We start from the raw sequence: 70,994 nt of genomic DNA, 5'->3' as shown, positions 1-70,994 counted from the left end.
AAAGGGTGGCAGGGATTGGGGCTGAGATGGGCCAGCTTCCCTACCCAGTCTCCCGCCTCGACAGACAGGTGTGTGGGGATAAAAAGCTGCCTTATCAAATCTCTGATGGTTACTGGATGGTAACTACAGAATGGGTAGAGACTTCAGAGGCTATGAACCAGTACTCTCATTTGGATTGGATGAGAAACTGAGACCCAGAGGTTGAAAGACTTGTCCAAGGTCTCACAAGCAGCAAAGCTAGGAACTGTGCCCAGGTCCTATTGATTGCAAAGCCAACATTCTGCTATTTCATACTGCACCCCAAACTATTGGCTTTGAGTGGATTCCAGCCTATCATGCCATGAAGCAAGTGATAGCTTTTTTATTTTTTTGAAACCCTCACCTTCCATCTTGGAATCAATACTGTGTACTGGTCCCAAGGCAGAAGAGTGGTAAGGTCTAGGCAATGGGGGTCAAGTGACTTGTCCAGGGTCACACAGCTAAGAAGTGTCTAAAGTCAGGTTTGAACCCAGGACCTCCCATCTCTAGGCCTGGCTCTCAATCCACTGAGCTACCTAGCGGCCCCCAAGTGATAGCTTTTTGAAGGGTGTATATGTATGTTTTGGGGGTTTGGGTGCTATATAATACCATCCTGATGCTAATTGAATCTTTCTGAATATTCCCTTCTGAGGTATTTTGGAAATCAGTCTCTGAGTACCTTTAAAATTATATCACACTCCACACAGTTCTCCTCTAGTAACGTCATTGCCATTTCTTCATATAGCAGAATGGACACTAAGTTGTTCAAGCTCGAATGTTTTTTTTTTACTGATGATTTGAATAGATCCCTCTAGAAATGTTATTCTCTTCATCGCTATTTATTATCTTCTTTCAGTTTCTTATAAATACTTTTAGTTGGTTTCATACCAAGAATTTTGCAAGTTTGTTTCATGAAAAGATAATTACTCAAAATCTTCTATCATCCTAAATGTATCTCTTTCTTTTCCTTGGAGGTACGGTGGATAAATAGAATGCTGAACTTGGAGTCAGGAAGGTCTGAGTTAAAATGTGACCTCAGACACTAGCTATGTGATCCTTGACAAATCACTAAATGCTGTTGGCCTCAATTTCCTCATCTGTCAAATGAGCTAGAAAAGGAAATGGCAAACCACTCTAGTTTATTTGCCAAGAAAACCCCAAATGGGGTCACAAAGTGTCAGAAATGACTGAACATTTCCTTGGAGAGGTAGGGAATGATGGGTGCTAGATATCGTAACTCCATCACACATGCATGATCTGCTGGCTGATGGGCTGGTTTTTCTTATCTATGCTTTGTTATTGTTACAAGGTTTATGGGATGGGAAGAAGAGTTTATTCAAAAATGACTTTGATAAAAACACGAAAAAGCATTCTATTTTTTTAAGGGAAATCATCTTTCCTCTGTAATGCTTTTTCTGTACTCTTAAACAGAAATTCTTAGGGGCAGCTGGGTAGCTCAGTGGATTGAGAGCCAGGCTTAGAGATGGGAGATGGGAGATCCTAGGTTCAAACCTGGCCTCAAACATTTCGCAGCTGTGTGACCTTGGGCAAGTCACTTGACCCCCATTGCCTAGCCAATACCACTCTTCTGCCTTGGAACCAATACACAGTATTGCTTCCAAGGAGGTGGTAAGGGTTTAAAAAAAAAAAAAAGAAATTCTTGCTGGCTGCCATTTATCCCTGAGTGGCAAAGGAGGGTTTGCTGGCAGAGGTATTTTCTAGGCTCTTTTACTCTATTTTCTGGTGATTATTTTCTATTGGTTAAATTTCACTTAGAGATAGATTGCAATAATCAGAATCAATATCTTTACTTTTACCTGTTTCCCCTTGTTCTGGGCTAAGAGCTGATTTTAGAAAGGTCACACTGCCAGTGTTATAATTACAAGCAGCATCTTTTTATTCTTCTAATTTGATGTTAATTTTGACTTCTGCTCTTCTCAATGATCTGACTTCACACACACAAAAAGATTCTGAAATGATTTGGGGCAGTGAGTGGTACAGTAGTTAAGAGCATGGGGCCTGAAGTCAGGAAGACCTGAGTTTAAATTAGCTAGTGTGACACTTTGCAAGTCATTTAACAAGTTTGCCTCAGTTTCCTCATCTATAAAGTGGAGATAATAATAGCACCTCGTTTCTAGGGTTATTATGAGGATCAAATGAAATAATGATTGTGAAGTGCTTAGCAAGTATCTGGTACATAGTAAGCACTATATAAATGTTCGGTATTATTATTATCTCCACATTGATAAACAGCAATCTCCTGTCTCTTAGGAAAAAGTTAATATATTTTTTTCTTTCCCGGTTTCTTTTTCCTTTTTCTGTCTAGTCTGTACTATGTCCATTTCTTCAGGAAAACATGCATAATATATAGGCATGTGACTTCTGAATCATCTACTTCCCTTTGGTCTCCTTCATTCTTAATTAGGAACCATGTTATTCAATGTATTATTCACTGCTCTCTCCTGTTCCATCTTTGCCTTGAAATCATCAAACTTCGGCCCATTCATTATCTTGGTTTGGAGGATCCTGTTATGGTGGTCCTAGAATTTCTATTATTTTATCCTTAGCATACTGACACGTAAGCTTCGGGGTGTTCCCTTCATCTGTGTTCTTTGTGAACAAGTGCCTCATGGAAAGATTTTCTTGTTGACCTTGGGTGCACAACCAAAAAAGCAGCAGCAGCAGCAGCAGCAGCATCATCCCCTTTATTACTCCCTTCCTCAAAGAGAGCTGGTGAGCTATCCTTCTGTTTAACTAAGACTTGCCTTATACCTTCATTGGTGAGCAAAAACATTAATTAAATTGTGGCTCAGTTCCGCTAGTAGGATATTCATTTTGTAGGTAAATTAAGGTTGTAGATGGTCTTAAAATCCTTAATTCTTGCTGCCTTTGGTCACCCGTTTTCCACCACTGCCATCATCACTTAGGAGCAAGACTGATGGGCTAATGGCCACTCTGAATTTTTGGTTCTTGAATCTCCCATGTCCAAAGAAATTATCCTCTAATGGTTAGCCTACTGGTGTATTTAGCTGGCTTGGTCACAGAACAAAAGGAAGGGATTCCAGAGGCCATTTAATCCTCCATTTTACTGATGAAGAAACCGAAAGCCAGAGAGGTTGTGACTCGTCCAAGATCCTACAGGCAGTAATAAGTGACAAATGTCAGAGGCAGGATAGGAACCCAGGTCTTTTAGCCCCAGAGCTAGCACTTTCTTTACGGGACCACGCTATCCTGATGCCCAGAGGATGAGACATCACCGATCTCCCAGACCATATTCAAAGTCTCTCCAGGTTCACCCAAGAAGGCTTTCCCTCAATGGAAATAGCTTTGAAGAACCACCTGAGGGTCACTTCTAAGCCACAAGGCACACTTGCATGTCAGTGTCCTTAAAATGGAGTATTCTCATCAAGTTTAGGACAACTAGACTGGTTCATTTTGGACATGCTGCTACTATTAAAGCAGCCTAAGATTACATCAGACTTTGTGTCCCACTACCGATCCATTTTTTTTAACCCTTACTTCTGTCTTAGAATTGAGAATAAGTGATGGTCCCAAGGTGGAAGAGCACTAAGGGCTGGGCAATGCGGATTAAGTGACTTGCTCAGGGACACACAGCTAGGAAGTGTCTGAGGTCACATTTGTACCCAGAACCTCCCATCTCCAAGTCTGGCTCTCAACCCCCCGAGTCACCTGCCTGTCCCACCACCAACCCATCTTGAGCTTGCAGCTCACTAAGACTCCCACAGCTCATTCATATGAACTAGCTTGAACTGTCATGCCTCTTCTGCTCTGTGTGAATACTATTCATCTTTTATACCTATGTGGACTTTACATTTATTCCTATTAATGGGATGTTACAGATCTGACCCATCATTTTAGTCCATCCTGATTTTGTGCAAACCATCATATGGTCGGCGAACTCCCCCTTCAGGCTTTGGGTTACCATCTTTTATCCAATTTGCAGATATCTGGTACCTTCATGAAAATCAATGATAGGGGCAGTATAATGGATAGAGTGCCAGGCCTGGAGTCAGGAAGACTTGGGTTCAAATCTAGCCTCAGACATGTCCTAGCTGTGTGACCCTGGACAAGTCATTTAAACCCCAAATGCCTAGTCCTTGCTGCTCTTCTGTCTTAGAATTGATTGGAAGATAGAAGGTCAGATTTTTTTAAAACATAAGAAGGGCAGCTAGGTGACACAGCAGAAAAGAGTGTGAGGCCTGCAGCTGGAGCACCCAGGTTCAAACCTAGCCTCAGATGCTTCCCAGCTGTGTGACCCTGGGTCAATCACTTAACACCACGTGCCTTGTCCTTGACTTTCTGTCTTAGAGTTGTTACTAAGATGAAAGTAAAGGTTTAAAAAGAAAATTAAAAAAAGACGCTGAGCAAAACAGGGCCAAGGATAGAGCTCTGAAGCCATGACTACAGCGCCACCTCCCAGCTCAGCGTGGGCTTTTTCTCAGCCTTCCCTCCACTCTGCTTTCAGAAGACAAGCCCATGAAGTACGTGCGGACACGTTCTGTCAGGTTCCAAGAAGGGCAAAGGCCTGTGTTTGAAGAGCCTTTAGAGGATTGTGACTGGGGATGAGGGAGGGAAATGTGGTACCAGGGATCTTCCTAGCCTTGAGGGGGAGGGAGTAGGAGGGCATCCATGCTCCCTCCCAGGCAGCCCTGGGCCTTCTTGGTCCCCGTTCCCTCCCCAAGGAAAGCCCTGGCATGAGCCTCTGCTCTCACACTCACTTGTCCCGTTCTGCCTGCTCCCGGCGCTCCTGTTCCTCCCGTTCTCTCTGCTCTCTGGCTTGGCGCCGTTTCTCAGCCAGCAGCCGAGTGGCCTCTTCTGGGTCGGTGGTGCCAGCCGTGGGTTTGCCAGAGGGGGGAGGGGGAGTTGAGACTGGGGGCAAAGCTGGGACGGTAGTACCTGGAAGGAGCCCCAGACCCAGCTGTCAAGGGCACAGGCCTTGGTCCTGACCCTGGGCTCTTTTTGAGGCACTCCCATTAACCTGGAGCCCTCAGGTGGCTTCCTAATCCAAGACGCCTTTTCTGCCTCTCTCAGCTCCCATCCATTCCCACGGCAGATCCTAAAGCCCTCCAAGCTAGATGGAGATGGGATCATCCACCTCGTTCCCCATCGCCCCATCCCCATGGAGAGCAGAGACCTGAGGCGGTAGCATTGGACAGCACCCAACTTTGGTCCTGTCTCCCTCTCGGATAGCCTGAAAGCTGGTGTCACAAATCCCAGATCAGACCGGTTCCCCCTAGGACGGTGATTTCCCCTTTCCAAATGGGGTTCCCTGGGGTGCTCTTGCCCACCTGAGGGTGTCTCCCCAGAAACCCTGGCCGGTTCTGCTCTGGGCAGCTCCTTGGCTGGCGGGGGGGCGGCTGGCAACGGGGGCGCTATGGTGGCTGGTGCCTTCTCTTCCTCCTTGGCTTTGTCCTTATTCTCTTCTCGCCCAGCCTGGCCAGGGCTCTCTTGAGTCTCCTCCTTTCTCCGCACCCGCCCCTTGGAGGAGGCTGTGGTGCCCCGTGGGGAGGGCGGCTTGGGGGGAAGGCCAGGTCCTGGACTGGGGCACGGGGAGGCTGGCCGGTGCCGAGGAGTGGAGGGAGAAGAGGGTCGAGTCTTGGATTTGGGGCTGTGGGAAGAAGAGCGACACCTTAGAATGGCTGGTTTTCATGAATCCAACCCGGGGCCTTCTCTTCCTGTCTCTCCCACCCTGAGCAGGGCTGAGTAGGTGCCACGCACCTGAGTTCTGTGGCAGGTAAGAGGCGGGTTCGAGGAGCGGGCAGAGACTGGCGCTTCTTGAGGCTTCGCTCCCGTGCCAGGGCGCTCTTCTCTTTCTCATTCTCACGGTCTTTGTCCTTCTTGTCTTTTTTCTTTTGCGCCTGGAGAGCCGAGGGTGCGAATCCCCATGAACATCTATCGGTCTGTGACGGTTCCACCCCCACCCCCTACCTCTGGTCACTGATGACCGCAGTGTACCTCCCCCGGGGCAGCACTCACTGGGGAGGCCTCAGGCCGACGGCGAGGGGTGGCGGGGCTGCTGCCTGCTGCCTTTCTGCGCTCGGCGGCTGCACATCGGTGGAGGCTCCGAGGGGTGCTGCAGGGAGTCAGGGGGCTGGCCGAGGCAGAGCGAGGGCACATGGGGACCACTGGGGAGAAACACAGTGGACTTAGGATGGAGGACAAGGCCGAGCCTCCAAAGAAGCCAAGAGATCTGGGCTAGGCGAGCTTCCACCTTCACTGGCGGTGACTTTGGGCAAGTCCCCTCTCTCTGGGTCTGTTTCATCATCCAAAATAGGAATAAGCAAGCTTAGACGCCCTCTGCCCAAGCTACTCCAAGGCAAGGGCTTGGGTAGAGGGGCCTGAGACAACACTAGAGACGTGTCGTGCCCCTCTCAGCCCCAGGGCCAGGGGGTTCCCTCGACCCTCACATCCCTGCCCGTTTTCCCCACCACGAGTCCTTGTGGCTCCCAGCTCCCCGCTCCTCCCCTCCCGGGGGGCCGCAGCATGCCCCTACCCTGATCCTTGCCATTGCCCGGCAGGGTGACGGCGCTCCGGCTCCGGGCCAGGAAGGACAGCGTGGGCGTCATCAGTCGGTCCACTATGCTGCTCTCCCAAGGGCTCAGCTGCAGGCTCCGGTCTGGGGTGACGGGGGTGGGAAAGTGGGCAGAGACAGTTACCTCCTGGCCGGATCCCCAGATGGTTACAACCAAGGGGTAGACAGTGAGACCCAACCAGGCACACGACAACCACACACGGACGTGCCCAAGGACCCACGCACGGTTCTCCACAGACGCACACGCCAGGCCCCATCTGTTTCCTCCCTCCCCTAGTCTGGCATGCGTCATTTCTTCTGCCCTGGCCTGATGGGTGAGCGCTCCCCAGGAATATGACCGGCCCTATCTCTTCAGTACTGACCGTGGCTCTGGCACGCACCAAACCTGACAAGACTAACAGCCCAGCAACGTCCTTTTGACCTCTCCTCGGACCCAGCCAAAAGAGGATGCCTGGCCTGTGGACACAGGAGCCAGGAGGGGAGGCCAGGGCCAAGCACCCAGGGCGCTGCCTGCTGCTGCCCTTTGCCCCTAGGAAGGGAAGGGCCACCCAGGCCCAGTGCCAGGCTCCTCCTAGGCATGGAGACCAAGGCCCTAAGGTGGTCCCCCTCTGAAAAGGGTCTCCCCTTCCAGGTGAAATGACTTCTTGCCCCGGGAGAGGCTTTAGTGCTGGAGGTGTCTCCATGCCCTGCCCTGCCCTGCCCAGCTGCCCCTGCTGCCTCTCCTCGTCCCTCAGCTGCTCTATCTATTTTTACCCCTTCTCAGTCAGGTGGGGCCCAGCAGCAGCTGATTTGGTTGCCAGGCAATTGAGCAATCAAATAAAAACTGAAGGAGCTTATAAATAACTCCCCTACCACCTCCAAAACCCCCTAAATCCACCACTTCACAGGCTGGCATGTGGGCTCTAGCTAGCTGGTGCTAGCTGGGAGTGGGGGCAGTGCCAGCCTTGTAGCCATATAACCAGATTCCTGTCACTGAAGACACATCTGGCACTCTTTGGGGAAGGAGATACCATGGCACCAAGACCTGTGTCCTTGGCATCACCCCACGGCCCTTCCTACCCCCTGGCACAGGAGGGATGTTGAAAAGGACCAGCAAGAGACCACACTCCAGAAGACTCTGAATTGGCTCGGGCCCCCTTCAGTGCCTTCTCGGCCAGGGTAGCCAGGAGAGCACTGTATGCCTCTCCCATGCCTTGGCTCAGGCCCTGTCTCCTTGCCTGAAAGGGGGGGAGGTTTGGCACTCTTCCAGGTTCTGGCGGCCCCAGCTCGGGTCGAGCTGCCTTCTGTCTGTCCTCTCCTCCAGCCCTGGGTATCTACCTCTGCTCTCACAACTATGACTGCCCAACAGCCATGGAACCTTGAGTGGGGGAGTGGGGACGGGCACAAAGCCCCAGAATGTTTCCCCAAGTTACAGAACTTCAGGGCCGGGCAGGACCACAGGGGACTGACCCCTGGCCCGACACGCATCCCTTCTAGCACCTTCTCAACAAGTGGCTTGGGTCTTGGAGAGGGCCAGGGCCTAGGCTGGGTTCGGGAGGCAGCCCTATTGCTGGGGGGGCCTCTGGGCCATGACAGACTGGGGCTGGAGTGGGGCAGGCCTCTTACTTCTACTGGGGGAGTTCCAGAGCGTGGCAGAGGACTTTGAGAGACGTTTGTTGATTATAGAGTCCACGTGTTTAGGCAGGTTTACTGCCGACATGGAGCACCTGCTTCCACCTGGAGGGGAAAAGACACGGGCATTAGAGCCGAGGGCCAGGGGGGAGGGAAGGGGGCCAGGCCTGGGGCCAGGAAGCCAGGGGCGCCCAATAGGGCCTTCCATGCAGGGTGCTCTTTCAAGCAGGTTCAAGAGGAATGGGAGAGGGAGGAAGGACTAGGAAAAGGAGGGAGGGGAAAGGACAGGAAGGGGCTTAAGCTAGATTTAGCCCCAGGAGGGGAGACACAATCGCTCTATTTGGGGGAGGGCCAGGCTAGGGAAAGGGGAACACTTCTAAGGGGGCCAGTGGCCACAGCCTGTGGTCTTCTCTCCCAGGGAGGTCTAGTGACACAAGATCTTGCTCTGGTCAAAGATGGCCTAAGTGGCTGACACAGCCGCCTCCTCCAGGCTGGGCTCACTCCTTCTGCTAAGGCCCTCACAACTGCTCACAGCCCCAGCAACTCTCAGAGTACTTTCCAGACCCCATAGTTTGCACATTCTGAATCTGAGCTGATACCCTCAGCCCTGCTGGCCCTTCATCTAAACACCTATACATATAAAGATACACAGAAACAGAGATTTTTTACATATACATGGTATCAGGAGTAAGACTGATGCGGACTTTAGAAATAAATTGTCTAATCCAAGGGGTTCTTCTAATCCAAGTGTGTCCCTTTGGCAGTTTCATGAACCTAAGGACCTCTTCTCAGCATCATGTTTTTAAATAATTGAAAGAAATGCTAAATTTAAGTTTAAAATGATTGAAAATAAAGACTTTTCCCCCCATCCAAATTTATAGATTCTTTGAAATTAGCTTATGGACCTGGGGATGGGGATGGGGGAGGGAGTCCATGAGCCTCAGCTTAAGAACTCCTAATTTAGTTCAATCTCATCATTTTACAGATGAGTAAACTAAGGCCCAAGAGGCGACATGACTTGCTGAGATAAAAAAAAAAACCCTGAGATTTGAACTCAGGTCAAATCTATCATCTTTGACCACTACATCCCATTGCCTCTGATGCACAATGACACACCAACCCCCCTGGACATTCGCACAAAGATGCACAAACACAGAACTACAACAGCAACATGCAGACGCATCTCGGTATCTACAGACATCATACACATGTCATCACACTTAGATCCCTAGTGAGAGAGGCACAAAATACACAGAGCGGATGACAGACAGACACCAAGACATTCACAAACACAGCTACACAGCTGGAGACACGCTGTCCCTGGACACGGAGGTCACACCAAAGTACAATGGGTCCCACGTCACGAAAACTCTCATACCAAAAAAATCAAACGTGATTTAACAGATAAATTAGAGGGTGATCATCTCAAAGAAGAACTCCGAGGATATTATGGTACTTGTTTACAGATCATTAATTACTTGCAAGAAATCAGGGGAACTTTTAGCTCAAGTGTTAGAAGTCGTTGCTTACTGAACAAAAACTGAAGATGAAGACAACATCTCTCTGATACGATAATGGCAGGCAATGGGAAAGATTCCATTTACAAAATTTCAGTGTTCACACTTCAGAAACATATCAAGCATATAAGATGAGATGTACCTTGAACTAATCCCCAGGTCCCTTGCTCTGCGTCCATCTTCCCCTGTCCCCACATGCTCCCCTCTAGTTATACATATCCTTTCTTCAGCCCAGATGTAGAGTAGGCTGGGGAGATTGCATTGGATGAAGAGACGGGTACCAGGAGTGCCCCCCAACACCACCCCCTGCACACTCTAGTTCTCTCAGGACCTCAAACCTCTCCCCTTGCTTCCCTCACACTGAGCTCCCTCCTCTAGTACTCCCAGACCGCTCTCATTTCCCTGCCACCATCTCCAGCCCTCCCATCCCCACCAATCTGCCCACTCACTGTTCTTGTGTCCTGGTGAATTCTGCTGCAGGGCTCCTGCCCAGGACCATCGCTGCTGCCGGATCTCTGCCCACGTCTTCTTCACTGACCTCTGGATGGCAGCTTCATAACGTTCCTGGGGGGAGTGGGGCCCCGTGTCAATTTTAATAACCCTCTCCTCCATTTAATCTTTTCTCCTGCAGAACCAGGCTCAAAATCTCTCTCTTCTTGGGAGCCTCCTTAGATTAGCCCCAATCATAACAGCTAACATTTATGTATTGGCTGAAGTTTGGAAAGCACTTTAGCTATGTAATTCTCACAATTCTATCAACTTCCCTCAGCCTCTAAGGTAGTGAAGTGGCACAGTGGACAGAATGCTGAAGCTCTAATCAGGGCGACCCAAGTTCAGATTTAGCCTCAAACACTTAGTAGCTGAGTGACCCTGGGCAAGTCATTTAACTTCTTTTTGCCTCCGTTTTTTCAATTGTAAAAAATAAAGATACCCATCTTGAAGTGGTGGTGTGAATCTCTAACAAAATATTTGTAAAGTTCCCAGTACTAGATAGAAAGATAGATAGATAGATAGATACATGGATGGATAGACAGATAATATATGGATGGATAGATAGATAGACAGAAAGATGATAGCTAGAAAGATAGAAGGATGGATGGGTGGACATAGATGGATAGATAGATAGTATATGTATGTATGTATGGATAGATAAGAGATGGAAAGATAGATACAGTATATATATACATATATATATATATCTCCCATCATTATTGCATCTCACTTGTTCTTATGCTTTTAAAAAATTATTTTCAGGTTATAGCTAGAGGACATGATATCTCCCTAAGAGAACTTGTTTCCTCATTTGGACTTGAGGTCTTTTCTTTTCTTTTCTTTTCTTTTCTTTTCTTTCTTTCTTTCTTTCTTTCTTTCTTTCTTTCTTTCTTTCTTTCTTTCTTTCTTTCTTTCTTTCTTTCTTTCTTTCTTTCTTTCTTTCTCCTTCCTTCCTTCCTTCCTTCCTTCCTTCCTTCCTTCCTTCCTTCCTTCCTTCCTTCCTTCCTTCCTTCCTTCCTTCCTTCCTTCCTTCCTTCCTTTTTCCTTCCTTCCTTCCTTCCTTTCCTTTTTCTATCCTCCAAAGCTTCTTAAACTAAGTCCAGCTCTGAGTTCTCCATGGAGGGCACAGGCCTTTTCCTCCATCCCAGATGAGCCCTCCTTCCATTTTCCCCTATTTTGCTTCTCCCAATCCCAAACTGATCTTTTCTCAAGATATACACAAATACACAGACCTGCTCACAGCACAAATTGATATGCATTTTAAATCACAGATTTCAGAACAAAGGGACCAAAGCTCTAGAGAGAGAGAAGGGATTGCGGAGGTCATTTCGTTCAGATGAGGGAAGGGAGGAGGAATAACTTGTTCAAGGTTTTCCAGACAACTAGATATAGAGACAGGATTTGAACCCAGTCCTTGGGCTCTATTTTCAGTACAGGCTCCCACAGGCATGTGCACAGAAGATAGGCACACATATATGTGCACACAGAAATGCATCTTCTAATAAGAATAGCTAATATGTATAATGTTTTAAATAATTTTATATTTATATTTTAATTTAATTTTTAACACTTTAAAATTTAAAGGTTTGCAATGGGAAGGCTTTGTGTGTATTTCATTTAAGCTTTAGGACCACCCTATGACATAGGTACCATTATTATCCTCACTTTACAGTGGAGGAAACTGGAATTCACAGAGACTGAGAGACTTGCTCAAGCTGACCCAGCTAGTAAATGTCTAAGAGAGAACTGGAACCCAGATCCTCCTTACTTCCAGCTCATCGAGGCACTCACTACTCCATCTCGCTTCCAATACAACCCTTTCTCTTTTCACCCCTCATTTCAAAAGGAATGCCCACACCAACACATGCACAGACATAGCACCAAGCGTCCACAAGGATGCGCACATACCTTGTTCTTCTCCAGCTTCTGTCGCTGCCTCTCCTCCAGGGCTGCCCTCCTCTGCTCTGCTTTGAGTCTTTGCTCCTCAAGCCGTCGGCGCCGCTCCTGAAGCTGCTTCTCTCGGAGGGCTTTGGCCTTTTCCTCTTTCTCCAGCCACATGGCTTTCTTGGCCGCTGCGTAAAAAAACAGGCCAGGACACTTAGGGGTAGCTGGTCACAGTCTTAAAAGTCCAGATTCAATTCCTCCCCAAAGGCTTCCCGGATAGGTAACATTCTTGTGTCTTTAACTCTAATCTCAACAGGAAGTTTCATGAAGAAATGCAGCTTATCTCTCTTTTTTTTTTAAACCCTTACCTTCCGTCTTGGAGTCAATACTGTGTATTGGCTCCAAGGCAGAAGAGTGGTAAGGGTAGGCAATGGGGGTCAAGTGACTTGCCCAGGGTCACACAGCTGGGAAGTGTCTGAGGCCAGATTTGAACCTAGGACCTCCCGTCTCTAGGGCTAGCTCTCAATTCACTGAGCTACCCAGCTGCCCCCTGCAGCTTATCTCTTAACCTCCTAAACCAAGCCATCCTCCCAATTTCCCCGTACTTGTCAAAGGTACTGCCATCTTTCTCGTCTCTCTGGCTCCCAACCGCTCAGAACTGTCTTCTACTCTTCCTTCGCTCCCCACATTCAATGAGATCCTTCTCCCTCTCCAATATCTCTCCCATCTATCCCCTTCTCTCTCTTTTTTTCATTTTTCCAAATTCTTGATTTTTATAGGTAGGGACACGGAGCCTCAGAGGTGAAATGACCTGTCCCAAGCAAGTTATAAATAACAGAGATTTTCACTTTCATTTACAATCCTCTTTTTCTATTCTAGCATTCTAAAGAGAAATGCTTGTTTCATTTGGAGTTTGTCCCCTTCTCTTAACTCATGCAGCCGCCATAACTAGTTCAGGCCTTCATCAGCTCGCACGCATATTATTGCAACAGTCTCCTAATAGGTCTCCCTGATTCTGGTTGCTCCCCTAGGATCAGACATAGAGCTCAAAGGAAACTAGAGAATCCAATCTCTTCATTTTACAGGTGAAGAACTTGAGGTCCAGAGAAGAAAGTGACTTGCTGAGGACCCACTTGGTCAGCTAGAGCCCGATAAATTTGAATTTGAACTCAAGTCTTGCTTCCTCCAAGTCTAGCACCCCAAGGACTGTTCTATCTAGCCACTCATTCTCCAATCCATCCTCCACCCGTCATGCCAATCTCCTGCTCAAGAAGCTTCTCCCATGACTACTTGCTGTCTTGAGGATAAAATACAAAGGAGTTAATATAGGTAAAGATGCTTGGCAAAACTTAAGCAATAGAAATGTTACTTGTCACCATCATCATCATCATCATTACAAACTCTTCTGTTGGTCATTTAAAGCACTACAATCTAGCTCTAACCTATCTTTACAGACTAATTCCTCCTTACTCCCCATTGGACACTCTAAGCTCCAGCCAAACAGCTCCCTGCTGTTTCCCATACAATTATCTTTCCCTCCTCCGTGCCTTTGAAAAGGCTGTGCCCCCCCCAAGCTAAGAATGTTCTCCCCTTTGCCTCTGAGAATCAATTCCTCACCCACTTCAAGGATCCACTGAAGTGTCATGAAAGGCTCTACAAGAGGCTGCTCCTGATTGCCTCCCCCCTCCCATTACATTATTCTGTATTTATTTTGTATCGACTTCTCTCTTTACACATTGATTCCCCCTTAGAAGATCATAAGCTCTCTATGGGTAGGAACCATTTCCGTTCGGTTTCCTACCAGTGCCTAAAACGAAGCTTTGTATATAGTAAATGCTTAATTGTTGAAATGAATTGACTAAGACCAGGAGCCCAGAAGCAGAGGGACCATGAAAAATCATTACACGTAGAACTGGAAGGAGCTTTAGATACCATGAAGATCCACCCTCTTTTTTTAAAACACTTATTTTCTGTCTTTGTAACACCTCTTAAGACAGAAGGATAAGGGCTGGGCAATCAGGGTTAAATGACTTGCCCGTGGTTAGAGAGCTAAAAAGTATCTGAGGCTAGATTTGAATTCAGGTCTTCCTACTTCCAGGCCTGGCGCTCTATCCACTGTGCTACCTAGCTGCCCCAACCCTCTCGTTTTATAAAGAAGGAAATTTGAGACCAAGAAAGGTGAAGTAATTTGCCCAAAGTCAGAGAAGTAATAATAATTGATTCCCCCTCAGAAGATCATAAGCTAAAATAGCATCTATGTCGTATTTTAAGATTTACAAAGCATTTTACAAATACGAGTTAGAAGCAATCATTATCCCCATTTCACTGATTAGAAAACTGACATGGACTCAGTTTAAGTGGCAGATCTGGGATTCAAACTCAGGTCCTCTGATTGCTAATCCAATGGTCTTCTGACTGCAACCAAGTCTTCTCTATCAGATCATGACAATCTTTAGCTTGACTCATAAGAGTAGGGGCAGAAATTTAGCCCTGAACAGAGTGAGCCAACCTCCTCTGGGGGTTTTCCCAATCCAGAGGATCCTCTAAAAGAATTCTATCCATCCCTTCTCCCTCCCCAAGGCCCCACTCACCAAGGTATTTGGCCCGCTCCTCTCTCCGTTCCTTTGCCAGCTTGTGTCTTTCTCCAGCTTTCTTGGCATCTGGGTACCATGTGGGGTGAGACAAGAGTTGGGGTTAGCTGAAAGTCAATACAAATTTCCTCCCCTTTTTGGAACAAGCCCCCCCTTCCCAAAGGGCAGCCAGGTGTCATAGTAGATAGAGTACTGGGTCTGGAGTCAGGAAGAGTCATCTTCTTGAGTTCAAATCTGGCCTCAGATCCTTACTATCTGTGTGACCCTGGGCAAGTCACTTCATCTTATTTGCCTCAGTTTCCTTATCTGTAAAAATGAGTTAGAGGCAGAAATGGGAAGCCATTCCAGTATCTCTGCCAAGAAAACCACAAATGGGGTCACAAAGAATCAGACAGGACTGAAAATGACAACAGTAAAACTCCTCTTCCCAGATAAAAGAAAGGGGAGTCTGTACCTTAAGTCTAGAGAAGAGAGTGGCAACCCAGGCTGCTGGGGGCTGGGACATGGCAGGCAAATATTTAGGCTCATCTACCTGCTCCCCAGAAGAAATGGGGCTGGGACTCTGGGCGCGGGATGTTCGTGCAGGAAGGAGTACACACCTACCTTGTTTGGGATGGGGGCTGGTGGAGCCCGGGGCAGCAGTTGGGGATGGCTGACTGCTCCTGGCAGGGGACTTGGCGTCCTGGGGAGTCCCTCCGGGGGGTGGGGCAAGATTCCCACTCTTTTCTTCCGAAGGTACCCCAGAAGGGTGAGGATCTTCCTTCTGGGGTACTGTCTGCTCTAGAGGGGTGTCCAACTCTATCGTGGGGGAGGCTGGGGGCTGAGCACTCCCTAGAGGGCTTTTCATGGCCGGAGGGGTATCTGGCGGGGTATCTGGAACCAGAGCAGGAGTCTGTGGGGAGAGGTCCCTTGCCAGGGAAATCCTTGAGTCCGTGGAAGTCCCAGCTGCCTCAACTGAAAGACAAAAGCCAACAAGAGAGACACGTCAATTCCTTAAAACTCATGAACAACCCTCTAAGCAGTCACTCTCCATCGCAAACAGGAGGCTGCCCTATGAGAGAGGAGATGGAGATTCAGGGTAGGGAATGTGGAGGGCGGCAGAGGGAGTCTCTGAGGACCGTTTGAAGAAACTGGTGATATTCTGAAGGAAGAAGAGAAGACAGGGGGGACAGCTGGGACCGTGAGAAATCTCTTCAAGAATCTGAAGGACGGTCATATACAAGAGGGGCTGGATTTTACCCCAGAGGGAAGAACAAGGAATACAAAAACCGTTGGGAGACAATTTTCCATCTGATGTAAGGGGAAACTGCCTAACAATTATAACATTTTACATATTGCATATATAGTCTTGGCTATATACATTTTTTGTGGCAAAGGAGAGGAAGGACAGTGGAAGGCCATTACAGGAGAATGACTAAACAAACTGGCATATGAATGTGATAGAATATGACTGACCTACAAGAAGAGACAAATATAATGAATTCAGAGGAACTTAGGAAGGCTCACAAACTGATGACGAGTTAAGGAAGCAGAAGCTGGCCAACACTTTGAGCAATGACCATAATAAACGATGCAGAAAGGCTTATGATCAATGCAAAGACCAATTGTGATATCAGTTGGTGAAATATGCTTCCTGCTCCTCCTCAGAGACACGATGGATTCTGGGGACAAAATCTGGCCTACATTGTCAAACATGCTCCATGTGTCATTATTGCAGCTAGGTAGCACAATGGATTGAATGCTGGACCTAGAGTCAGAAAGACTGTGGTTCAAATCTTACCTCAGATATTTACTAGCTATGTGACCCCTGCCTTAGTTTCTTAATCTGTAAAAAGGGAATAATAACATTTAACTCTTGGGGTTCTTATGAGAATTAAAACTGAATATTTGTAAATTGCATTGCAAATCTTTGAGCATTCTAGAAATACTAGCTATTATTATTTCTTTCTTTAAACTTTTTTTTAACCCTTACTTTTCATCTTAAAACCAATACTATGTATTGGTTCAAAGGCAGATGAACAATAAGGGCTAGGCAATGGGGTTTAAGGGGCTTTCCTAGGGTCACACAGCTAGGATGTGTCTGAGGCCAGATTTGAACCCAGGCCTGCCTCTGGCATGGCTCTCTATCCACTGTGCCACCTAGGTGCCCCTATTATTGTTTATTTAATTGTATGCTTCTTTGTTACAACGGAGAAGGAGTTATTTGGACATTACATTGGCTGTCTGTCCCCCATGCCTGGACCTCTGACCCTTCTAACTTGTCCTTCTGGCTTCTCTGGTTTCCTTCTAAGTCTCTACTAAATTTCCTCCTTCTATAGTGAACCCTTCTCAGTCTTTCTTAGCTTTAGTGCCTTCCTCCTGCTGATTACATCCAATTTCTCCTGCATATGTCTCATTTGTACATAGTTGTTCTCAGAGCGTCTTCCTCATTAAACTGTGAGCCTCATGAGGGAAGGGACTATGTTTTTACCTTTCTTTGTATCTGGCACATAATAGGAGCTTAGTAAAGGCTAGTTGATTAAGAGTGTTATTTAAACTCCACGGTACCACCTTACACCTAGCAGATTGGTCAATATGACAGCAAAGGAAAATAATAAATGTTGGAGGGGATGCAGCAACGTTGGAACACTAATGCATTGCTGGTGGAGTTGTGAACGGATCCAACCATTTTAGAAAACAATTTGGAATTATGCCCAAAGGGCTTTAAAAGACTACATAGCCCTTTGATCCAGCCATACCACTACTAAGTTTGTATCCCAAAGAGATAAAAAAAATGTTTGCACAAAAATATTCATAGCCACGCTCTTTGTAGTGGCAAAAAATTAGAAAATGAGGGGACGCCCTTCAATTGGGGAATGGCTGAACAAATCTTCATGAACTGATATGGAGTGAAATGAGCAGAACCCCATCGTGGGACTGAAACATCCTGGGACGATCAATTGTAATAGACTTTGTACTAATAGTAATGCAATGATCCAAGACAATCCTGAGAGACTTATGAGATAGAACGCTATCCACATCCAGAGAAAGAACTGTGGGAGTAGAAACACAGAAGAAAAACATATGACTTATCACTTGTTTATACAGGTATATGATTGGGTGTTTTGGATTTGAAATATTACTCTATTACAAAAATGAATAATATGGAGGTGGGTTTTGAGTGCTAATAATACACGTAGAATCCAGTGGAATGACTTGTCAGCTCTGGGAGGGGGGAGGGAAGAGGAGAGGGAGAGAACATGAATCATGTAACCATGGAAAAATACTTTAAAAATAAAATAAAGAATGTTGTTTTTTTAAAGCATGAATAAAATAACTTTTGGGGGGCATTCTAGCTTATTTTCACAAAATATTGGAAGTAATGGGAGCAACAAAGGAAGCTGAGCAGAAGAGGGCCTCTCCTAATTCCCATATTCAAATGGCATGATATAAAATGAAATTAAAAATTTTTAATAAAATAATTTTTAAAATTCCTGATGACAAAGCAAAACAAAACAGATACCACTGGAACTGTCTGACAGTGGAATGGGCTGCCCCAAGAAATGGTGACATCCCCACTGCCATGGGGATGTTTAAGCGGATGCTACATCATCATTTGTAAGGAATATTGTAGACTGAATCCCTGCTCAGAGACAGGTTGAAGTCCTCCAAAGTCCCTCTATGAGACTTTCCAATTCCATGCCTATGAATTGGCTGGAAAAAGGAATGAGGTAGCTTTTGGATTTACAGTCAGTACTTATTAGTTATGTGGCCCTGAGTAAGTTATTTAACATCAGTCTCAGTTTCCTCAATTGTAAAATGGGAAGCTTCAACTCTAAGTATTCTTCCAGCTCTAAATGTGTGAGTCTATGATCTAATGTATCAAACGAGGATAAAGGGTAGGATCAGCAGGAAAGGATTTTCGAGGTCCACTTAGCCCAACCTTCTTCATTTTGCAGAAATGAAATCCCCGACACTGTAAGAGGTTCGTCTGATGTCACACAGCTAGGAATTGACACACAAAAACCTTGAACTTGGACTCTGGAAGATGAAGTGCTCTTTGCACTCTGGGGTGTGTTGTCAGGGGCTCAGACCCTTATTCCTCGCCCTCCTGGAGCCATGCCTGCCACCCCTCTGCCTCTGCCCTCTAGAAGGCAGGAGTCCCGTCATCCGAGGGGCAGGCAGCCTTAGCTCCCCTGCTGCTGAGGAGGACACAGGTGCCACGGAGAGCCCGGTGCTGAGCTCAGGGGACGGGAATGCAGGGCAGGCAGAGACTCCTGCCCAGGCTGGCCACTCTGACATGGCAGGAAGTGAGGCACCTGGCGGGAAGGGGAGGGGATGACAGCAAGCCCAGAGGTAAGGATAGCCGCACCCCAGAAGAAGGCAGAGGACTAGGGACGGGCCCAGATGAAGTTGGGGCAGCCCACCCTTTCCCTCTATAATTAGTTTCATCCACAGAGTGCCGAGTTTTCAGCATCTGTAATTCATGGATATTTTCTGGTCTCCCCCTGGAGCTTAAGCCAAGGGAAGAAATGGCCACCCTTCTCAGCCACGCCACCCCAACCTCATACGCAGGCAAGAACTGGAGACACACACAGAGATCCTTATGTCACATTGTGCATCGGAACTATGTGTCCACGTGTCTCATTCCCCCACCTGACCATAAGCTCCATGACAGCAGGGTTCGTGCCTTATTAAATCTGCTTCTCTTCCCGAACCTAGTAAAGAACTCTGCACCCAGCACTGAGGGTGAAACTTGAGAGCCAGGAAGAACTGGGTGAAAATCTTGTCTTGGGGGCTTTTTAATCTATATAATAACCAGGAGCAAGTCACTAAACCTCTGTTGGTCTCAATTTTCACATCCATAAAATGGGACTATAAATATATATATAAATAAATAAATATATATACATAAAATGGGAGAGATACCCAACAGAATGGGTGGAAGGACTGAATGTGATAACATTTACAGATAACTTCAAAAACCTTAAAGGACACAATAGTTCTAGCTCTTATTATGATCATTAGGAACAGATTTAGGGCTGGAAGGGAACTTAGTGGTCATCTAGTCTATGCCCCTCAGTCTACACATGAGGAACGCAAGATACAGGAAGGGAATCATTTATTCAAGGTCATGCCAGTACTAAGTAGAAGAGAAAGAATTTGAATCCTTCTCTTCTGATTCCAAACCAGTATCCCAAAGTAAGTGTAGAGGAACAGAAAAAAACCCTTTTTTATACACACACATAAACATATCATATATAATCTAAGATGGAACATGTAATATAAATACAATATACCATGATATATATATGTAAACTATAAATATTATCATATAGGTACATGTTCCTATTTCCAGATAGAAACATACATATTTCCACACATAAAATAGACATGCATTTCCATATGTAAATCGATTTCCTCATAGATGTAAACATACATATATATATTTCCATGCATATGAAAATGTACATGTATATTTCTGGGCTCCACTCTTGGTAAGGCACTGTACAATAAATAGCTTCTCTGTTAACACATAAGCAAAAATGGATATAAAAATGGATATGTATGTCCATTTTTTCTTATGTGTTATATATAATATAGTATATTATTATGTTATATATAATATGTGTTACATATAATCATATATAATATATAGGGAGAGATTCCCATGAGAAGCAATGTGGCACTAGACTAGGGAGACAGTGTGGAAAGAGAACTGGCCTTGCAGCCAGGACCGTCTGGGATCAAATCTTGCTCCTGACACATACTGGCAGTGAGACCTTGGGGCATTCACTTAACATCTTAGTGTTCTAGATGGCAAATGGCAGAGAAGGCACCAACCTGCGTTTAATAAAGGGAGTTTTTGGGGGGCAGCTGGGTAGCTCAGTGGATGGAGAGCCAGGCCTAGAGATGGGAGGTCCTAGGTTCAAATCTGGCCTCAGACACTTCCCAGCTGGGTGACCCTGGGCCTAGCCTCTTCTGCCTTGGAGCCAATACACAGTATTGACTCCAAGACGGAAGGTAAGGGTTTAAAAAATAAAAATAAAGGGAGTTTTTTCCATTTGGCAGTTTCTTATATCAGCAGAATCACAGGACGAGATCTCCGCCCAGAGATTCCCACAGAGACAGATGGGCAGACAGAGGGGCACGAAGGAACACACGAGCCAGGGTCCTGGAGCACATGCACCTCAGGCTCAGGGCTGCTGGCACCACGGACTGCCCTTTGCTCTGTCCGAGTGGCAGACCGGTTCCCTACTCCCATATCTGGAACCAGCCACCACCCCTCTTTGGCCAATCCTAAGATACTCCCTCCTGAGACCTCCCCCGTTGTGCTGCGTGGAACCAAGGGCAAATCTCCAGCGAGAGCCAGCGGGGCAGGGGCTCTTCAAAGGCTGGGGTGCCATCTCCACTGGGTGGTTCAAGGCCAGTCAATAATAATATTGACATGGAATCAGAGGAACTTTTGAAGTCCGGGAGTCCCAGCATGCTCATTATAGAAACATTTTCAAATGTAAATGTTTTTATGGCTTAAATAAAAGTTATATTTACTGTTCTTTTTTCATCTCTATGTCACTTACCAACGATTACTCTCTCCTCCAACCCTGTACTTTGTTGTTGATATAGTTAAGCAAAACAAATCAAATTATTAGCCATGTCTGACAATGTAAGACTCATTCCACATCTATACTTCACCTCCTCTTTGCCAAGAGCGGCATTCTAGCTTCTCTGGGCCAGGCCACAAATGACTCAGCTCTTGGAGGGGCAGAATGGGAGACAGTGTATTATTGACTGATTTGAAGTTGGAAGCCCTGGATTCAAATCCTGGCTCTGCTACTTCAAACCTTGTGATCATGAGTTGAGTTCTCAAGCCTCAGTTTCCCTCTTTGTCACAGAGGGAAGGTTGGACTAAGTACCTGCAGAGTTTCTTCCCACTCTTAAATCTATGATCCTAGGATCTTTGAATCTCCTCTCACCCTAGTTGAACCCATAGAATCAGAGATGTACAGTTGGGGGGACCTTAGGGATTGAGGCTAGTCTGATGCTCATTTTACAGATGAGGGCTCTATGATCCTATCCCCTCGAAGGTCCCTGGAAGGAGAGGCTGGGCATCTACGAGGAGGTGTCAGACTCCCTGATTCTGTGTTACGCAGCTCCAAGGTGGGGGCTGGGGGTGGGAGGAGGAGGGACCAGGAGGGAAGGAACCTTCCTCTCCCACTAGTCTGGCCCCAGCCCCCCATTGTTCATGGCCTCCAATCAGGAGCACCCACTTCCTGTTATTTCAGGGGCAGGAAATGATGACATCCCGCCTGGGCCCCACCAGACCCTGCAGACCGGTTGGCCAGCCCCTTGGAGCTCCCAGACTCTTGACTTAAACCCCAGCTCTCGGGCCATTCATCAGCTCCCTGGTGCCCAGATCTGGGGCTGGAAGGGCAGGGATTACGAATGAAGAGATGATCTCTCTAAGAAGGGAAGGCAGTTTGGGGCGAAAAGGGTAGAGGTTGGGTTCCAAATGCTCTGATCTTGGCGAATCAGATCCATCCAAGGACCCCAGCTGTCTCCACTTCGGGGGTTCTCTGGGACCTGGCCAGTCTGGTCCTGACTGACCCCAGGGATGTCTGAGTTTCTGAATGGTAGGCAGCTTTGGGCTTGCCCTGGGAAAGTGAGGATGGGGGCAGGAGACATAGGTCTAAGATGAGCAGAGAGGCTGGGGACTTGCATCTGGATCCTTACAACTCACTAGTACTGAGTCTGTGCATCGTACATGACAGAAGGAAATGAGGTGCTGGTCGTTCTCCAGATAATTTGATCCATGTTGCAAATCTAGGGTCCCTTTTAAATCACAGCATGACAGAATTAGCTGTAGAACATTGAACATAAAATCTTAGCACTGATAGGGGCCAAAGAGGCCATTTAGTACAACCTCCTTTGTTTTACAGAAAAGGAAACTGAGGCTCAGAAGGACTAAGTGACCTTGTCCAAGGTCAAATAGAAAATCTGCATAACAGTCATAGTTTCATTTCCTTTGGCGCTGCAAAGGCCAAACCTTGATGTCCAGAGGGTTGGTAAGGCCCCCGAGAGGAGAGAGGGGATGAGAAGGGGCATTGTGGGGGATCACACCCCACTGCTCCCCTGACCCTGCTGCTATCCATCCCCTACTCCTTGCAGGCAGCCCCCATCATTGGGAGTGGATGAACAGGACTCGCAGCTGGCTCAGTGACACTGAAGATCGTGCCCAGGGGTGCCAGGCAGGGCTGCCACCCTCAAAACAAAGCTACATTATCTGGGGCTCACCCGGCTGGCTCCCTTTACCCAGAGGCCCAGCTGGTGCCAGTAGGCATGGCTGCCTGGCCCCCTGAGGCCTTAGGCATGACCAGATTAGGGGTCTCCTTTCTTAAGAAGCTCCATACCTCTTATGTGGCCCCCAGTGTCCCTTAGTAGGTACCCATGGGCGCTTTCTCTCACAGAGGGGCCAATAAACAGACCCACTACAGCCAGGAATTGGGGAAGGGGGCCAAGGTACCTCTACCTTTCTAAGCTTGGAGCTGGCACTGATCTGGGAGGGAACTCTCAGGCCCTTTTCCCTTCATTTGTATATGCATGACAGCACATTAGAGGCTCATTAATAGCCTCATTACTGGGACCCATCCACCCGATACAGCAAGGTTGGGAGAGGAGAAGGGGAAGGAGGAGGGAGAACAGGAGGGGAAGAATGGAGAATGCCAGAGCCACAGAAAAACGACTCTGCCCCAAATACTCTATCCAGGACCCTGCCTCTTCATAATCATCACCAGTTGCACCTTTGGATAACTTAAAACTCCATCAAGACATTCGGGTCACCCAGCAGAAAACTAACAAGTCTGCAAAGTGCTTTCTATATACATCAGTTCACTTACGCCTAGCAACAACCAGGGGAAGAAGATGCTCTCGGTATTATTCCCATTTTATAAAGATGGATACTGAAACTTTGAGAGGTTAAGGCACTTGTCCTCTAGTGTCAAAGGCAGAATTTTCACCTGAGTCTCTCCCACTAGATTGTAAGCTCCTTGAGGGCGAAGACTATTTTTTGCCTCTTTTTGTATCTCTAGTGATTGGCACAGTGCCCGGCACATAATAAATGTTCATTGACTACCTGACTAGCCAGCCCAACACTCAGTGTCCTGGACCATGAATGAGCAGGGATTCTGAGTCGAGATTATTCATCTCATTCAGGGTTCTTTCCTCAATATCCAAATCAGTTACCTGATCCAGGGTACCCCAGCCTCTAGACAGAGCCGTCTGCCCATCCAAGTCCATTCTATAGAGACGCTACTCATCCCCACGGGGTATACAGAGCAGTCATCCCATCTAAGGTCCCCCATACACACTCCCTAGTCCAGAAGTGGTCCCTGCTCTCTACAAGTCATCCCGTTCATCATCTCTGGTCTCCTCTGCTGAGAGATGCTCCCCTCCCTGCAAACTAGTTCTTCCACCCAAATCCCTTATAGTACCAGTAACTTTAGCGTACAGACCACTTCCTTCTCCAGTTTCCACATCCTGCTGCTGACTGGCTGGGAAGTGGGGGTATCGACAACCCTGCAGGGTCTGTTCTGAGTCCTGGGGAAGCTGCCAGGACCAAGCTCTCTCAAGCTTTGTCCAGGCAAAGTTAAGAATCCAGTCACCTCGGCTGTCAGACTTGTGCTCTAAAGCACCCCATTACCCAAAGGCCGCAGACCTTCCCCTCCCAGTATCCCACATTCTCCCACACCCTAGCACAGAGCGGAGCACCCATACCAGTACCATTGGCTGTGGTTGGGAGGTTACAGTGAACACCCACTGGGCAGCAGAGCCACCCCACCTATCCTGGGATCCCTCACACCCACAGACACTGTTTCATCCTGAGCTTGGGGCCCCGAGGGGCCAAGGAGGTGACTGGAATGCCACGGTGACTCCTGGAAGCAAACTGGGGTAAGGTGTGGGGAGGGAGCTGGGCTCAGGCCCACGTCTCCACCTGAGTCAGTAGAAAAGGACCCAGGCGTCCTGAGCGCCTAGCTCTATGGGTATTTCCCCCTTTGACACATGCCGGTTATATCCCATAAAAGCTTGCTTTTCCCTCCCTCTCCTCCACCAAACCTGTGCCCACTCACTAATCACATCCTACCCTGCAGCAGGCTCAGAACTGATTATTTGTGGGAGGAGGGGAGATGGGCAATGGGGATAATGCTCCTTTTTACCCCAGACCCCAAGAAATTCTGGGGAGGGGGGAACAGAACCTAGAAAATGTAAATAGAGCCTGTGCCCCCATTCTATTGAGTAGAGAAACTGAGGCCTATAAGAACTCTGCTGAATGATGATAGTAGTAAATGTGGGGAAATCAGGCCTGGAAGTAAAAGGGAGAAGTCTTTTGGAGTCGGAAGGGGAAGGCGTTGAGAGATCTGTCCTGGCTTCGTCCCCTTCCCCCACCCCAAATCCTGAAATGAGTTTTGAAGGCTGGGTAATTGGGCCTCCCCAATGCCCTGCAAGGAGCCCAGGGGCCCAGGGCCTGGCCTGGCTCTAAGGGAAGTCAGGGCCCCCTCCCAGCCTCCCGCCCTCGCCCCTAACAATGCCGCCTCCCCCTCCCCTCCCCTCCCCTCCCCCAACCCTCGCTTTTATTCTGCCAGTTACTTGGCAGCCACAGTGCAGTCGGGGCCTCCCCCCTCCCCCTCGGCCTCTGCTGCCCCAGCCACCCGCACACTTCGTGGCAGCTGGAGCGATGGGGAATGGAGGAGGGTAGCGATCTGAATGGGGGGGGGGGGTGGAGTAAGAATCCAGTTCTGCATGGAGATGGGGGGTGACCTCCAGGCTTCCCAGAGGGCTGGGGATGGGGGGGGGGGGGAAGGTTGGGTTTGCAACTGCGAAGTCCCAAAAAGACTGACAACTCGGGTGAAGGGGGGAGAAGCGGGAGCCTTCCCGGACAGAGTATCTAGCCAGGACTATCCCTTCTTCCACACCACTCCTCATCTGTGGAATCCATCCCTGCCACGGGCTGGGCGGTGGAGAAGGGGCTCTGCGTCCGCCTCCCATGAGGCAGCGCCACAAGTTGGAAGAGAAGCAACTCGCCCCCACTTCCACCCTCACCCCCACCGCCCCATACACAAACCCCAGAGAAGGGGAAGCGGAGGCTGGGCTGGGGAGGCATGTGACAAGGGAAGGATTGAGAAGGGGGGTCGGGAGCGCTGAAGCTAGGAGAGAGTTGGAGCCGGGGAGGCGCAGCGTGGGGGGATGAGGAGCGGTCCCTGGGTGCAAGGAGGTGGGGGGCGGGAGCCCCAGCGAAGTCTGGGGGCCATTTTCAGGACTGCGAGCTGAGGACATTTGTGGGTAGTCGTGACGGCAGATTGGCGAAGAATCCCTGGGAGTAACAGGCCCTAAATCGGGGGAGACTGGTTCCTAGGCAAGCACATCCCGAAGGCTTCAGTGGCCTTGGCTAGAGGAAGGGAAAGCGGCAGCCGCGCGGCGGGGGGGAGGGGGGGCGCAGCTGTCAGAAGATGCCACTGAACTGGAGCCACGGCCGCAGCTTTTATTTTTAAAACTCCCCACTCCCTAGCAGTCTCGGGCTGAGATGGGGGCGGGAGGAGAGCGGAGGACTCCACGCCCAAGGCGGGCGCCCCCCACCCCCATCCTAGGCCTCCTGGCCACGCAGCCCACCCAGGGCCTCCCGCCTTGCTGAAAGACTGAGGTCCATCGCCCGAGCCCCAATCCCTAGGCAAATCCGGCGGGTACCTTGAGGGGCGCCGGGGTCCGGCTCCTGGTGCTGGCCCTGGTCCATGGCTGCTGGGCGACGGGGTGGGGTCTGCTCCACTGCGGAACGCCTAGAGATCTCAGCCGCGGAGGCGGCGCCGGTCCGAGCTCGGTGCTTCCCCCACCCCCGTGGCTTCTGGGGGGATAGGACGGTTCATCCCGCCTTGGCTTCCTTTCTTCTTCTTCCTTCTCCTCCTCCTCTTCCTCTTCTGGAGCTCAGGGGGATGGGTCTCACCCGCACCTCCAAATGCAAGCGATTAGGACCCGGGGGCCCCGGTGCAGCTGGCGAGGCCGAGGTCCGCGGGCGCCGGGCTCTCGGGGCGGGGCGGTGGGGGTGGGGGGCGGCGACGGCCTCAACAGCTGCCCAGTCCCGGCCCGGCCCCGGCCACGGCCCCAGAGCTATTGTACAGATTCCCGGCTCCGGCCCCGGTCTCTCAGCTGGCCTGTACCAAGTGTGTCAATGAGGGGAGAACAGGCCCCCCGTTTTTACCCAGCATAGGTGGGTTGAAGGTGTAGCCTTTACTGCTCCGCCTTTAGCAGGGCAGAGAATACTCACAGTGCGAGTACCCCTCTTTACGTGAGGAAAAGAGAGAGGCAAAAAGGGCTTGAGGAAGGGCTTTGGGGACCTCTCTCCCCTGCAACCGTAGTTTGGTATCGGCCGTCAGAGTGTGGAGACTATGTAGGGAGAGTTGTGAGAGAAGCTGGTGACTCACCACCCCCGGGAAGGGGGGGCACGTGGGCTCCCAACCCCCGCCCCCCCACTCCCAGTCCTCTAGCCAACATGAGAGGGTTGCGGGCCTGGGGTTATAGGAGGGAGCGGTCCAGACGCCACCCCTAGTCCAGAGAAAAAATAAAATCCCAATCGAATATGCCGCTCCCCCTCCCTCCCCCCTCCTAACCTCAGTGGGCCATTGGGGGAGGGGGATACCAGGAGCTCTCTTCCCCAGGCTGCTTCTCTGCCTGTTGCTGGCTCTGGGCTAGACACAGGCAGGGCCCTGAGGCTCAGCTTCCTTGTCCTAAAACCAGTTGCACACCCCCAGCCCTAAATTCCTTCAATGCCCTAAGGGGTGCCTAGTAAACTCAGGCAGATGCTCTGACCCTTTCCCTCCCCCTCCTCCTTCTGGAACTCGTAGGCCCATTCAGGGTCACATCTGTCTCTGCTCCCAATAGTCCCTCCTCCCCCTCCTGACCCTGTGGTCTCCTCTGCCTTCCCCTCCATCAGCATCCCCACCCCCTGCTCCCCAGGCCCACAGAGGGAGCTCTGCAGGGGCCAGGAGCCAAGTCCACCGTCCCAGACATTGGACAGAAGACAGGAGCTTGCTCGGAAAGGTGGATCGATGGAGCTGCAGGGCCTGGTGAGAGATGGAAGCAAGAGAGGGAGGGAATAAAAGAGGAAAGGAAGGGTTTGAGGAGAGGGGAGGATATGACCAGATCTTGCCCACTCTTGGCTTTGCCCTTTGTCCTGACCCGGAGAGGTTCAGGTTGCTGGCTCTTCCATTGTCCAGGGATTAGCCCCTGGCCCAGATGTGAGGGCCCCCCTCTGGGGATCAGATCTCTCCCTGCTGGCTGCTTCCTGAGCTCTGAGCGGACAGACCATCTTCCCTGAAGGTCACTTTCCAGAAGCAGTAGGGCAGTCGGGGAGCCCGGCACCCCGGTACAACAGACTAAAATTCATGCTTTTGGTAACCTGGAAGGAAGAAGGCCTGCTTGTGGGTGATTTGGGGGTGAGGGAGAGAGTGGAGAGGGATAATAGCCCCAAGTGGAGGTGGGATACAAAATTCATTGGAGGAGGGGAGTGTCAGGAGCCTCAAATGAAGATCAAGGCTAGGACCACTCTAACATTAAGTCAACAGGCAGGACACCATATTCATCAAATCATTGGATGTAAGAGCTAGAAGGGACCTTATAATTAAGAAATAGGAGACCCAAAAAGGGGAAGATCTGGAGGTGGTAGAGCAAGTCAGAGACAGAGTCAGGACCAGAACCCTGTTCTGACTCTCAGGCAAGTCCCAGGACACTGTCCTCATTTCATATAAAGCTTTGCCAAGAGCTAAGAAAACAAAGATAAACATACACAAGACTTGGTTCTGGAATTTATAGAGTCTAACAGAAAGATGATCAAACATGTGGTGAAAAATGTCATTCCCCCTTCTCCATCCAGAGGCTTTATCTTATCTGTTCTCCGGTAGCCTTCTTGGGCTGCCCCATCGGCCAGAGTGGTCAGGGAAGGCTTCCCAAAGGAGATAGCATCTTAAAGGACTACAATAAAAATGGCTCACATTTCCTTAGTTCTTTATAGTTTACAAAGTGAATTCCTTACAGCAACCCTTTGAGATTTGGAGGGAAAGTATTATTACCCGATTTGACAAAGAAGGAAACAATTAAGCATCGAATCAACAAGCCTTTATTAATTACTCTAAGAAGTGACTGAGGGGGCAGTGAGGTGGCTCAGTGGATAGAGAGCCCAGCTTGGAGGCAGGAGGTTCTCCTTTCAAGTATGGCCTCAAACACTTCCTAGCTACGACCCTGGGCAAGTCACTTAACCTCAACTGCCTAGCTCTTACAACTCTTCAGCCCTGGAACTGATATTTAGTGTTGACTCTACTACAGAAGGTAAGTAAGAGTTTATTTAAGTTTAAAAAAAAAAGTGATGGGTGTAGTGCTAAGTGCTATGTCTATAAGAATAAAATAGTTCCTCCCCTTAAGGAATTCTATTATATATACATTCTATTGAGTACACCTATAAGTAGATAAAAATAAAATACAAAATAAATGCAAGGTTATTTCAGTGGAGTCCATAGCAGCAAGGGGGGAGCAGGAAACACTTATGGAGGAGATGGCATTTGACATGATATTTCCATTCATGCTGGAAGCTGGCAAAATCTAGGTTCCTGCTAACTTGACTGACTAGCTTCACTTTAACAGAATGCTTTGCACATTGTAAGCACTTAAATGCTTTTTTCACTCATTCATGGACTCAAGATATCATCTCAAGTTATCTTTGCACAGGCTGTTGGCTCTGCCTAGAATATCTCCATTATTCACTTCCAGCTCCAAATCAATCCCTACCTTCCATCGAGGCTCAGCTCATGGTACATGAACTTTCTGCTCCTCCAGTTCTTGTTCTTCTCTCTAGCCTGAAACTCCTTTGCATTTATTTAAGGTTCTACAAGTCCCTTCATATACCACACACCCCTTCTCATTGAATAGAAGCCCCTGGAGGGCAAAAACTTTCCCTGTTTTGTGTTTGTATTCCCTGCACCTAGAGTAGAGTCTAGAACACAGTAGGTCGTTAATGAATGCTAGATTTAATCAACCCTCAGGGCATTTTCCCACAACATCACATTTCTACAGTTAGAGATTGGGGAAAGGAATAGTTTTTGAGGGGAAGAAGAGTATCCTGGTCGGAACATAAACAAAGATCTGGAGATATGGGAGAAGGGAACTATTTGGAGAATTGTGATTAATCTTTTTTTTTTTTAACCTTTACCTTCAATCGATACTGTTTATTGGTTCCAAGGCAGAAGAGTGGTAAGGGCTAGGCAATGGGGGTCAAATGACTTGCCCAGGGTCACACAGCTGGGAAGTGTCTGAGGCCAGATTTGAACCCAGGACCTCCCGTCTCTAGGCCTGACTCTCAATCCACTGAGCCACCCAGTTGCCCCCAATTCCATTGAGTTATACATCTACATATTTTTAAAAGTAAATCTACACATTTATGTTAATTTTTCTTAAAACAGGAATCAGTTTGTTCATCAATCAGGTAACAGAAGTAGACATCCAGGAAAGACAACTTACAAGTTGGACCAGAGCCATTGTTAATAGTACTGAAACTTACTTTAACACATAGTGCTACTTTTGGCAATCCATTGTTTGGAGATCATGGTTTATTGGCTGGGGCAGAATAGAGGATATCTCAGAGTTCCTCCCAGCCCTGATCTCCTGGGGCTCCATCATGATAGGAAGGTTTGAGGCCTTTGCATTCTCTACATGGGATCTTAAGGGATGGGATGGGTATTAAGATGAGGGAATTACTGAGGAAGTTCTGTTAGAGAGAAGGACCAGGCATTTGCATGTCCAGACAAATAAACAGAAAACTTTTACGTCTCTAGGGCTTTGCACCTTGTAGACTGACTATAGGAGCTAAACAAAGGTTTGGAGGAAATGAATCAAAATGATCAATCTGGGAAGGCTCCCAGGAGATAGTAGGATTTAGGAGCTTTGTGAGTGATGGGCCAGCTTGTCAGGAAGTCGGTGAAGAAAGTGACTCAGGGAAGTATTAGAGACTGAGCAAAAATTTCAGGGTAACATTTAGGAGAATAGGTGAAAGAAGCCTTTGAGTAAATCTCTTTCCCCTTCAAACTCCTGTTGCCTACAAAATGTTGTTTAAACTGAGTCTGATTTCTGATCCTTCTGAAGGGAAGAGGACTATTCTCTCAGGGTCTGGGCAGTGGTATATGGGTAATTGGGTACCTTTGTGGGGATATTTTCCTTGCACCAAGTAGCTGTACCCGGTCTGGTAGGAAAGCTGAATCATAGGGTGAAGGGATGGGTGACAGAACCTCAATTCCAAGAGTGCTGACTCCGAGCCCATGAGTCTCTTCCCTTTAAGATTTTGGCTAGGAGAAGGGAGTGGAAGGTAGATCTGCTGCCCCCACTCCCAACCCCAAGGGAAGCAGGGATGAGTGAGCCATGAGTTCCTCTACCATGTGATTTCCTGGGTGAGAGGGGCAAACCTGACACGAGGGGGAGGCTATACTCCCTCTCCCATCCTCCCCAGGGACAGATCCCTTTGCCTTCTCCAAGAGGCAGAAACATGTAAATTAACAATCATTAGATGGTTAGAGTCCATAGATAGGTAGAATAAGATGGGTAGAGAGCTCTGGGAAGCAGAGGAGTAAAGGGGCAGAGGTTTTAGGGAATGGGGACAAGCCTGTGAGACAGAGCACGATAAAGGCACAAAGACAACAAACAGAAGCCCAGTCTTTTGCATACAGAGAGGAGTGGAGTCAGGAAATGGGGAAGGGGGAATTATAGGATTTTAAATAGGAAAAGGGCTCAACATTCTCATTTTAGAGGATGAAACTAAGACCATAGAGGTTACATGACACATCCAGGGTCACAAAAATAGTGATTGAAGCAGGATTTGAAGCCACTGCTTTTTTCTAACTTGGTACCATACCCATCTCCACGTTTTTGAGTTGGGATTGCCACTCTAGACTCTCCAGGGGGTTCTGAAAAGCTAATCTACTGTGTAGAGCTCAGTGGGGTCTTGAGGAGTCCCAGACAGTGAGGTCATGGTTTTTTCTCAACCTCACCTTAAAATCCCTTTAGATCATAAGCTTCTTGAGAGTAGGGGCTGTGTGGCATTTACCTCTATGGTATCCCCAGGGTTTACATACCTAGCATGATCAATGTTTGTTATTAAATAAAGGAGAACAGCTAACATTTACAAAACCCTATATGTTTTATGTTTTTAAAGGGCTTTACATGAATGATTTCATTTGACTCTCACAACAACACTTTAAGATTTCTAGTGTAATTCTTACCAGCTTCATTTTATAGATAATGAAGCTCACACACAGATTAAGTCACTTGCCCAAGTACTGGGCTATCATCTGACAGCTCAGATTCATTCTTTAATTCCCAATGACTTTTAAGGTTCCTTCCAGCCCTAAATATGTGATGCAAGGCTCTTTCCTTTCCCCCCTTTCATTTGAAAATCAATGGGTTTTTTCCCCATGAATTTATTTTTAATTTAACAAAATGTTTTTGATGTCCTATTTTTCATCACTAACATTTCCCATCGACCCTACTCACTAACATCCCTCCTTTAAAAAAGGTTTCCTTTGTTAAAAAAAAAAGTAAAGTCAAACAAAACAAATGAACACAGTGTGGCCGAATCTGAAAATATATGGTTCACCTCCCACTTGTCGTCTACTACCTCCGAGGAGAGACCGCAGTCCTTGCTTTCCTCCAGCCTTCCGTTCCCTCCTAGATAGCTGGGAGTGTGGAAGAAGGGGGAGGGTTGTCCTCATTTGGCACCTTAGATGATTAAAGCGTATCTTCTGCTGAGGGGAGGGTGTTTGGGTGAGTACAGAACAGGTCATTACCGGCAGGGGAAACCCCAAGGTGCGGAACTGCGGTGAAGAGGTGGCGGGGAAATGGGGTGGGGGCGGACTGCTGCAATGAGGAGAGGGACAGTGACAGAGAAAAAGAAAGGTCAGCCCCAACTGTTGGGACCGACAGCTATCTGTCAGAACTAACCCGCCTTCGAACAAGACTCTTCTTTGCCTCCCCTCCCTCTCCAGGCACTATACACACCCAGCGCCAGTCGGGACGCCTGGGTCCCCGAGAACAGCGCTGGTGAGGCAGGTGTCTCTAAGGGGACCGCTCCCCACCAATCACCGGCCCTCCCAGTGACGTCGACGTCCGCCCCGAGGGAGGGGGGTGCTTTGTGTCAGCGCGCTGGCATCTCCCGGCACACCCAGCCCCACAGAGCTGGCCCATGTGAGCCTGTGGATCCGGGATGGGGATTGGGCTGCAGGTTAGGGCAAGGAGGAAGTGCGCAGTGGGAACCCCCAGAGTCCTAGTTAGTGCTGAGAGAGAGGACGAGGAGGGGCAGCGAAATGGACGAAGTCTGAAGTTTCGGGCGGGCCGGGGGTCTCCGTGAAGGAACAAACTCCCCTCTGCTCTTCTCCTAAACTGAAGCTGAGAAAATGACCAGACTTAGGGGTGGGGGAGGGGGAGACCGTGAGAAGAGCAGGATAGAGACCCACCGGAAGCCTTAAAGCCTAAAGGCTTTAGTTGATGAGTTCTTGGTCTCATTAGTCTTATCAATAATAATATGAATTATATGCAGACAGAATCCCAGAGAAAGATGAAGACTGCAAGGCAGGGACGGAGGTAGACCCGAGACCCAGAGGGGACACATACAAAGACAGACATACACTGCTGTCTCCTCCCGGATCCCCCAGCTGTCTCCTCCCCCTCCTCCTCAAATGCCCGACTCTGGGACCCACGGGCGGGGCTGAGGTTGATAGGGGTGGGAGCCTGGACAGTGGCTGTGACTCAAGTTTCTGTGGGGAAGAGAGGAGCAGCCGCTAGGGAGGGGCAGAGACTGACAGACACCCAGTCAGACAGATGGATACTTTCACCTCAGCTGTCCTCTCTCCTTTCCACCCCGCCCCAGTCCTTCTTAGGGCTTGTGGGAGGGAAGAAGATATCTTCCTTAGATGGGCTTTTCAAGATGTTCACATTTAGAACCCAGGACACAGAAAAGACTTCAGGGCTCAGGGTCCGTGTACGTGGAGCTCAAGGAGCAAGAACCCAGGGACTTTGGGACTTGGAGCTCAGAAGCACTCTAGGGTCCAAGGATACAAAGTGGTCACCAAGGTTTCAGGAGATCAAGGATTCTGTGGCTCTGGGTTAGGGCTTAGAGGCATCCAAAAGACTCTGTGCTCAAAGGCTCAACATTTTCAATGATTTCTGGACTTAGAGGGTCAATCAAACAACAAGCATTTTATGAAATGCCTATTATGTGCCAAGCACTGTGTGCTAGGTGTTGGGGATTTGCTGTCGTTCAGGCATTTCAGTAGTGTCTGACTTTGTAACCCTATTTGGAGTTTCTTGACAAATTCTAGTGTGGCTTGTTATTTCTTTCTCCAGTTCACTTTACAGATGAGGAACAGAGGCAAACAGGATTAAGTGATTTACCCAGGGTCATACAGTTAATGTGTCTGAGACCAGGAAGATGTCTTCCTGACCCAAGGTTTGGATTCATCATCTAGCTGCTCAGGTATTGGGTATACAAAGACAAAAATGAAAAGATTCTTGCACTTTAAGGATTTTCTTCCTCCCTCCCCCCTCCCTTCCTTTCCCCCTTTCTTTCTTCCCTTCCCTCCTTTCTCCCTTCTTTTCTTCCCTCCTTCTCTCCTTCCTCCCTTAATTCCTTCCTCCTTCCCTCCCCCCTTCCTTTCCTCCTTCCTTCCTCCCTCCCTCCCTTCCTTCCTACTTCCCTCTCTCCCTCCCTCCCTTCTTTCCTTCCTGCCTCCCTCCCCTCTTCCCTTCCTTCCTCCCTCCCTTCCTTCCTTCCTCTCTCCCCATTCCCTTCCTTTCTTCCTTCCCTCCCTTCCTTCCTTTCCCCCTCTCTTCCTTCCCTTCCTTTCTTTCTTCCCTTCCTTCCCTCCTTTCTCCCTTCCTTTCTTCCCTCCTCCTTCCTTTCTTCCCTCCTCCCTTCCTCTCCCCCTTTCTTCCTTCCCTTCCTTCTTTCCTTCCTTTCTGTCTTAGTAACAACCCTTAATTCAAAAGGGCAAGGTCTAGGCAAGTGGGGTTAAGTGACTTGCCCAGGGTCACACAGCTAGGAAGTGTCTGAGTCCACATTTGAACCCAGGTCCTCTTGACTCTAGGCCTAGAACTCTATACACTGTGCCACCTAGCTGCCCCTAGGAGTTTACTTTCTAAAGATACAAAAATAAATACAAGATAATCAAAGGAGTGGTCAGGGTTTATTTAGGGCAAAAGAACTTAGGTTGATTGTTCAGGGATCAGAGACTAAAAGCACAAAAGGATTTGAAATCTGGGATCTTAAGGGTTTAGGGGATTCAATGCACCCATGGAGCTAAAGAAATCAGGGCACTCTGAGGTGCTCAAGGCTAAGAGATTCCAGAGCCCAGAAGCTCAGGATATCCAGCAGCTCAGGAACCTGATGCCTAACTTACTACCTGAAAAGTTTGTGATTCATTTCTCCCTCTCTCTACATTTTTTCTCCTTCTCTCTACATTTTCTCCTCAGAATCCTCAGCAATCTAGAAGGAGTTTAGATGTTATAATGAAAAGAGCACTGTACCTGGAGTAAGAAGACCTGGGTTTAAATAATGGCTCTCTCACTTATTACCTGTGTGATCTTTATAACTTTTCTATACCTCAATTTCTTCATACCTCTTCAAGAAGGAATTAATCCAGATGTCCTCTTAGAAGGTTCCTTTCAACTTTGACATTTGGGGATTCAAACGCTGTCTCTTTCCATGGCTGCAGAAAGGAGAAGAATTATTGTCCCACTGAGGCAGCTTGGTGGGCAGTAGATAGAAGGCTGGACTTCAACCCAGAAGACCAGAATGATAGCTATATGAGTAGGGAGGAGATAAATTGTCAGGGATTTTGGAGGAGGTGCAAACAAGAAAATTTGGCAACTGATTAGATAGGTAGAATGAAGAGTTAAGGAGGACCTAAGTTGGGAAATTTAGATAATAGGAGGGATGGTCCCCTTTGACAAAAAGAGGAATTTTAGAAAAAAAGGTGAGTTTGGGCAGAAAAGATGAGTTCCATTTAAAACATACTGAACTTGAGCTATATGTATATAGAATACTCACTTTGAAATAGCCAATAGGCAGTTCATTGAAGACCTGAGTTCAAATTCTACCTCAAACATTTACTATCTGTATGATTGTGGGGGTACCACCTAACCTCTCTTAGCCTCCTTACCTGAAAAGTGGGAATAATAATAGAACCTGTTTTCTTCTTGGGTGGATTAAATAAGATGTAAAATGCTTGCAAACCTTAGATATTATTATAGGCAACCTAGAATATCCCCATGACAGTGGCAAGCACAATCCATTATATACCCTTCTCTGATGCCCAGATCCTTTCACTCATAACTCCTGTCTTTGGAGAAGAGACTTGAATCACCCAGGCCAGGGGGTGGAGGTGGGAGTAGGGAAGGACACTTGGCAGGGGAACATGTAGAGGGGAATAAGCAATGTGCAGATATCAATTTCTTCTCTGAAGGGTAACCTGACTCCCTAACCCCTACCATTTCTGCCCCTTTTGGGTACCCCAGAGCCTCCAGAGCCTAGGGAAATACTGAAGGACAAAGAGAGAGCCTGTCCCTAGCCGGTCCTGGCTTCCTGGCTTTGCTTATTCCCATAACTTGCCTGTCCCTTTCAGTGGCCTGGTTCTCTGGCTCTGACCCTGAATTCTTGTCCCCTTCCCAGACTGGATCCCTGTCTGGGTCTTGGTACTGTCCTGGGCCCTATTCTGACCCTGTCTTTGTCCTGGTTCCCTATTCCTACCCCTTTCTCCGATCTGGTGCTCTGGGCTTAGCCTTGTCCTGGCTTCTTTTCCTTGGCGGGTCCTGGCTACCCTGTCAGGTTGTTATGGTGATGGCCCAGGGCTGGAATGCAGCTGGCCAGGCTTCCAGGGCTGGGAGGCTGAGGGAGGAGCAGAGACAGAATGGAACAGGAATGGACAACACTCTTCACTAGGGTAGCCTGATTAAGCTCTTTTCTCCCTTTTTCCCTCCCTCCCTCCCTTCCTTTCTTCATCCCTCTGGTCCTCTCACCCTTCCTCTCTTACTCTCTCCCTTCCCTTCCTTTCCCTTCCTTCCTTTTTCTTTCTTTCTTTCTTTCTTTCTTTCTTTCTTTCTTTCTTTCTTTCTTTCTTTCTTTCTTTCTTTCTTTCTTTCTTTCTTTCTTTCTTTCTTTCTTTCTTTCTTTCTTTCTTTCTTTCTTTCTTTCTTTCTTTCTTTCTTTCTTTCTTTCTTTCTTTCTTTCTTTCTTTCTTTCTTTCTTTCTTTCTTTCTTTCTTTCTTTCTTTCTTTCTTTCTTTCCTTCTTCCCTTCCTCTGTCCCTCCTTCCTCCCTTTCTTCCTCCCTCCCTCCTTCTCTCTCCCTTCCTTCCTCCTTCCCTTCCTCTGTCCCTCCTCCCTCCCTCCCTCCCTCCCTCCCTCCCTTCCTTCCTTCCTTCCTTCCTTCCTTCCTTCCTTCCTTCCTTCCTTCCTTCCTTCCTTCCTTCCTTCCTTCCTTCCTTCCTTCCTTCCTTCCTTCCTTCCTTCCTTCCTTCTTCTTGCCTCTCTTTCCTTCCTTCATTTCTTCCCTCTTTCTGTTCTAGAAGAAGTTCCAGGGGTTGGGATGACAGGTTACAAAGCTCAGCTCCATCTGGTCCTGGAAGGGAGGCAGAAGGGTTTGTGGCCAGTGACAGCTGGACTTCCCCTTCAGGGAGGGGTTGCGGGGTTTCTTAAACTGTAGGGTTGACCTCTGTTTGCTCTGCCCCCTGGTGGGCTCATGAAAGAAGGCAGCTTCTGGCTGAGCTCTGCCTTTTTCTCTGCCCCTGTTCAGTTTTGCTCTTGTAAAGGTCTGGGATTATATAGTTAACCTGAAATTGTCACTAGTGGATTTTGTTTTCCTACAGTCTCGATAGAAGAATGGGAGGGGATGGAAGTGAGAAGGAGTTTCTCTGGGATTTGGGGTCCTAAAGGGTGAGTTTCCTTGTGATCTGATCTCAGTCTTCTTTCTCTCCTTTAAATTTACTTGGCTGACTTCACAGACCTGCTATGTTTATCCTTCTGAATTTCTCTGCAGCACTTGACCCCGGTAACCACCATCTCCTGGATTCTTTTTCTTTCTGTTTGTTTCTGCCTCTTTCAGACTGTCCTCTCCTGGCTCTGTCCCCTCCTGTCACTTGGCCTCAATGCGTTCTGTTGACCCTCTACTCTATTGCTTTGAGGATCAAACATAAGTTCCTTTGGTTGGCTTTCAAAACCCTTTATGATCTGTCCTATTTCTACCTTTCCAACTTTATTAAGCATTACTTCCCTTCCTGCGTTCTAATGCCCAACCAAACTGGTCTTTTCACTGTTTTTCACAAGCAACACTATTTCCACCCATTTGCAATGACTATCCCCAACCCTAGAAACCTTTTTGTCCTCATGTCCTCCTCCCCTCCCCTCTCCTCTCCTTTCCCTTCTCCTCTCCCTTCTTTTCCTCTCCTCTCCTTTCCTTTACTCTCTTCCCCTCCCTTTCTCCTCCCCTCTCCTCCCTTCTCCTTTTTGCTCCCCTCCCCTTTCCTTCCCCTTCTCTTCTCCTTCCCTTCTCTCCCTTCCCCTCTCCTCCTCTCCCCTCCCCTCCCTTCCTTTCCCCTCCCCTCTCCTCCTTTTCTCTTCCTTCTCCTCCTCTCCCTTCTCCTCTTCTCTCCTCCTCTTCCCTCCCCTCTTCTCTCCTTTTTCCCCTCCTCTCCTCTCCTCTCCTCTCCTCTCCTCTCCTCTCCTCTCCTTTCCTCTCCTTTCCTTTTTCCTGTCCTGTCCTGTCCTGTCCTCTCCTCCCTTGTTCTCTCCTTAGCCCTTTCCTCCCTGATTTTCCTATAAACCCTTATCTTCTACCTTAGAATCAATACTAAGTATTGTAGGTAGAAGAATGGTAAGGGATAGGCAACTGGGGTTAAATGTCTTACCCAGGGCCTCCCTTCTTGAAGCCTGACTGTCCACTGAGCCACCCTAGCTGCCCCTATCTCCTCCTTTTTGAAAAAATGATTTATTTATAACATTAAAATTTTTTAAATTCTAAATTGTCTCCCTCACAACCCATTGTGAAGACAAGAAATGTGATATCAATTATATATGTGCAATCATGCAAAACATATGTCCATTTTAACCATGTTGCCAAAAAAGTAAGAAAAAAAATTATACTCTAATTAGCATTCAAACTCCACTGTCTCTTTCTCAGGAAGTAGATAGCATTTTTCATCATAAGTCCTTCAGAATTTTCCTGGATCATTGTATTGATCAGAATAGCTAATCCATTCAAAGTTGATCATAAAATATTTCTTTTACTCTCCTAGTTCTACTTACTTCACTTTGTATCAGTTCATATAAGTTTTCCCAGGTTTTTATGAAACCATCCAGCTTGTCATTTCTTTTTTTAAATTTTATTTAATTAGGTGATTTAGAATATTTTTCAGTGGTTACAAGATTCATGTTCTTTCCCTCCCCCTCCCCCCTTCCTGTATCTGACATGTAATTCCACTGGGTTTTGCATGTATCATTGATCAAGACCTATTTCCATATTATTAATATTTGCACTAGGGTGACCTTTTAGAGTCTACTTTCCCAGTCATAGTCCCATTGACCCATGTGATCACTGCTTGTCATTTCTTATGTCACAGTAGTATTCAATCACAATTATATAGCACAACTTGTTCGGTCACTCCCTGATTGATAGGCATCCTCTTAGTTTCCATTTCTTTGCCACCACAAAAAGAAGGGCTATAAATATTTTTTATATATAGACCCTTTTTTTCTTTATCTCTTAGGGATTTAGGTCTAGTAGTGCCATTGATGGATCAAAGAGTATGCATAATTTTATAGTCCTTTTGAGCATAGTTTCAAATTCTTCTCCAGAATGGTAGAATCATTTCACAACTCCACCTACAATGTATTAGTGTACCTATTTTTCTACATTCCCTCTAATACTTACCACTTTTTGTTTTCTGTCATAGTAGCCAACCTGATAGGTATGAGATGGTACCTCTGAATTGTTTTAATGTGCATTTCTGAAATAATAGTGATTTAGAGCATTTTTTATTTGGATAACTTTGATTTCTTCTTCTGACAATTGCCTAATAATATCCTTTGGCCATTTATCTATTGGAGAATGACTCATATTCCTATAAATTTGACTCAGTTCTCTATATATTTGAGAATTAATGACTTTTTCAAAGAAACTTGATGTTCTTCCAGTTATTTTTCAGAATAGTCAAACTAGTTCTCAGCTTTACCATCAGCATCTGTAGTGTTACCAGGGTTTGTGCTTGTCTTTTTATAGACTCATCAATATCAATTATTTCAATATTTTATATTAATTCAATTTCCCAATGTATGTCCCCCTTCTCAGAGAGTCATCCTTTATTAAATACAAGAACAAAAAGAAAAAAGAAGTCAACAAGATTTGGCAACAGATTGAAAAATCTGATACATGTGTAGTATTTTACAACACTAGTACCCTAAGCTACTTTCTCATAACTTTTTTTAGAGTCAGGTTTAGTGATTATAATTTCATAGAATTCAGGTTCAGCTGTTTTATTGTTATTCTTATTTACATTTATGTTGTTATGGCCATTGTACATATTGTTTTGCTGGTTCTGTTTACTTCACTTTAGATCAGTTTATATACCTTCCAGTGATTCTCTGTATTTATCATTTTCATCTTTTCTTCAACATAATAATATTCCATTACATTTATCTACCATAGTTTAGTTATTTGATCAACTGATGTGCATTCACTTTATATCTAGTTGTCGCTAATACATATAACCTGACTTAATCATGTAATACTTCATGCTGTCTGCAGAATGTGATTCCTAATTGGTGGGGAGAATGTAGACATCACCCTCTATGACCATGTGAGCAGTGGAACTGGTGCTAGAGCTTTGGGGAGAAGAGATATTCTTTGTTTCTGCTTAAGGGAGGATATACATGGTTCTAGACTCATTTGGACTGACTCTAGGCAGGAGAGAGAAGAAAGACTTGGAAGGGTCAAGCACGTAAAGACATCCACCTCCTCAACAGGTCCCTATTTTCTCATTGCCTTCATAGGGTCTTTGGGGACTTTCCTTTTGGGTGAGAACAGGGAAATTTTCATCAGCTATCTATCTTTAAGTTTGAACTTCCAGATCTCTCTCTATCTGAGAAAACTCATTCAATCTGCCCATTTTTTGGTATAGTCAAATCCATACAACTTCTCTGATTTCTGTTTTCCATTTGCTATTTACCCTCTTAGCTCTGGGCATTTCCTCTGGCTGTCCCACTTGCCTGGAATGCTGTCTTTTCTCTACTCAAATACTACTCTATATTTCTTTAGATCCCAACTAAATTCCCATCTTTTATGGACCTCCAATCCCTCTCAATTCTAGTGCCTTCTTTGCTGGTTATTTGCTATTTATCCTGTATATAGTTTGCTATGTATATATTTGTTTGCATGCTTTCTCCTCTATTAGAGTGTAAGTTTCTTTAGGGCAAGAACTGTGTTTTTCTCTCCTTTTGCCTCTTTTTATTTCCTCACTATTTAGTGCAGTGCTTATCTCATAATAGGCACTTAATAAATGTTTATTTTTTGATTGAATGGTTGATTGATTAGACAAACACTATTCACTATTTTTTTAAAACCCTTTCCTTCCATCTTGGAATCAATACAGGTTCCAAGTCGGAAGAGTGGTAAGGGCGAGGCAATGGAGATTAAGCCCAGGGTCACATAGCTAGGAAGTATCTGAGGCCAGATTTGAACCTAGGATCTCCTGTCTCTGGGCCTGGCTTTCAATTTGCTGAGACACCTAGCTGCACCCATTATTCACTATTTGTGATGGTCTTTTGTGTAACTAGCATTTGGTAGAAAGGTGATGGAATAGTGTATGTAAACTAAGGACCCTACCCTCCCACCTTTAAGGAAAGTGGCCAGGGAAGTTATCCACTTGTTTGTTTTTGAACCAAAAATTCACAGCCCTAGACCAAGAATATTTAGAAGGGGCAGATAGATATAATTCTATTCTTCACATGTACCTTTTCTCTTGGGGCAACTAGAGGGCACAGTGGATAGAATGTTGAACCTAAAATCAGGAATCTTCCTGCCTTCATATCTGGCCTCAGACACTTACTAGTTGTAGCTAAGTAAAGTAAATCTCTTTTTGTTGAATGATGCGAGTGTCTCATTTTGTTTTGATATCAGACCTAATCAAGAGGACTGGCTTTAGTCAGGCTCAACTTAGAACAACTTACTTATTCTAGACTGGCTTAATCATATATTTGTCCTGATGCTCTATGTATCTTATATATCCTTATCAGAAGTATAAGGTATGGAGATTTATGCTGTATACGATTGTTTTCAAATTCTAGCTACATTTATTTTGTTCATTCAAAACCTTTCAACTTTTAATATAAATCAAGGAGGGAGTGGGGTAGAGAATGACTATGAATAAACCAAAAATGTTCTCAAATTCCCTAGGGCAAAGAAAGCATTCAATCTTTAGGAAAAAAATCTCAACTATACCTCTCAGAAACCCATATATGTACTCCCAAGCATGGTGACATCACTCAGTGAATCATCATAGTGGAGGGGTTGAGTCAACATCCTTTCAGTGCACAGAGTTTAAAAGGGGAGAGAGCAATCTTCTGGAGTGACCTGTCAGGGTTGCATAGATAACTTGAGAATTATTGAACTACATGAAAGCTGTGATCAAAAAAAAAAATTTCTAGAAATTATAAAGGAAAACTGCAGTGATAGAACTAGAGTCTGGATCACCCAAGATATAACAGCTTCTACATTAAAGGATCAGAGGGCTTGGAATGGGATATTCCAGAAGGCAAAGGAGCTAGGAATAAAACCAAGAATAACCTACCCACCAAAGAGGGAAAAGAGTAACTGGAAAAGCTTTTATAGAAAGTGGGATTTTTAGCTGGGAATTGAAGGAAGCCAGGGAAGGCAGGAGGTAGAGATGGGGAGGGAGAACAATCCAGAATAGATTGCTTATCCAAAGGCATGGAGTTAAGAGATGGAATAAGAGGAATAGCAAGGAAGCCATTGTCATTGGATCATAAGAGTTTGTGATAGGGAGTAGGTAAGATGTAAGAAGACTTAGACATGTAGGAAATTATTTAAAAGTCAAACAGAGGACTTGATCCTGGAGGCAATGGGTGAGTCAGTTGAATTTATTGAATAGGAGAATGTCATGGTCACAACTTTGGGGACATCACTTTGGCAGATGAGTGGGGGTAGACTGGATTGAGGAGAGATCAGCCCAGGTGATGAAGGTCTGCACTAGTGTGGTGATAGAGTCAGAGGAAAGAAGAAGGTGTATAGGAGATATGTTGGGAAAATAAAATCAATAAGACTTGGTAACAGATTAGATATGGGGAACAAAAGAAAGTGAGGCATAGAGGATAACATCTATACTGGAAGCCCGAGGATAATGGTACCCTCTGCAGAAATAGGTAAATTAGGAATGTGTGGGACGGGTTTGGGGAAAACACATAATTTGTTCAATTTTGGATATATTGAATTCAAGATATCTATGAACAGCTGCTTGATGGAAATATCCATAACACAGTTGGAGCTGTGCGAGTGGAAGTCAGAAGAGAAGTTAGGGCTGGATAAGTAGATCAGAGAATCATATGCATAAAAATGATCATTTAATCCATGGGACCTGATAAGATAACCACATAAATCATAGAGAAGTAGAGAAGAGAACCCAGGAGAGAGCTCTGAGAGCCCCACCTGTTTTGTGGGTCTGACATGTATGAAAATCCAGCAAAAGAGAATGAGGAGAATTCAGACAGATAGGAGGAGAATCAAGAGAGTACCATAAACTTGGATGTAGCTGTGCAGAGGACACCCATCAAAGGAGTTCAAAGCTATTTTTGTGTGGGCTCATTTAGGATGAATTTTTTTTATACTTAGTAAGATTCTTAGACTATTGGGTCAAGTTTAAACTGCCGGCCTATTACCACTGAAAATATTTTCCTTTTGTTCAATTCTTACTACACATCAAATAATCAAGTGGAGGGTGGAGCTAAGATGATAGCATGAAAGTCAGCATTTTGTCTTAACTTCTAAGCACACTTCCTTCCCAACAACCTAGAAAATGCACCAGGCAGAATTATGAATGGGAAAGCCAAGACAAAGTCATAGTGAGTCATGTTCCCAGCCCAGGGCAGTGTAGGGAAACATGGCTAATGTGGAAATATGTTTTGCATGAATGTATATGTACGATGGTATCACATTTCATGCCTTCTCAAGGTAAAGGAGAGGGAGTAGAAGAAAATGTGGAGCTAAAAATAAAAATTAAATTATAATACAAAAAATTAAAAAGCTAGATATACTCTAGGAATAAATAGATAGAAATAATTCTTAGGATCACTTCTATCAGGGTTCAACAACAACCAGCATAAGGGCATAAAAGGACAGAAGCTCAGGCCAGACATACCTTCTTCCCAAAAGTGAATAGAGCCTAACATTAATATAAAGTACAAAGTCAAGAAGTAGGTTGTAAGAATGAGCAAACACAAAAGTGTGACGGCTCTAGACACAGCCTAGTTTATCTCCAGAAAGGGTCCAACAACCAAACAGGAGTTCCACAAATAGGAGGATTACTTGCTGAGTGACAGACAACAGCCTCCTTCATTAATTCTTTCTAGAATTATTTGCCAGATTTCTTATTGAATACCCTTGCTGTCCTTATCTTTCAGTGCCAGGAGCCATCAAAGACCACGCTGTTTGACATGATCCACGTGGAAACCAGAGACTGCAAAGCAGCCTCCAGGAAGGATGGAAACACCCACTGAAACCTCCCTAAGTGACTTTCCTTATTAATATCCTCTTATTATTGGAATTGCTATGATTATTATTCTTACTTAGCCCCAGGAAAAATAGATGACAGCAACATGTTTGCAAGGTTAATACAGATGTCCTACTCTGTCCCCTTAGGATATTACCAGGAGAGTCCACTTACAAAATTAGACCTAAGGATTCTTATATACACACTTAGATAGGACCCTCTTGTCTAGGCATAAAAACTCACAACAAATCTGTACCCTGAGTTCCCCAACTTATATCTGGGTCATGTTGATTCTACCCTCTGAACCTGCACTTAGAAACAATGTTTTGTTGACTATCTCCTAGGCTTCCTCTCTGTTGTTAGGTTCCAGGGAAACATGTATGTTGAGAATGAATCTGTGTGCGAAGTAGATGTGTGATCATGAGGGTATAAAATAAAGCCAGGTCTCAGCCAAGGCAGAGCAGTTTATCCTGTGAAACCTGTGCTATGGGTTGAATGTGAAAGCTGTGTCCTATCCATCATTTTTCTGACCCTGTCCCACCTCCAAGACCCCAGCCTCTGTGGGAGGCTGACCCACCCCACAGCATTTCAGGACACTGGCCTCATGACGACTATAGGCAGTTTGTTTTATGTATGAGAAATAATGTTACACAGGAGTCTTCTTACCCTAGAATATACCTTTACCCCTGTAGTTTTCTTACCCTGAAGTACCCTCTGCCCTGTTTCTCCTTCTTTCAGTGGGTGAGTTCCTCTTGGATCCTTTATTTTGAGGAAGCTTCTAGACCATACTTATCTCTTTCTTCCTCTTTTGGTTCCACTCTCCAGACTTCTCCATACCTCATCAGCTCTATCACCCTGGAAGATCCTTCTGTCCCTGTAGCCCTCTCTAATGATTGTTTAGTTCCTTCCAGAGTCTGCATTTTGAGGCAGTATCCAGATCAGACATTTTCATTCCTTCAGTCCTCTTTTGACTCTGTTACTGAGTCTCTGGACTTAGCTTCTCCTCAACCTACCACTTCTTACTTTTCAGCTCCCTTTTATGGATTGTCTTACCTCATTAGAATGTAAGCTTCTCAAGAGCAGAGACCATGTTTCTGTTTGCTTATATTAATATTCCCAGTTCCTGATCATTGAACTTAGCATACAACATATGATTAATAAATGATTGATGTGTTTTTAAATAAAATGTATCTATTAAGTACCTACTTACATGTCAGGCACTATGCTAAAGCACATTATAAGTATTGCCTCATTTGATCCTCACAATAAACTTGAAAGATTGGCAGTGTTATCATCCCCATTTTACAGATGAGAAGATTGAGGTAAAAAGAGGTTAAGTGATTTGCCCACATCACGGTAAATGTCTGAGGTCAGATTTGAATTCAGGTCTTCTTGACTTCCCAAGTCCAAGGCTCTATATACTGAGTCACCTAGCTGCCTCTCTCTTGTTGACTATTCCCTCTTTTTGGAACACATACTTTGGTTTTGGGGCATCTTAGTCTTAGTATATATTCAAGACCTTCAATGTCCTCCGATGCATGTGAAGGAAATCTGTGCTGGGCAGATTCTGAGAATTAATCTAAAGGTGATACACAGTCAGTGACCTTGGGTGATGGCCTCAGACAGCCTGCCCAATTCAAAATCTACCTTTATCTTATGGTGTATGTGTATGTGTGTGTGAGAGAGGAGTCTTGAAAATTTTTCAAAGAAAGAAAACCCCTGTCAAAATTAAGCATGTACTCTATGAGGTTATATATATGTGTGTGTGTGTGTGTGTGTGTGTGTGTGTGTGTGTGTGTGTGTGTATGTATATATATATATATATATATATATATATATATGCCAATATTCTTTGATGACAGATTTCCCATTCCTAACAAATCCTAGTCATCTATATATGGATATGGGTATGTCTCAATCTGCATTGAGTCCTGCAGTTTTTTTTTTAACCTTACCTTCTGTCTTAGAATCAATACTAAATATTCGTTCCAAGGCAGAAGAATGGTGGGGGCTAGGCAATTGGGATCAAGTGACTTGCCCAGGGTCACACAGCTAGGAAGTGTCAGAGGCTACATTTGAATTCAGGATCCCATGTCTCCAAGCCTGGCTCTCAATCCACTGAACCTCCTAGTAGCCTCTCTATCAGTTCTTTATCTAGAGATGGGTAGCCAAAGCCATTGGTTTTCCAAATTGGTTAGGCATTATGTTGATCAGGCTTCTTAAGTCTTTAAACGTTGTTATATTTACCATATTATTATCATATAAATTGTTCTCCTGGATCTTCTTACTTCTCTGAAACTACCTCCTTCATCATTTCTTACTACCTTCATATACCATAATTTGTCCAGTCATTCTTCAATTGATGGGCATTCCCTCACTTTCCAGTTTTCTGCCACTATAAAAAGAGTTGCTAAAAATAATTTTATACACATAAATTTTATACACATTTTCTCTTTATTTGATCTCAAACCCCTAACTATTGAACAGGATATAGTGAAAAAATCTAAAGCCCTCCTGGTGAAAAGAGGATTGACTGAAAACAAAGCAGGAGGTGGGTTGGCACCACAATCCACAGCAGTTCATGATCCAATGGCATCATCCCCTTCTAGAGTGACCTTTCTCAGCAGCTGATGACTGAGACAATATTTAGTCACAGAGGGCAAACAGCCAACCTACCAGCACTTCATCAAGGGATCTATAATGCAAAGCTATAGCCATTTTTTGAAAGACATTCATACCCATTTGGAGAAGACTTGTTGTCCTAGACGGGCCATCATGAAGAAGTGACATGAGATTGACAAATAACCGATGTGGAAAAATGTGGGAGGCTTATTGAGAACACTAGGGAACCTCCTTTTGTCCCTCCCTGCTTGAGTGCTTGCAGCACAGATGGACAATTTCTAGTGTGAACAATTCAGAGGATATTTATGCCCAGTTCCTCACTACCCTTCAAGATTAGGGAGAAGGGGCTTCTGATTTTCTATTGCATTGGAAAAGGCTTCCCCAGAAGATATCTCTCAAAGGAACAGTGATTGTGGAACAGATGGATGATGGCAGACAGACTCAAGTGACCAGGGGTTCAGTATGTGATAAAAGCATAACGTGGTATCTAGTGGTAGAAGCAGTATCTACTAGGGTCTCTGCCATGTTGGCTAGCCTAGTTTCCCTGTAAAAGCAGGAAAGCTGCTTTTGGTCCAGTTTAAATCAGCTTCCCCATCCCCCAGATATAAAAAGGTCATTACTACTAATAACATTTTTGTAGCAAGAGATATATGATGAAATGTTTACTTATTTTTTAAATCTTGGTTTAATACCTTGCAATGCAGTGATTCCTAAGTCTGGGTCTATTTAGTTTATCCTTATACTTGGCTTTAATATTTGCCACAGCAGAGATGGCCTCCAATGTTATACAGATCCAAATATTTCCATGCTATTGTCAAATAAACAAACTTCTTTTTGTTAAACATTGGTTGGTCTCATTTGATTCAAGTAGTGAACCTTAGGGCACCTAGGTGGTAAAGTAGATAGAGTGCTGAGCCTGAAGTCAGGAAGATTCATTTTCCTGGATTTAAATCTGGCTTCAGACATTTACTAGTTGTCTGACCCTGGGTAAATTGCCTAACCCTATTTGCCTTAGTTTACTCATCTATAAAATTAGCTAGAGAAGAAAATGGCAAACTACTCCAGTATCTTTGCCAAGAAACTCCAAAATGGGTCAATAAGAATCAGACATGACTGAAAAATGATTGAACTAAACCAAAGTGAACCTTAATTTAGAGATGGACTTGAGTCAGACCTGGCTTCCTACTATATTACTGATGGAACAGCAAGGACAGCTTTTGGATTATCTAGAGTGGATGTGACTGGTCAAGAAATTAGAAATGTGTCCAGTGGACAGAGAAAGAAACCAGAATTCAATTCAACAAGTATTTAATAAGCATGTAATATATCCAAGGAACTGGGCATACAAATGCAAAACAAAACAAAACAAAACAAAACACAGGCTCTGCCTATAAGAATCTTACATTTTATTGGGAGATTTAATCTGGACTGAGATAATTAAAATTTTAAAATGGGAAATAATTTCTAGTAGAAGGGCATGAATGGCAGGACTCATCAGGAAAGGCCTCTTGTGGGAGGTGGCACATGAGCTGAACTTTAAAGGGAGCAGCTGGGCATCCCAAGAAGCAGAAGTAAAAAGGGATAGAGTTTCATTAAAGGAGGACAACCTATGGAGAAGCACTGAAGGAGAAGACGAAATAGCAATAGCAAGCTTGAGCAACAGTCGACTGGCCAGTTTGGCTGGGACTTAGGGTACCTGATGGGGAGTTACATGAATAAATCTGGGAAAGACAGGCTAGAGAAAAATTTTGAAGGACTTTAAATGCCAAACAGAGGAATGGGTGTTTTATCCTAAAGGCAAGAAGGAGCTTCTGAAGCCTCCTGAGCAGGAGACTGACTTTGTTAGACCTGTGGCTTAGAAATACCAATATGGTGGCTCTCTGGAAGATGGTCTGGAGAAGAGAGATAATGAAAAGGCAATTAGGAGGCAATTGCAGTAGTCTAGAGGAGAGATGATAAGGTCCTGAACTAGGGTGATGATGCCTATGTGAATGGAGAGAATAGGTCAGATATTAAAGATGTTATAGAGGTAAAACCTACAAGATTTAGCAACTGATGGATTTGGGCAGGGGGATGGGGATGTGGTGATGGACAATGAAGAGTTGAGAATGACTCTGAAGTTTTGAACCCAGGTGGCTATAAGGACAGCAATGGCCTTAATAGAACTAAGGTAGTCAGGAAGAAGTATAGGTTTGGGGGGGAAAGATAATTTCTCTTTGGATACTTTGAATGAGAGATGCTTATGGGACAACCAGTTGCTCTCCAGCAAGCTTTGAAGATTGAAACTTTGGAGAGAGATAAGAGCTATATATGGGACTCATCTGCATAAAAATGATAATTGAACCCTTGGAGGCTCTTTAGGTCTGTTGTGAATCCTTTTTAGAGATGAGGGCAAAGACAAATCCTATTTTCACCCAGTTATGCACTTTACCAACACCGAAGGGCACTTGGGGAAAAACATCAAGCCCTCTTGTGTTCTCAGAGAATTGAGTCTCCTTGTCAGCTGCTCCCACAAGGATATGTATGACAAGCACCTGCCATCTGCTTTTCTACTCAGTCTCCCAAAGAGTAAAAGTCAACTCATTTAGGGAACTTGGGAACTGAACCTAACGCCTGGTATTATTTCTTTTCCCCTTGATGTTCTGATCCTGCCTTTTGACTGCTACTCATTGTGGTTTGATTATTGGCTGGGCTATTTGGGACATCAATCAATCCTTGCTGCCTGTTTATGAATAGTGGAGGAGTGAGATTAAATGGAGAGCAGGCCCAGGCATGCAGAGAAACTCCCACGACTGTCATTTTCTCCTTCCTTTCTGAGACACCACTCAGTGAATGTCTTCCTACCATTTTTCTATGCTCTTCCCCTTTAGTTGGCGTGTTTACATTTAGAAGTAATGTAGTGTACATCTAGAAATATGGGTGGGACTGCCCTTATAGCTATGCCCATCTATAATCCCCAGATGTCTTCCCCACAAAGAAATAGTTACACTCCCTGCAAATCATATGGGGAAAACCAGAATATCTGTGATCACGAATCATAGGCATCAAGGCTTAACATGTAATAGTCATCTTAACTGAGTGCTCACACCATTACCTAGAAGTGGAGTTCGTTATAAAAGTCTGTACAGCTAACATTGGTAATAATTATATGCAGTCAACATATTACATAATGCAAATTCAAGAACACTGCATATGATACTCAAGGAACAAATCTCATATAATACAAGACCCAGGTGCAGTTAAACACAGCAACATAGCATTTAATAAACTCGAAGACACTCACTACTAGCTAAAGAATTCTCATTTGACCCAAACTGTTGAAAATGGCAAAAAGCAATAAAAAAAATTAATTTTATGCCATTTCACACCATATACTATATAATATGCTCCAAATGAACATATGACATAAATATAAAAGCTCACTTTTTTTAAAGGGAAGGAAAAGAAATTTATCTTAGAACGGTGACTAGGGAGAAAATTATTAACTAAACAAATCATAGAAGTAATGTTAGAAGAGAAAAAATAAACAATTTGGATTATGTAAAATTGAAAAGCCAGCTGGATGGGGGAAGGGAGACTTGAGGGCTAACAAATGCACATTGTGTAGAGGAAAGTATGCATTTTGCCCACAGAGCATGAAGAATACCAAGAAGGCTAATGGGAGCCCATAAATAGATACAGAAAACACCTAAACACACACTACAGCTCTTCTCTGAAGGAAACTGGACTCAGAGATGCCAAAGTATTAACACATAATCTAAATTCCTAGTCTATAGTGTCCTATACAATCCCTCTGAGATATGTAATGCCACTCCATGATTTGGACTCCTTCCAGAAAACAAATGGGGCTGCTAGACAATCAACTCCCTTTGCACTGCACTTGCATTAGTCAAATAATTCTCAGTTATAGGAGAAGTCAGGGCATAGGTCTTCTGTTCCCTCACTTCATGGCTCTGGCTTTTATTCTCCTCCAGCTGAAAGGGGTTAGCTAAATGTGCTATCTTCTTCCAAAAGGCATAGTGCTCAGGCATTCCCAGGAGGCATGGTGGCACAGTAGTGGAAAGAGCTGATAAATTTGGAAAAGGAAGACTAGAGTTTTAATGTTTTGCTAATTCTACATTTGTGACCTTGGTCAAGTCATTCTCTAGGCTTGTTTCTTTTTCTCTTTAAAGTCAAATTAAAAATTGCAATTTCTGAACTTAAAACACCACCTACAAAATAAGCATTCCACATACCCATCAGAACACACAAAGAGATTTATGTATGAAACCAGGACTTTTTATTTAATATTGCTTGCTTTAATGTGCATGTGTATGTGTCTTTCAAGGTTGTTTTCCCTTACAATTTTGTCTTCACATAAATTGTTCTTAGTCTTGTTCATATCACTTCATTAATTCATATTTTCTAGGATTCCCTGAAATAATTTATTTTATCATTTCTTATAGCACAATAATATTGTATTACATTCATGTTATTCTCCTGTAGATTCTAGTTCTTTCCCTCCCTCCCCCTTAATCCATTCTTTAGGGCCAAGAATTTCTGTTTTCTCTCCCCCATATTATCTTCTGTTAAACAGCTCCCTGCCCCATTCTTACTTGTTTCTTTGTGAAGTTTGATATATTTCTATAGCAAATTACTTTGAATATGTATGTGCTATATATGTTTTTAACTGTCCTTTTTCCATTTCATGAGTGAGCTTCATCAGATACCTACACCCACCAGCCTTTCATGTTTATATAATCTTTTTGTTATTCAATCTAATTATGAGTTTCATTCCTTCTCCTTGCATTCTCAACTAGTGTATTCTTTCACCTTCTTTTCTCCTTTTAAAACCCTCAGAACAGAACCAACCAACCACCCCAACCCCCAGTGTTTTTTATTTAACTCCCTCAATACTCTTCCAATAAGGAGTTGAAAGGACACTTGTTTCTTCTCCCCAGCATAATTAAAACACTAGTACTGCATCATTATACAGCTCTTTCCAATTGCTCACATAAATGGAGCAATACTTTTAGGTGTCTCTGAACTCTAGTCCTATTCTAACCCCTATTCAAAGTTCTGACTCAGGACTCTGTTTTTATCAGAATGCTTGAAAGAAGTCTATTCTATTAAACGTCCACTTTTCCTTTGTAGGATTATACTCAGCTTTGCAACTTAGTTATGTCTATATTGTTTGCCTTTTGGAATATTGTATGCCCAGGTCCCCTATCTTCTTTATGTCATTCATCATCATCATCAACAACTACAAGCATTTATTCAACACTCACCTTTGGCACTGTTGTTGATAAATTTGGATTGTATCTGTTAGTAAAAAGGGCCAGTTGGCTTAACTTTGTAACAAAGTTGATATAGGCTGGGAAGAACAGTGGATCTTTTCACAATGAGGCCTTCTCAAGGGATTTGGACTGACACAACTGTGGAGACCGTGGGTAAAAACAACACCTCTATTTATTAAGATTTAAAGGATTAAAAGAGTTTAACAGAAAGGTAAAAGCAGGAAAGATTCCCTAAATAATAACAGGGTACCACCTCCAACCACACCAACTCAAGGTCCTTTGTGGGATCCGCTTCTGTGCAGTAAAACCAGACCTGCTCTCTCTCCTTATTACTAACTTACCCAATTTCTAACTATCTAAGCCTATTTCTAATAATTAGTCTCATATAATATTCCATTACTGCCTCCTTTATTTGACTTCTAGTCAGACCAAGTTTTGACCTAGTGGTTTCTGGCCTGAAAAGGCTGAGCCCAGTCTGCTACACTCTGTAACCACAGAGGAGCAAAACCCAGATTTTTTTCTCTTAACTGTAGATCTTCCTTTCATAGCTCTTCCTCAAACTTCTAACTTCCTCCTCTTTCCACAACTGTCACTCTGGTTCAAGGAATTTCCAAGAGCCAAATTATGAGTATTAGCCACCTCTCTGGGCAAGGAACACCAGCAGAGAGAGAGAGAAGACTTAACAGTACGTCAAACTCCCAAGTCTCACAAAATTCCTAAGCCAGATCTTAGCTCAAGGTTCCATTTCAAGGCAGTCCGCCAGCCTGGCAGGATTCAGACTCCTTACTATCAAAGGCTTTCTATCAAAGCCCAAATCTTATTTTACCCCTAATAATTCCCCCTTGCAATCAGAATTGGGAGACCCATCTGAAGTGGCCAGAAATATTACCAATGGCTTTATTCCACCTAAGGACTCGGTCTAGAGGGGACTTGCACATTTCACCTTATGAGATTCTCTACGGACATTCTCTGATGCAGGCAAAGACTTTTACACCAGCTTTCACATCTATGCTACGGGGGCACATGAAAATTGCTCAGTATGTCAGGGAATTGCAACACAGGGTCAAAGAACTGCAAGAATGGGGGGGGGGCATAAGTACAGATGGGGCCATTAGACTTCACACTACACAATATTCAGCCAGGAGATCTAGTATATATTAAAAACTTTAACAGGACTAGTGCAACACAACCAGCTTGGGAGGGGCTTTTCCACACACTCATGACAACACCTTCAACAATCAGGGTACAGGAAAAAGCATCGTGGCTCCATTGTTTCCACATGAAGAAGGTGATGACAACTGAAGAGACTTCCGATAACAACATACTAATTTCTAGAGAGACAAAGAAAAGCAAGAACATGGTCCTTGCTTCCAAATAACTCCTACTCTAATGGTGACACCACCTGCAAACAATTAGGTATATAACAGATATAAATGGAGTAAATGGGAAGTACTCTTAGAGAGAAAGTGCTAGCAGGGGGATAAAGAAAGGAGACTAGGAAACACTTTTTGCAGATTGTGGATTTGAGCTTTTAGTCTTGAAGAAAGCCAGATGTCAGAGATGAGGAGGGAGAGGATTCTAGGTGTGAGGAACAGTCAGGAGAAGAAATGCCTTATAGTTGTATATATGTACTCATAATATAATATGTTAGCGTTTATTGAATATATGAATATATCTCTATTTTAGTTCTCTTTCTATATATATGTATATATATACATATTTATACTGAATATGATGACTTTATTGATGGTACACAATATGAGACTATGTTCCTCCCCCTTACTACAAGGGTTTTTTTGGGGGCAAAATAGACTGGAGTGGGGAGATGATTTAGGCTATTGTAATGGTCCCAGACATGAAGTAATAAGGGCTTGTACCAGGATGGTAGATTTGGGAATGGAAAAGAGGGCACATAGGAGAAATATTGTGAAGATATAAAGGATAGGATTTGGCAAAGATTGGATCTGTGAGATAAGTTCATGTCAATACTCTATAGGGAAAAGTACTTTCTAAAGTCCTAGGCAGAGGCAGCTAGATGACTCAGTGGAGAGAGCCAGGTCTAAAGATGGAAGGTTCTGGGTTCAAATATGACATAGCTGTGTGATCCTGGACAAGTCACTTAACCTCAATTACCTAGCCCTTACTGCTAGGAACTGGTTCTGCCTTGGAATATAGTATTGTTTCAAAGACAAAAGGTAAGGGTTTTTTTTAAAATCCTAGGCAAAAATTTGGAATTATGCCCAAAGGACTTTAAAAGAATGAATGTCCTTTGATCTTTGGTCTTTTGACCACTACTAGGTTTATATTCCAAAGAGATGAAAAAAAGGGGAAGGGATCTGTTTGTACAAAAATATTTATAGCTATGCTTTTTGTGGTGGCAAACATTGGAAAATATGGGGATGTCACTTGATTGGGGAATAACTGAACAAATTGTGGTATATATATGATGGTGATGAATCGATAGATTTCCATAAGAACTGGAAAGATCTAAAGATGAACTGATGCAGAGTGAAATAAGCAGAACCAGGAGAATATTATATACAATAACTGAAACATTGTGGGACTAATCGACTTTGTTACTAAAAGCAGTGCAATGATCCAGGACAATTCTGAGGGACTTATGAGAAAGAATGCTATCTACATCTAGAGAAAGAACAGTGGGAGTAGAAATCCAGAAGGAAACATATGATTTATCATTTGTTTGTATGGGGTTTTGGTTTTAAAAGATTACTCTATTACAAAAATGAATAATATGGAAATAGGTATTGAGTGATAATATATGTATAACCCAGTGGAACTGCTTGTCAACACTGGGAAGGGGAAGGGAAGAGGGGAGGGAGACAAGAAGAATCATATAACCATGGGAAAAAATCTAATTTAATTTTTAAAAATCCTAGGCAAAGCCTCACCATCTCATAAATTCAATAAGTTCATTGAGCAATTTCTCTCATTAACCCCATTTACATATGTAGTGGAGTACAAACTTGACTACAATTCATCCTACCAAAGGTACAACTTGTTCTGTAGTCATACAGTTTCTATATGATCATTTAGAGTCCTTGGCCAACAGAACTCTGGAACTTGTTTGAATTGGATTCTGCTAGTCTAAAATAATATCTGACATATTTATTAAGTACAAAATTTATGTTTGTTATAGTAAAAGGAAAGTGCTACCAACTTCTACATGGAGTAAACAAGGATGAGCAAAATGTTGCAATTTGTGTGCATGTTGTCAATTTATATCTGAAAGGGCTTAGGAAGAATATAAATGACATACAGATAGTAACACATCATTTCATCTACTAGGCATAGACATACCCAACCAAGAGCCACAAAGCTTCTACAATTGCCAAAGTGTTGTGGGAGATATATTTCTCTAGGTATAGTTTCTTTGCCAAGATCCATTCTGACCAAGGTCAAAATTTTGAGAACAAGCTACCCAAGGTGTTAGCTTTGGCAGGGATCAAAAAACCTAGAAATGTACCTCATTATACTCAAGGAAATCTGTAGGCAGTATATTTTAATCAAATGCTACTGCTGGAGAATGGAACTGAGGTCTTCAAATTGAAATAGAAAGCTCATTGAGACTGGCTGTGTAGTCAGATAGTGTCGCCAAGAATGATGTCACAGTTTTTACCCCTTATCTGCTGTTTGGGTTGGAGCTATGTTTGTCTAATAGTTGGTACATGAGAATTTCCTAAGATAAAAACAGAGGTCCTGGAAAGTCATCTAACTTTTTAATGCCCTAGGCAGCTCTCTAATACCAAAAGTTGCAGAGACATTGCTGAACTACATTGGTAAAAGAATGTTCTCACTGGGAATTATAGGAGAGGGAGGAGGAAGAGAAGGAGAAGGAGGAGGAGAAGAAACATGGAGCCTCACTACCAGTTAGATCTTTTAGCTGAAAGATAGGCTAGAGGAGGTCTATAGTACCTTGTTATGCCCTCAGCTCAGAAAAGCTTAAAATGAAATGATTGACTGCATAATGGTGATTCATTGTTAAGACCTAGAGTTAGGAAATAATATCCTTCTGTGAAATCTTGGCATCCAGGGAAAACACAAGATGGTGTACCAAAGGAGAGCCACTCATACCAAGGAGATGAATTGACTAGGCAGGATAGCAATCTATAAAATAGCCCCAGGAAATGGTTAGGGTCCTACATCCCAATCACCTGTTGCCTATTTAAAAGTCAGATTCCTTAGTGAACAGGAAGATCAGAACAATGGAAAGGCTTCCACATGGGCCTCTCCATTAGTTAGAGATGGACTATTGGAGCCAGACAATTGCTTCTCTGAAGAGAACTTGGACTAAGATTTAGTTAAAGGATAATTTGTAGGTTGGTACCCTGTTGAGTGTCATGGAAGCCTTCCAGGATCCCTGGATATGAAGGTAGATCTCTATTTGGACAATAGAGAATATGAATCAAGAGATTTTCATTTTTCTGCCAGTGAAGGAGTTTATGTATGTCCTGGAAACAGAGACCATTTACTCGTTGGAGTACTGGAGGCTGCAATAGGTAGGCTGAGTCATTCATTAGCTCAAAAATGGAACTTCAGGCCAACAGACCTAATAATGTTGGTATTATCTTTTAACTATCCAAGAATTCAGGATTGGAACTGCAAACTCATGATGTAAAATTGATAAGAGGTCATCATGGATATGTGCTTTGAGCAAGAATATGAGTTACAAAGACAAACTAGCAGGGGGAGCAGAGCAGCAGATGAAGCAAATGACTTTCCTTTTAATTCTTGGGAAAAGTTAAAGATAATCCTGACAAGTACTGTGCCAAGAAAAACAGCACTCTCTAGTAGCTATTCTGATAAGCCTGTGCTTTTTAGATTGCTATTGAATTGAAATAGAAAGGAAAGTAATTAGAATCAATATATCTACCAATCTAACATTTTTCCTTGAATAAATTGATTGAACCTCTTCCTCTGTGTTAGGGAGATAGATGGGTTAATTGGGAGATAACTTGAACACAAGATGATGTTTGCAGGTAATAACCACTTGAATTATTTGCTAAATAATTTAATTCCTTATTTATTTGAATTTTGCTTGAATTCTTTAGCTTTGAATTCATGTGTTACCTGTCTTCGTCTATTATAGAGGCATATTGCTAGGGGCTTGGAGTTGTGGATTTGAACAGAAGACTACCCAAAAAAGTCATGAACTTGACTGTAATTGAAAATGGTCCATATAGAGGGGTGGCCCAGAATATATAGCAAAATAATTTCTTTTGTGATCTCTATCCTTCATTTGGCTCTCCTAATCTTAAAGATGTCTATTTTAATTCATTTTTAATTCTTTTATAATGTAACATTTTATGTTTAGACTGCATAGTCAACCGGAGCTTGTTATGTTAGGAGTAGTAGTAGTAGTCTCTCGGTAATTGAGAATGACGACCGTTTTTGTGAGGTTTCATCCATGGTGAATAGATGAGTGTGCACAAAGATACTTGTGCCTGAAGGAGATTTAAGTGGAAAAGTCGATGCACAGAGACAGTCCCACTCTCTCCACGTTGGAAGCCTGGGTCCAGTGGCACAAAACATTGTTACGTTTGGAGACTTCCTCAGCTGCATTGGATGGCCCTGTGCTCCAACACGCCCTAAGCACTCCACAGTGCTTTGCTGAGTCGCCATCTTAGCCATTGAACCTTCTTGTTGGTTTTTTCCGTATGTTCAGCTGAAGCAGTCTTCACATACTGGGTGAGCAAAGCCCTGGTTCACCAGGGGTCGATGACCCGATGGCTACCCTCACAAGGTTTGGCCAGCCTGTCGAAGCCATTGCCCGGGGTGTGGCCACTGCCGCATGCTAGCAGCTACTGGGAGCCACAAGTGAGAGCTGGGTGTCAGGTGGGGGTTAGAGGCTGGAGAGCTGCCCTAGAAGGGCACGACAAGCCCTCCATACCAGAGATACTACCCCTCCCTGAGCACCCCATACACCCCTGTTATGTTATGTTATGTTAGTATGAGGTATAAAATGATGGTCTAATCATATTTTCTGCCAAGCTGTTTTCCAGTTTTCCCAGTAGCCCTTGCGTATTCAATTCCTTTGGATTCTTGCTGGTGTATGTAGCTAGGAATCTGGTAATGTCAAACCTACCCTCTCCCCACCACACCCCACATCATGGCCCCAAACTGCATCTTCAATCTACCTGTAAGGCCTCCCACCCCCACCAATTTACCCCAGACAGCAGAGGGAGGAAGTGCTCACATTCCGTGGCTGGACAGAGGGGCCTGGCATATAAAAATTGTACTCGGGCGCTGTGAAGAGGGGAAACAGAGCAGCCCTCTCTGTGCCACACATTCCCCAACACAAATCTAGACTTTTTGTGATGTGGCTTTATATGTTGGCGGCTAAAAATGAAATTTCTGAGAGGACCGTGAGACACTAAAAAAGGAGAACGTTTGTATATCCCAAAGATACCTCAGTTTTCCTGGCCTGTGGAAGCGGAAGTCAGGGTGAAATAGGGAGTTGGAAGGCATGACCCCTTGGAGCTGGGCAATGCATGGTAGGGCACCGGCTTCTCCAACAAGAGGCGGGCACCACTCCGCGGTCAGAACTCTGAAGTACAGGCTCTTTCTACAAGGCCGGACCTTGAACGGCTCAACCTCGCGTAAGGCGTACTGGGAACTGTAGTCCTACGGAGGCCGGAGAGCAATGCTACTGAAAGATCCTATAGGAGTTGTAGTCCACAGTCCCCGGAAGAGGGTCAGGGAGAGAGAGAGGGAGTGAGAGCGAGCGCGAGAGAGCGGCTTCCTTTTAGCTTTAAAGCGGGACTACGACTCCCGTGGGTCCTGCAGCCGGTCGCGCCTGCGCAGTGGTTCAGGGTCTGTCAGTCTAGGAGGCCCAAGCCTGTGCGGCCGCTGCTGGGCCAGAGAGGGGTTGGGGAGCTTGGGGGGTTCGGGGGGTAGGGGCGCCGGGGAATAGGTGAGCTAGCCTAAGGCGCGGGGCGGCCGGCGCCATGTCGAGACAAGCTAACCGAGGCACTGAGAGCAAGAAAATGGTAACTGGGAGCGGCGCGTGGGACTTGTGCCGGAACGGGGTTGGGGGCTGGGAGGGAAGGTGAGGGGGACTGAAAGAGGGAGGCGAAGGGACAGATGAGTGGGGACTGAGATGGAAGAGAGGCTGAGGTGGAAAGGATTAGGGCGCTGAGGGGGGAGGAGCAGCTGAGGGGGAGGGGAACTGAGAGGAGGAAGGGTACTGAGGGAAAAGAATCTGGGATGCTGAGTGGGCAAAGGGTATGGGTGCTGAGGAGAAGGGAATGGGATACTGAGGAGAGAGGGGCTTTGAAGGTAGTGAAGGATTTGGAGAGGGAGGGGGAGGGACGGAGGAGGGGATGCTAAGGTTGTGAGCGGGTAGTAATGTTTATATCTGTATGTTATTTCCCTTCCCTAAAATATAAGCTCCTTGAATTCTGGGACTTTCACTTTTTTTCTTTGTATCACTTACTGTTTAATACTGTGCCTGGCACAGTAAATACTTGTTGATTAACTGGGGCACTGAGGTGGGGGGACGTGGGGCATGCTGACAAGAGGGTGACTTTGGAATGAGGTATAAGACATCGTGAGCTGAAGGGAGAGGGAAACCAAGAGAGCTAGGGCATTGAGGAGGTGAGGGGACACCAAGGGGGAGAGATGAAGAAGTTGGATAGGGGGCTAAAGGGTAAGAAGGGATGAGGCCCAGTTTAGGGAGTCACTGAGGTTTATCTTGTAGGAGAGGGTACTTACCTGGGACTCTTGGTTGTGTCTGGGGCTTCCCAGGAAAGTGTTCAAACTTCAGGAGGGGAGGATCCTATTGGTTAAGGGAGTGGAAAAATATATAAAGGAAGAGTTTTCTGGGGGGATGCCCTTGGCAAGGGATTAGGCAAGCAAGAGATGTTGAAGTTAGGAAGGGATCTATTTCCAAGAGGACTGGGAGCAAAGGGTGCTTGTAATGAGAAATGGGAGGAGAAAGAGGGAGTGCCTATATGGAAGACTCTGGATAGGGTTTGAAGCAGAAACAATGAGATTAGATGGCTATCTTGACCCTACTTGAGAGAAAATGTGTATGGAGACTGAATGGTAGATTTGTTGAGGGCAGAATCTGTTGTGGGGTTAAAGGAACTGGAAAGGAAAGTCTATTATGGGACTGGCTGAGGGAGGCTAGAAAGGAGCCAATATTATGAAGGCCTATAATTGGAGCTTTGCTGTTGTTAAATCATTTCAGGTACATCCTACTCTTTATGACCCCATTTGAGGTTTTCTTGGTAAAGATACTAGAGTGGTTTGCCATTTCCTTCTCCAGCTCATTTTACAGATGAGGAAACTATGACAAACAAGGTTATATGACTTGCCCTGGGGTCACACAGCTAGTAAGAGTCTGAGGTTAGATTTGAACTCAGGTCTTCTTCCTGACTCCAGGACTAGGCACTCTATCCAATGCCCACCTAGTTCTTCCATAATTGGAGCTTGGGTGCACATAAAATATTAAAAGGAAGGTCTATAATGGAGAGTGGGGATAGGGTATCATCTCAGGGCCCAGGGGTCTTCCATGTTGTTGTTGCTTTTGTGGCATATCCCTTCTTCCCTTCACTTCTTAGCACTGGTCACATTCCTTCCTTTTATTTTCTGATATCTAAAACTAAGTGCCCTGAAGTCAAGATCTCCAAACCAAGAAAGGATTGTTTCACTCAATTCCCTAGGAAGATATGCCTTCACCACCTACATCTTGTATCATCAGTAGAATGAGATTCAAGTCCCAAGAGATCAGAAAGGTGGCAATACCTGTCTTTGAAACTTAACCACATTACTTCTCCTGGCCTCAAATTCTTCATTTGTATAATTAAAGAGGTTGGACAAGCTCTATATATATGGTCTTCCAGCTCTCTATATGAACGCACTATCTTTCTTTAAGAAATAATGTATTTTTGTCAATGCCAACCTCAAAAGGCTTATGGACTGATTTTATTGGGAGAAAACACCAGTTTTCTTTTGGATTTTTATTGGCAGGGAATGAGGATATAAATGAGCCTTTGGCTTTCTTTTTCCTAAAGATCAAGAACATTTTAGAGGTGACAGCTCAGAGAGATAGAGCTCATCTGACCTGAAAGTCTAGTACTCAGTTCAGGCTTGTTTACCTGGTTTTCAGCCACTTCTTCTTCCATCCTTCATTGCTTGGGGAAAATAATCTATAACTATAGCACTTGCTATACAGTTAGCTGTTTAAATATTGGTATGGGTTTAAATATGATAACTTCCCCTGTCTGGTATTGTAGCAGCTAAACTCCTGCTTTTTGTGATACTTATTTCAACCTTGAGCATCAACTTTTTTTTGTAGACCTGGAAAAGACAAGTTACCCTCTTAACAGAGGTTTTTTTTTTTTTAATTTTGTGCATTTGAAAGACAAAAGCAATTCATTTGTTATTTCTGTTGTTGATTACTCTCCAATTCCTATAGAAAAACCAACCAGAAGGGGCAGCCCAGTAGCACAATGGATAAAGAGTCAGTCCTAGAAATGGGAGAACCTGAGTTCTAATGTGGTTTCAGATACTTCCTAGCTGTGTGGCCCTAAGCAAGTCACTTAACCTCTGTTGCCTAGCCCTAACTACTCTTCTGCCTTGGAATTGATACTTAGACAGGTTTAATAAAGAAAAAGAAAAAGCAGCTATTGACACTAATCACAATTTTCATTTTTTATTGTTAGTCACCTGAGTTTATAATCTCCATCCCTCAGAGATATGAGATATTGGCCTTTGAGGTCCAAGTCCTAAAAGAGGAAAATGGATGAGTGAACAAGAGAGTGGGATTCCTAGAAAGAAAACCTCTTGACCCTCTTTATTCACCAATTTTCTTACTAAATAGGGGGAAACCATGTCCTTAAAGTTGATGTTCATCTATAAAATGGGGATAACAATGTTTGACTTACCTTACAAATTTGCTGTGAGGATTGAATGCTGGCCAGTGCTGGATTGATTTATTCCTACATTAGAATGATGGTTCCAATGCTGGCTCCAAAGGCCAATTAATTATTCATATTAAACTCTTTAAATTTAGGGGTAGAAACTTAGTTTCAGTTGAAGGAAGTTAACTGACAAATAGCAGTGGATTCTTTTTTTCTGAAAGTCTAGTTTGTGCTGCCCAGAAGCCTCAGAAAGTGTTATATGCACAGTTTAAAGTGTGAATGCTTGAGTTCTTAAATGGAGACCTCAAAATGAGAGTGGAGAATAGAGTCAAAAGTCAAGGGCCCCAATCTTAGATTTGGGAGAATCTGATTCTGTGATATTGGACAAGATTTTGTTATCTCTTGATACTTATTGTTCTTGGCAGAGAATTGGGTGGGGGACAGCATGAATAAAATGTTTGTTGCCCTCATGTGAAAAGTATAAATGGTTCTGATTTGCCAGTTACTTGGCATCATTGTCAACTGAGGCTTCTGATATTAAGGGCAGTTATCCTGACTTCAAGTTGTTAATAATGGATGAAAAGCTCTCATGACTTAATGCACTAAGGCCAAATCTCTGGACTGGTAATTGCTGGATGTACTCCATCCATTCATGCCCAGAGCTTATAAATCCCAGGCCTTTGACTTTACTAAAACAAATTTCCTTCCTTAATAACTTTCCTTACTTGTCATATTTGGTAAATTGTCTCCTAAAGATACCTTGGCTAGAATTTTTCAGTTAACTTCATTCAGTTGTTAATATGACTCTCTCAGGTTTTCACAGCTGGTTCTGATGTTTTGGATATATTATTGTTTTTATACTATAAAGAGATTGTGATTAATAGCAGTAAAGTTGTGGGAGACAGCTTGGTAAAATAGAGAGATCTCTTCACTAGGAATTGGGAAATCTGGGTTATAATCATGACTCAGCCATTATAAAGAGCTAAATGAGCTTGGACAAGTAACTTCTTTCCAGGCCTTAATTTCCTCATCTCTAAACTTTGACATCTTGGACTTGTGATTTCATCAGTCTAGGTCAGTGATAGTGATCCTTTTAGAGAAGGAGTACTGGGTTCCTCTCCCCCCAATCTTGTTCCATTCCCTCCCAAAATCCACACTGGGGAGGGAGAAAGCACTCCCATTGGGGCTGGTAGGAGGAGGGGTGGGGGATATGAAAAAATGTCATCAGGCATGATGGAGGGGGGGAGGGGTGCAGCTCTGCCCAAGTCCCTCTGCCTTTTTAGTAATAAACCGGGGGGGGGGGGGGGGGGGGGCGCACTCTGCATGCCATCTTTGGCATTCATGCCATAGGTTTGCCATCACTGGTCTGGATGATTCCTCTACCAGTGCTAAACCTAATTCTTTTATGTCTTCTCAACCTATACAATTATTGTCTATATTTTCTCTTAAATTATCCAGAAGATCTATTCAATGGGTTGAAGGCTTTCCTCTTGTTCTTTTAAAATCTTGGAAGCATAACGTCCCACATGCAATATTTGCTCTGGGACTTACCCACCCTTTTTTTAAAGGTCCTCAATAGTGCCTTTCATAGCACTTCTTATGTACAACTCACTGGCAATAGCATTTTTTCAGCCTACTTATACCTACCACACATCTTTTCATTGCCTTTTTCTTTAACTTTTACCTTTTGTCTTAGAATTGATATTGAGTATTGGTTCCAAGGCAGAAGAGTGGCAAGGGCTAAGCAATTAGGGTTAAGTGACTTATCCAGGGTCATGCAACTAGGAAGCCTCTGAGGCCATGTTTTTGAACCCAAGACTTCCCATCTCCAGGCCTGGCTCTCAATCCATTGAGCTACCCAGCTGCTCCCAAAATATTATTTTTTAATCTACTTTTGTTCACCCAGTAGAGATGGTTAGACCAGTCCCTTTCACTTTGTTGTATATTTTGCTGAGGCATCATATTGGAATAGGACTTTGCTGGAAGTCATCTGAAAAGTGAAGATACCTGCTTAACTTGTCTCATTGAAATATTATGAGAATCAACTGGAGTGACAGTAAAAAGCTTTCTGGGAAGAAGAAAGTATCAGCATTATTACTGGAAAAGGAGTGAGGTAGACATGTAGTGAAAATGAGAGATAAGAGATATCTCCAGGGATACATTACCTCCCACAGGATACTAATAGAATCAAAGGAAAGGCCCCTAGGTAAATCTACAGAGGTTGGGCAGAGGTGGCTCTGAATAACATAAAATGAAGGGCCTGTATCAGTGAAGGGAGTACCCACACCTGTGAAATCAGGGCTCCTAAGTAATAGTTGGTATTTATATAGCAATTTAAAGATTAAAAATGCTTTATATATGCTCTGTTAATCCCCACAACAACCCTGTGAGGTATGTTCTTCCCATATGATTAAAACTATTTTATGGAGGAGAAAATTATGGTTCAGAAAAATTGTTCCTTATCTGTTGTGGTCACAGTGGACCATGGAAATGTGGCACTACATATAATATATAATATAATATAAACTACAAAAATATATACTTTAAAAATATAGTCAATTCACAGTGTTCCCCTTATTCTAAAACCTAACTTTATTAATGTGAACTGGAACAAAGCAATCGAAGTGCCCATTTGGCCTGAGAGCTTCAACTTTGTCTTCCGTGTCTCAATTACAAAGAGCCATGACCTCAGAATGGCAAAAATTCTTTAAGTGTTTTAATTTACCTCATTCAGCTACCGAGTTATATGGGGGCAGATTGGATTGGCCTCTGTCTTCAGTCCAGTTTTTTGGTAACCTAGTTGTAGAGATTGTGGTCTTTCCCATATGTGTCTGTCTTTCTTTTTTTAATGCTGATATTGTCTTTTTTCCCTTCTTTCCACCTGCCTGCTGCTTTCATTCTGTAGTACTGGTATTTGCCATTCCCTTTACCTTCGGCATCTCTGCGCCTCATGGTAGGTGATAGGTTCCTTCATCTATCTGAGAAAAGAGTTGACATGATTTTCTAAGAGCTGTTGTTGAAAGCCACTCAGGGCAACATTTTAAGCTGACTGAAAAATATTTTCAGATGTTGTAGCCCTCCTCTCCATTGCTTCCCCATCCTATTCCCAAACTGCACAGCCAACAGCATCACAACACCCTACAAACCCAATGCATGATAAAGTCATCTTCACCCAGTAAACACTGGAGCTGTATGCAGAAAGGGAGCCTTGTTTTTCCTGATATTGTTTTTCAGGGCAAAGCCTATAATCTGTTGTGGTAGAGGGTGAAGGGAGCCCTGGCCTGTTTTCCTTCCCTCCTGACTAGCAGTGCCTTTTGCTGTTCAAGGACTGGAACTATTATAAAGAGGCTGCAGAGGCTACATAGTCTAGTTATTTAGAGGAGTATTCCCTGGGGACTCTAAAGAAATAATTCAAATTATATGCTAATGAGCAGAGGATACTTGATAAATGATGAAACATTTAGCTGTCTTCTGATGACTTGGATTCACAGTCCAAGAAGTACACCAGGGGGAGCCATGGTTAGGCTCCTGAACTAGGGGCTTATGTAGTCCAGATCTGAGATATGAGCTCTGTACCAGGGGATGGCAGCCTCTGCTTTGTGTAATCCAGCCTTGGCCAGGAGTTAGCATGAGCTGTTGGCACTTGAATGCTAGACAGGAGCTTTCAGGCAAAGTGCCCTTCTCCACCCTTTCCCTAAAATGAGCCTAGCCCAGATTTTATTGGGTTAGTCCTAGGCAAGGTACTGGGTGCCCAGGCTCACTGCAGTTTTGCTGGAGTTCACTTTTTCTCTCAGTAGACAGGTGACTTTCTTCTGAAACCTGAAAATAGCACGAGTGTCTGTCCCCACTTACACAAGCCTTTCTTTTTCCTGTGTTTGATACTGACTGCCTTTTGAATCTCCTTTAGAGTTCTGAGCTTTTCACCCTGACTTATGGAGCTCTGGTCACTCAGCTTTGCAAGGACTATGAAAATGATGAAGATGTAAATAAACAACTGGACAAAATGTGAGTTGTATCTGAGGCAAGAAGTTTTATTCTTTGGGAAGTGAGGGTGGGGGATGCCCTGTAATTTGGGACCACATTGACCTTCTGCAACTTGGCAAAGTCTTCTTTGATCACAGTTTCATGAAGTAGATTTATTGTGAAAGTTTGTGATATTTGCTTCCACCTCTAAACTGTGACAACCTCATGAATTCTTGTTGTCTGATCACCTTTCCAGGGGCTACAATATTGGTGTTCGATTGATTGAAGATTTCCTGGCTCGGTCAAATGTTGGCAGGTGCCATGACTTTCGGGAAACAGCAGATGTCATCGCCAAGGTCATCTCCCCAGGGCCCCCAGGCAGTCCCTCCTTCTTTCTCTCAGAAGGGTCTCTAGCTGTACTGGGGAGCTTATTAATAGCCATGATAGTTGTAGATCACTGTGTTTTACTTCCAGAACTTGTAGGAACTGGTTAAGAGATAGCTGAATTGGGAGGGAAGGCTGATGGCCATAGGAGACACCCTTGTGAATTCTGAAATCCCCTCAAATCAAAATGAGCTTTTCCTCAGCATGGCAAAAATATGAACTGTTCTGTTGGCAATCCTTTTGAAGTCAGTCATAGAGAGAGGCTCTTTCTATTTCCTCATGGAGACCATTCTTCCTTATCACATACTTTTAACTGTCAAGCCCAGAGGATAGTGTTATGTGGTTATGAGAGAGCTATCCTTCTTGCCACCTTGAACCAACCTTGGTATACTCATTTAACTGATGAGGTCATCTATACTGAGAAAACAGTGTGCCCAGAGTGATTCTGCCCTAGGAAGAAATGCCCAGAATGACCCAGGGTTCCCCTTGTAAGAAGAAGAACGTAGGCAGAGGTGAAGAAACTCTCCTGGGCTTTAGGTAGCCATGACTGTTTTCTCTGAATTTTCTTTTGTCTTTGGTTTGCATGCTTACAATGCTAGCCACCACTCTTCTTCCTTTGCTCATTCAGAATGTCTGTTTGAGAAACAGTAAACAGTGCTTTCCCCTAGGAGTTTTAGTTGCAGTATGCTACCCCAGAGAACAGAACAGACACTTAGGTGGGCAGAAATACTTTTCCATTAATTATTTCTGGAGGGTGAACCATCAGCCCAAAGCATCATTCCCCTGCCTCTCATTCTCCTGTATTACCAGTGTAGTCACCTTACCTAGGAAGGTACCTTGGGAAGGAAGAGAAAGGAGAATCAGTCCCTGCCCCATCTTTACCCATGCTGCTTTGTGTATCTCCAATAGGTAGCATTTAAAATGTACCTGGGCATCACTCCAAGCATCACCAACTGGAGCCCAGCTGGTGACGAGTTCTCCTTGATCTTGGAAAACAACCCCCTGGTTGATTTTGTGGAGCTTCCTGATAACCACTCATCCCTCATTTATTCCAATCTCTTGTGTGGGGTGTTGAGAGGAGCCCTGGAGATGGTGAGTGCAACTCTTTTCTTCTAGGAGGGGGCTGAAGTAGAGAGCCTAGGACTTTTCTGCTTAGTGTTGACCCTCCTTCCTTGATTGCACTTGAGGTCAGAGAGCTTCCCCTAAGCCTTGCCAGGGGTGCTGCCATAGCACTGGTTGACTTGATGAGTTATTTCTCATTATGAATATGAAGGGAGGGGGGACCCTTTCCTGGGGGACTTTGCTATAATAAACAATTTTTAAAAATGGTTTGGGGCAAGAAAGGAACAGGAAAGGGAGGGAATAAGCATTTATATAGTACCTACTGTATGCCAAGCACTGTGCTAAGTGCTTTTTACAAATATTATTTGATCCTCACAACATTCTTTTGAGGTAGGTGATATTATGACTCCATTTTAAAGTTGAGAAAACTGAGGCAGATGTGAAGTGACTTGTCCAGGATCACATAGCTAGTAAGTGACTGAGACTGGATTTGAATTCAGGCCTTCCTTACTCCAGGTCCAGCTCTCTATCCTTTGTGCCACCAGCTGCCTCTGATGGGCTCTAGAAGGCATACTTGAACCCCAAATAAATGCAAGTCACCACCCAGAACTATTAGTGGTGATCCTTCAGTGAGGTCACTACATCTAACGAGAGTTATCACTTACATTGTGGAATTGGTGACATTTTATAAAGCCCTTTAAAAGTTACAGAGTATACACACTACATGAGGTATTTTGGAGGAGAGACTGGGAGCAAACTTGGGTCTTTAAGAGAGGGAGAAGAGGTCTAAGACTGAGTTAGACAATGAAAAGTGACCTGGCTTCCTAGGAGATAAGAAGCCAAAGGATACAAATAGACAGTTTTCAAAAATAAAATTGCAAACTATCAACAATTATATGAAAGACTGCTCCAAATCACTAATACTCAGGAACAAATTAAAACAATTCTGAAGTTTTATACCCAGAAAACTGACAAAGATGCCATAGGATAGAAATAGTTTTAGCATGACTAGAGGAAGGCCAGGCACACTGATATGGTATTGGTGGAGCTGCAAACTGAGCCAAATGTTCTGGAGGTAGTTTGAGATCATGCAAGAGAAGTCGTCCCACTCTTCATCCCCTTGGGCCTGAGATGCCCACTGCTGGCCCAGGCACATGCCTTAAAAAGAGCAAAGTCACACTGCTCCCATAGAAACCAAAAGATTTCTGAGCAGCACCTTTTATGGTTGCAAACTGAGGATCAAGTGAGCACCCATGAATTGGGAAATGACTCAACTTTAATGACTGAACAAATTGTGGTAGATGAGTATAGTAGAATATTATTGTACCATAAGACAGGATTGATAGAACTTCAGAGGAACCTGGTGAGACCCATAGAGACTGATCCAAAGGGCACTAGGCAGGATGAAGGAAAATAGCCTGACAAAATGACTGCATTAGTGTAAGTGAGAGGAAGGCTAAATGAAGTGGGAAAGCTCTGGGTCCATAATAACCAGCCTTGGACCTTACCCCAATGAGATTCTCCTGTCTCCTTCCTTTCCATGGAGAGATGAGAGGTCATCGAGGCCCTGATTGCTGGGGTGGTTGGACTAGTTGGACAATTTTTGTTGTTACCAGGAAAAGCTTCCTGGGTCGGGGTAGGAAAGAAGAGGATGTATGTCAAGAATTTACTGATTAAAAAAGAAAATACAAGTAAAATTTCACATTTTTAAAGTGCTCCAGTTATGTCTATAGCCATTGAAAAGTAGAAGTGAACTGGACAATCAAGACCACCTGCTGACTGCCCACAACCCCATTTTTCCTTTCTTCATAGGTCCAGATGGCAGTGGATGTGAAATTTGTACAGGATACACTGAAAGGAGATGGGGTAACAGAAATCAGGATGCGGTTTATCAAGCGGATTGAGGACAATCTCCCAGCTGGAGAAGAATAACCATTTTGGGACCAATGGAGTTGACCAGCTAGGGCACTTGCTAATTCTCAACCCTCCCCTGGGGTTCTAAAGCCAAAGTGCCCCCACCTTAGAGAACTCAGTGACTCTTTAAGATGTTATATATTCTTCTAATCTTGTTTCCATTTTCCATGCTAATAAAAAACAGACTTGTGTGATATATTCCATTTATCCCACAAGTGTGTGCTTCTGATCTCACTCTACACAGTAGGTACTTATCTCATATTCCAGAGACAGTTCTTCTTTCTGTCTCCTCTTCCCCTAACTAGTAGGATGGAAACTTCTTCACGTCTTGGATCTGAAGGAGCTCAAGCTAACTTTACATTCCTGATTGAATTTTCCAAAGCAAAACCTTCTTTGACCCGATTGGGAGAAAGCTTGGCGCATCTGTCCATTCTTATAACTTCTGTGCCCTCATGAGAGTCATCAGCAAGCTGGGTGGGCGGGCACCTGGAAGGGGAGGAGGTGCTCAATCCTTGGTGACGAGCAATGATGCTGGCCAGGAAAGACAGCCAGCAATGCAGGAAACGTTGACTTCTGGGAACACACCCAGGTATTTGTCTTCTGTTCTGCTCTGCTGTTTGGAGGCAATAAGCCCTCTTTTTACAGAGGGTCCATCTTTTATATATACATATATATATAAACTCCTCAATAAAGACACATTCATAAGTTAAATCCCAGACACATCCATTTCCTAATGCTCTCTGCTCAGCTCCACCCAACTGGCCTGTGGATTCTGTTCCAGGGGTGAAGGGGCCAGTCTGACACACTTAGCAGACAAGTTCCAGTATTGGTCTCCAGAGCCTGACGTTCCCTGTGGTGCGCAAGCAAGAACTTTTCTCAAGCAAACTGAAGGCTCTGGGACTCTGGCAGCCAACCATGGAATATATATGTGCCAGACTTGGGGAGCCTCTGATGTCTGAATAATCTCCAAACAGAGACCCAAGTCTTTGGGTCTTTCTGAAGTGATAATTCACATGTGGATAGCACTTTAGGACTCACATCCTCCACAATCCTGTAATATTGTGTACATATTATTTATCCCCATTTTATAGAGGAAGAAACAGTTTCAGAGAAGAAACAACTTGCCCTGAGACAAATAGCTAGTAATACCTGTTTTCAAACTCTAGTCTTAGCTCCAAACCCAGCCTTCCCAAAAGCTGATAGAAGAGGCATTGAAAATACTGGGGTTAAAGGACTGCAGGTCCCCCCCCCCCTCCATATTGATGGGCTTGAGATGCTCCTTTTACTTGGTTCTGGGAATGGCCAGCCATGTGAGAAAGAAAAAACCCCACTGCCAGTGGTGAATTTGGGGTGAGGTTAATATTATTTGTCCCCTCCTTCAGCACCTTAGAAA

The 70,994-nt window shown here is 44.6% G+C and overlaps 2 protein-coding genes and 1 long non-coding RNA gene across 5 annotated transcripts in view; 2 read left to right on the top strand and 1 right to left on the bottom strand.

The window, feature by feature from the left end:
• Positions 1-27,142, bottom strand: part of MAP7D1 (MAP7 domain containing 1) — a 32,203-nt gene extending 5,061 nt beyond the window's left edge. Inside the window, exons 1-11 of one of the 2 annotated variants that reach the window (XM_056795148.1) lie at positions 26,385-27,142; positions 15,270-15,620; positions 14,667-14,735; positions 12,100-12,263; positions 10,149-10,263; positions 8,177-8,287; positions 6,533-6,655; positions 6,016-6,164; positions 5,758-5,897; positions 5,328-5,647; positions 4,758-4,935 (exon numbers count right to left, since the gene is read on the bottom strand). In XM_056795148.1, the coding sequence (XP_056651126.1) occupies positions 4,758-4,935; positions 5,328-5,647; positions 5,758-5,897; positions 6,016-6,164; positions 6,533-6,655; positions 8,177-8,287; positions 10,149-10,263; positions 12,100-12,263; positions 14,667-14,735; positions 15,270-15,620; positions 26,385-26,430 (1,766 nt within the window). In that variant the 5' untranslated portion in view covers positions 26,431-27,142. The remainder of the gene's footprint in view (positions 1-4,757; positions 4,936-5,327; positions 5,648-5,757; positions 5,898-6,015; positions 6,165-6,532; positions 6,656-8,176; positions 8,288-10,148; positions 10,264-12,099; positions 12,264-14,666; positions 14,736-15,269; positions 15,621-26,384) is intronic. The other variant, XM_056795149.1, reaches the window with a different exon arrangement.
• A 10,326-nt stretch (positions 27,143-37,468) lies between these two features.
• LOC103092372 (uncharacterized) lies at positions 37,469-45,682 on the top strand. Its single transcript, XR_008911480.1, has 2 exons — positions 37,469-37,654; positions 44,408-45,682. It is a non-coding gene; the product is annotated as an uncharacterized LOC103092372 (long non-coding RNA).
• A 13,399-nt stretch (positions 45,683-59,081) lies between these two features.
• On the top strand, positions 59,082-69,799 carry TRAPPC3 (trafficking protein particle complex subunit 3). 2 transcript variants are annotated; one of them, XM_007492806.3, is made up of 6 exons: positions 59,098-59,401; positions 65,184-65,231; positions 66,186-66,283; positions 66,498-66,597; positions 67,535-67,717; positions 69,500-69,799. In XM_007492806.3, exons 1-6 carry the CDS (start codon positions 59,360-59,362, stop codon positions 69,617-69,619), a joined length of 591 nt encoding a protein of 196 aa, XP_007492868.1. In that variant the 5' UTR covers positions 59,098-59,359; the 3' UTR covers positions 69,620-69,799. The 2 variants fall into 2 exon arrangements, with proteins under 2 accessions (XP_001364351.1, XP_007492868.1); XM_001364314.5 differs by lacking the exon at positions 65,184-65,231 and having other exon boundaries at positions 59,082-59,401.
• Positions 69,800-70,994: the final 1,195 nt, after the last annotated feature.

This window comes from Monodelphis domestica, chromosome 4 (genome assembly GCF_027887165.1).
Source record: "Monodelphis domestica isolate mMonDom1 chromosome 4, mMonDom1.pri, whole genome shotgun sequence".
Taxonomy (NCBI): Eukaryota; Metazoa; Chordata; class Mammalia; order Didelphimorphia; family Didelphidae; genus Monodelphis; species Monodelphis domestica.
Note: the sequence above shows the minus strand (reverse complement) of the source record. Positions and strands in the feature narration are given on the sequence as shown.

What these genes read in the sequence shown, in the direction of transcription:
- TRAPPC3 (XM_007492806.3), top strand. Translation starts at nt 59,360, where the DNA reads ATGTCGAGACAAGCTAACCGAGGCACTGAGAGCAAGAAAATG. An exon ending in CGGCATCTCTGCGCCTCATG is followed by an intron (nt 65,232 to 66,185) that starts GTAGGTGATAGG and finishes AATCTCCTTTAG; the next exon opens with AGTTCTGAGCTTTTCACCCT. An exon ending in CAGCAGATGTCATCGCCAAG is followed by an intron (nt 66,598 to 67,534) that starts GTCATCTCCCCA and finishes TATCTCCAATAG; the next exon opens with GTAGCATTTAAAATGTACCT.